The 60948-nt window shown below is 60.1% G+C and overlaps 1 protein-coding gene across 2 annotated transcripts; it reads right to left on the bottom strand.

Annotated features, from left to right (window-relative positions):
* Positions 1-275: 275 nt before the first annotated feature.
* Positions 276-35540, bottom strand: INTS1 (integrator complex subunit 1). 2 transcript variants are annotated; one of them, XM_008018878.3, is made up of 48 exons: positions 35449-35540; positions 35029-35127; positions 34031-34321; positions 31007-31203; positions 30721-30858; positions 30314-30473; positions 30097-30202; positions 29817-30003; positions 29537-29682; positions 29166-29307; positions 27881-28057; positions 26997-27105; positions 26294-26414; positions 25644-25721; positions 24612-24769; positions 23899-23995; positions 20642-20733; positions 20398-20458; positions 19187-19384; positions 18747-18876; positions 18349-18528; positions 18052-18201; positions 17049-17228; positions 16857-16961; positions 15902-16069; positions 15693-15804; positions 14126-14287; positions 12979-13125; positions 12478-12576; positions 11999-12123; positions 11183-11437; positions 10469-10628; positions 10112-10252; positions 9548-9731; positions 9345-9468; positions 8598-8722; positions 8371-8458; positions 8072-8298; positions 7789-7912; positions 6233-6366; positions 5693-5885; positions 5077-5204; positions 4659-4771; positions 2391-2504; positions 1572-1642; positions 1134-1225; positions 850-959; positions 276-714 (listed from the first exon to the last, which is right to left on the bottom strand). In XM_008018878.3, exons 2-48 carry the CDS (start codon positions 35084-35086, stop codon positions 599-601), a joined length of 6573 nt encoding a protein of 2190 aa, XP_008017069.1. In that variant the 5' UTR covers positions 35087-35127; positions 35449-35540; the 3' UTR covers positions 276-598. The 2 variants fall into 2 exon arrangements, with proteins under 2 accessions (XP_008017069.1, XP_008017070.1); XM_008018879.3 differs by having other exon boundaries at positions 8072-8295.
* Between the last annotated feature and the right edge of the window lie 25408 nt (positions 35541-60948).

Raw genomic sequence — 60948 nt, 5'->3', positions numbered from 1 at the left:
GGCCGACCCCGCGAGCAGAGGACTCGAGGCCAGGCAGGGCCCAGGGCCGGCACCTGACGGGGAGACCGTGATGGTGGGGGCAGCCAAGCAGGCAGCGTCCCCTGACCCTCGACACCTGCGGGAACTGCTGGCCCAAGGGAGAGCCCGGCCTGGCCTTGGTCTCCACCTCCCAGGACCCTGCTCAACTCCCTGCGCTGCAGGGCTGGGGAGCCAAGGCCAGGGTCCTCGAGGCTCCAGCTGGCCAGAGGGTGACATGGGACACCAGAGAGGACACAGAGAGTTCAGATCGTTTCATTCAAAACCAGCCCAGGCCACGCCCGGTGGGATCCTGCACACGCTGGGCCACGCTGCCCACCGCTCCGCCGCAGGGCTGTGGCCCGGAAGGTGAATGAGGGCTTGGTGGATGCCCCCCATGCCAGCAGCTGGCCCGGAGCCACCCCAGGGTTCGGAGTATTGTTCCTGAGCCTGCCTGGCCTCGGAGCTCGGCGCCCTCACCTCCTCGGAGGGACCAGCAATGGCGGCGCTCCCTGGGCTTCGCCTTGAGGATCCCCAGGGATGGGACGAGCCGGGGCTTGGAAGGGGGTCGGCTGGCACAGGCTCACATCACGGCCTCCATATGCAGGATCCTCAGGGCCTCAGAGATCTGCGCGCTGGGGTCCATCTGGCCGTACATGCCCACCAGGAAGGCCCGGTGCAGCAGCACAGCCGCGTGCTCTGTGGGGGAGACGGGGCCCCGCGCGTCACGCTGGCCACAAACACCCTGGCCGCGGTGACCAGACCTCGGGACTCGCAAGAGCCAGCTCTCGGGAGACGCGCCTCCGGCCGCCCCGGATGGGGCCCCGTCCTCACCTTGGCACAGGAGAGCGTACTCGGGCAGGTTCCTGAGGGCCGTCTGCACCACCTCAAAGTCCTGGCTGCCCAGGCAGTACATGAACGTGGGCAGGAAGTCAGCTGCAATGCTGAAAGAGCCACGCACTTCAGTGGGCACCTCCGCCCTGTGCCCACGCCAGACCCCCACCCAACAGGGCGAGCTGAGCCGCCTGGAAGCCTGGTCTGGCCACCAGGTGGTCAAGCAGTGACCTCGTTTAGCAGGGCCCGGCGGAGGCGGCGGACAGAGGCCAGCGGTGTCTCACCTGGGGCTGTTCCGGATGGAGCGCAGGGCCAGGCTGAAGGCCAGGTTGCGGCAAGACTCCTCGGCCGAGCTCATCAGCCGCTGCAGGTTGGTCTGACCGGGGGAAAGGTGGGAGGTGTGTGACTGGGGGATCCCGCCCCCATCGAGGCCCCTTCACCTCTGGGTCTCTTGATGGCCGATGGCAATGGCAGGGACCCTAGGCTCCTATCCAGAAGGCAGGACACATGCGCCATCGGCCAGTCCCAACCCAGGGCTGAAGGTGGGCCTGCCCTGGCGGCCGCTCGACTGTGAACGCCTGGGCTGGGGCCCCACCCGAAGCCCGGCCTCAGAGGACTCCCTGGGGCTCAGGGCGGGCACACCCTGTTGGGGGCAGTGGCCCTGCTGGGGTTCTCCAAGGGATCAGCTCCTCCCAGCTCTCCCTCAGCCCCATCCAGCTCACCGAGAAGAAGCCCAGGATCTCGGGTCTCCGCCGGGACATCTCGTCTATGTCACTCAGAACCTCCAGCAGATCTAACACAGAGAGAGGGCCAGGCCGGAGCTGAAGGGCCCAAGCAGACCTCTGCCCACCCCACCTCAGCCAGCCACCCAGAGGGGGCAAGGCCCCGAGCACCACAGGACAGAAATCATGGGAAAGCATGAGCCCAGTGATGCCCGCAGCAGTGAAGCCCCCAAGCTCCGCAAATGCCCGTCCCTGCCCCCAAGCTCCGCAAATGCCCGTCCCTGCCCCCAAGCTCCGCAAATGCCCGTCCCTGCCCCCAAGCTCCGCAAATGCCCGTCCCTGCCCCCAAGCTCCACAAATGCCCGCCCCTGCCCCTACTCGTGGTCTCCAAGGAAAGAGATTGACCCCTTGCGGCAGCCCCACATCCAGGGTGCTCTTAGCATCAAGTGGCCCCACGGCCCGGCTCCACCTGGGCCACCCAGCCTTGGCTCTTCTCTGAAGGTGGCCACCAGTCCTGCCTACCCGCTAGTCCTGCCCACCTGCCTGACCTCTTCCTGCCACACTCCCACCCCCTCAGGGTGCTCCCCTGCCTTTTGCTGTGTCTGAAGCAAAGCAGCTCCCTCCAGCTCCCCTGGGCCTCTGAGTTTCTAAGGCCCTCTCTGGGGTGCTCCCCAACGTGAGGAAGGGCCCCCCAACCCGCAGCCCAGCGTGGGCCGTGCTCACGCCCCAGTCAGTGCCGGGAGAGCTGCTGGTTGCTACCCGCAGCCACATGGGACCCAGGACGCTGACCTCGAGTGGGTGAAGCAGGGCCCAACTCACCCTCCACCGTTTGGCCCCGGGAAAGCCGCTTCATGTAGGGGGCCATCTCGGCCGCGGTCAGAGGGGTGAACAGGGAGACGCTGACCAGGGGCAAGGAGCCAGCTGAGCTCTCCTCTGGAAGACAGTGGCAGTGCTGCAGGAGGGCGGGAGCGGCAGGACGTGCCACACGGAAGCACCAGGGCCTGCCCTCCCGACGGCATAGCGGCCACTGCCCAGGCTCCCAAGGTGCCAGCACACAGCAGCGCTCCACAAGTGGGGTGGAGCCAGGAGCCGCCCAGTAGGACCAGGGGAGGCTTCCTGCGGAGGGACACCTGGGACAAGCGCTGGTGGGTGGTGGATGTGCCAGGAGCGGAAGCGATGTGCCGGGGGCGGGGCAATGTGCCAGGGGCAGAGGCGATGTGGCAGGGGAGGCGGCGATGTGCCCGGCGGGCTGATGTGCCGGAGGCGGAGGTGATATGCCGGGAGCGAGGCAATGTGCCTGGGGTGGAGGCGATGTGCCGGGGGCGGAGGCGATGTGCCGGGGGTGGAGGTGATCTGCCGGAGGCGGAAGTGATCTGCCGGGGGTGGGGGCAATGTGCCGGAGGCGGAGGTGATATGCTGTGGGCGGGGCAATGTGCCTGGGGCGGAGGCGATGTGCCGGGGATGGAGGTGATCTGGCGGGGGTGGAGGCGATGTGCCGGGGGCGGAGGCGATGTGCCGGGGGTGGAGGTGATCTGCCGGGGGTGGGGGCGATGTGCCGGGGGTGGAGGTGATCTGCCGGGGGTGGAGGTGATGTGCCGGAGGCGGAAGTGATCTGCCGGGGGTGGGGGCGATGTGCCGGGGACGGGGCGATGTGCCGGGGGTGGAGGTGATCTGCCGCGGGTGGAGGTGATGTGCCGGGGGTGGAGGTGATGTGCCGGGGGTGGAGGTGATGTGCCGGGGGTGGGGTGATGTGCCGGGGGTGGAGGTGATGTGCCGGGGACTGGGCGATGTGCCGGGGGTGGGGTGATGTGCCGGGGACGGGGCGATGTGCCGGGGGTGGAGGTGATGTGCCGGGGGTGGAGGTGATGTGCCGGGGACGGGGCGATGTGCCGCGGGTGGAGGTGATGTGCCGGGGGTGGAGGTGATGTGCCGGGGACGGGGCGATGTGCCGGGGGTGGAGGTGATGTGCCGGGGGTGGAGGTGATGTGCCGGGGACGGGGCGATGTGCCGCGGGTGGAGGTGATGTGCTGGGGACGGGGCGATGTGCCGGGGGTGGGGTGATGTGTCGGGGGTGGAGGTGATGTGCCGGGGACGGGGCGATGTGCCGGGGGTGGGGCGATGTGTCGGGGGTGGAGGTGATGTGCCGGGGATGGGGCGATGTGTCACGGGGGTGGAGGTGATGTGTCGGGGGCTGAGGCGATGTGCCGGGGGTGGAGGTGATGTGCCGGGGACGGGGCGATGTGCCGGGGGTGGAGGTGATGTGCCGGGGACGGGGCGATGTGCCGGGGGGGTGGGGCGATGTGCCGGGGGGGGTGGGGCGATGTGTCGGGGGCGGAGGCGATGTGCTGGGGGCGGGGTGATGTGCCGGGGACGGGGCGATGTGCCGGGGGTGGAGGTGATGTGCCGGGGACGGGGCGATGTGCCGGGGGTGGAGGTGATGTGCCGGGGATGGGGCGATGTGTCGGGGGTTGAGGCGATGTGCCGGGGGGGTGGGGCGATGTGCCGGGGGGGTGGGGCGATGTGCCGGGGGGGGTGGGGCGATGTGTCGGGGGCGGAGGCGATGTGCCGGGGGCGGGGTGATGTGCCGGGGGCGGGGTGATGTGCCGGGGGCGGGGTGATGTGCCGGGGGCTGGGGTGATGTGTCTGGGGTGGGGGTGATGTGTCGGGGGCGGAGGCGATCTACCGGGGTTGGAGGCGATCTACCGGGGTTGGAGGCGATCTACCGGGGTTGGAGGCGATCTACCGGGGTTGGAGGCGATCTACCGGGGTTGGAGGCGATCTACCGGGGTTGAAGGCGATCTGCCGGGGGCGGAGGCGATGTGCTGGGGACGGGGCGATGTGCCGGGGACGGGGTGATGTGCCGGGGGTGGGGTGATGTGTCGGGGGTGGGGGTGATGCTCTGTCAGGCACCAGTCAGCACTTCGTCCCCGCGAGGTGGGCCAGGGGCCAGCCAGTCAGCAAGGTCCCGGCTCACAAAGCCCCATCAGGACGCCTCAGACGGCCCAGGGCTGGCTGTGCGACTGGGAAAACCAGGCCCCCAGGACTGTTCCGCAGCTGCTTCCAGCAGCCCCTGCCAGCCCCACTCACCCTCGCCCTCTTCATCCAGGCCTCGGTCGGTCCTGTCGTCCCTGCTGGGCAGGCTGAGCCCTGCAAGGAGGGATTTCAGCATCACCAGGTCACTGTTGTCGAAGGACAGGTCGCTAGGGAGAGAAGATGCTTTCACCTGGGAGGAAGCCGCTGGCGGGCGGAAGGCTGGGTCAGGGGAGGCCCGGGCGGGGAGGCCATGTGTGCGTGGAACAGGACAGAGAGCTGCAGGGGTGGGTGTGGACAGCTCCGACGCAGGGTGGGGCGGCCTCTGCTCCCTGGGATGAGCACCACGCTCAGCAGCCCTCTCCCGCCTCAGGAGCCGCAGATCTGACATGACCCAGCCTCCCCGGGGACACCCTCCAGACCCTGCTGGACCTGGCCAGAGGCGCGAGGCTTCCCTGCAGCCCGTGGCACTCACTGGAGCGGGTCAGCGTGCTTCTGAAGGAAGGAAACGGCTGCCGCGGCGTTGTAGGTGATGTACTTATGGAGGAACTGCACGAACTTGTTGATGAAGGCAGCCAGGTGGCGGGAGGACTTCCTATAGTTCTGCAAAGCAAAAGCGGCACCCTGGAGCGGCTCTGCCCCGCTGGGCCAAAACACAGCCTGTGCTCCCGTCTGCTCCCAGAGCCTCAGGGCACGGACTCCACAGCCAACGAGCCCCCAGCCAATGAGCCCCCGCTGCCAATCACTGTGGCGTCGCGGGCCCGAGGGTGGCCAGCGTGGCCTGTCAGGGTGTGGACACGGCCGTCTGGGGCACATGCCCAGATGGATGAGGGGCTCGAGGTGGCACAAGCGACACGCAGAGAGCAGCACGGAGGGTCTGGGCTGGGCTTCTGCAGGACGTGGACCCCCAGGCACACGAGGGGCAGCAGGCAGGGGCTTCCCAGGGTGGGAGCTGGTCCCCAGGGCAGGTGGCCTGGCCTGGGCCTCGGCTGCAGGGGTCCTCCCAGTCCCTCCCCGGGTGGAGGCGGCGGGCCTGGGCCAGGGCAGAGGGAGTGGAAGGGAGCACGGCGGCGGGCGGCGGGAGCACACACCAGCAGCAGGCGGATGAAGGACAGCAGGCAGTCCCACAGCGCCCCCTGGTGCTCGCTGCGGAACACGTGCGGCTGCAGCAGCTCCAGCAGGCCCAGCACGTGCAGGAAGCAGCTCAGGTGGTTCTGCTGCCGGAACTCCTGGAAGTTGAGGTGGGTACGGCCGTGCAGGAGCGCCGCGATCATGGGCAGGTGCCTGCGGGCGCAGTGAGGGCCCAGTCAGCCCCGGCCAGCCGGCTCACGTGGCACATGTCCCGAGGAAGGCCCCACTGACGCCCCGGGAGCCAGACCCTGGGCTGCCCACCCCGACTCCCACACCACCCCCTGCCCTAGGAGGTGGGGATGACATCGCCCCTCTCTGGGGCCCACCCAGCTCCTCCCACCTGAGGCCCAGCTCAGGGCTCTGACTTCCCTCGGTTAACCTCAGCCCATGCTTTTTGTTTTTTGTGTGAAACGGAGTTTCACTCTTGTTGCCCAGGCTGGAGAGCCGCAGAGCCCTGGTTAAACCAGCGTCTGGTGAGGGCAGCGCTTCTGATGCAGCACCTGAGCAGCAGTAGTGGATGCGCCACCGCCAGCTTCCGGCAGGCCATGCTGGCGTCCGCCCCTCGGTTCTCCGACGCCCGGGAGTCGCTGGTGTCCGCCAGGAGCGTGATGAAGCGGTGGATGAGTCCATCCAGCTGCAGGGAGGGGCACTCTGAGGCTGGGGCCGCTGGCTCCCCTCACTTGCCAGCCCACACTCAGCCTGGCCGCCAGCTGTGGCCGAGATCCACCGCATGGCATGCCATGAGCAGAGGAACTGGCTCCTTAAGGCTTCCATGAGCACCTCAGGAGGGCAGGTAGGCCACAGCCAGCCTCTGGGAAAACCCCACACAGAATAAAACCAAAGCTCAACACCAAATGATACAAAGCGGGAAACAAGCCAAAACTGCACATTGGCTAGGCGGGTGCGGTGGCTCATGCACGTCATCCCAGCACTCTGTGAGGCCAAGGCAGGAAGATCACCAGAGCCCACGAGTTCAGACCAGCCTGGGCAACATGGCGAGACCCCGTATCTATTTTTAAAAATACAAAAAGATGGCCGGGCGCGGTGGCTCATGCCTGTAATCTCAGCACTTTGGGAGGCCGAGACGGGTGGATCACGAGGTCAGGAGATCGAGACCATCCTGGCTAACACAGTGAAACCCCGTCTCTAATAAAAAATACAAAAAAACTAGCCGGGCGAGGTGGCGGGCACCTGTAGTCCCAGCTACTCGGGAGGCTGAGGCAGGAGAATGGCAGGAACCCGGGAGGCGGAGCTTGCAGTGAGCTGAGATCCGGTCACTGCACTCCAGCCTGGGCGACAGAGAGAGACTCCTGTCTCAAAAAAAAAAAAAATTAACTGGGTGTGGTGGCACATGCCTGTGGTCCCAGCTACTCGGGAGGCTGAGGTGGGAGGATCACTTGAGCACGGAAGGTTGAGGCTGCAGTGAGCTATGATGGTGCCGCTGCACTCCAGCCTTGGCAGCAGACACCCTGCCTCAAAAACTCCCTGCGAAACTGCACATCAAGTATGCTTTCAACATATAAAACAACTTATAAGTGAAAAAAATCACAGGCAGAAATTATTACAGAACGTCAGCTGCCCTCTGTGGCACCAGCAGAAGACAGGCTGCGGGTTCCAGCCAGCAGCGGGGAAGCGGGCATGAGAGGCCCAGCCCTGCCCCAAGGGTGACTGGAGAGGAGCGGACGCGGCCGTCCACCAAGACCCATGCACGAGTCCCCAGCAGCTGTCACTGCCCCAAACTGAACGTGACTCCACGTCCACCAGCATGTGAGCAGATAAACCAACGGTCCATCCACACGATGGCAGGCCGCTCAGCGCCCATGACACCACGACTCTCCAGACTCTGCTGGATGGCGCCCCGCGAGCAAAGCGCCTGTGGGCCCCCTCGGTATAAAACTCAATGCAGACAAACCCACAGGGCCACAGGGCAGCGTGGACCGGGAAGGGACAAGAGGTGAAGCTGGTGATGGCCACACAAACTGGGGCCTCCGCCCTCCCTCCCTGCCCGGTCAGGGCACCTGGGACGGCGCAGGGAGCGGCAGAATGGTGCCCTCACCTTGCAGATGCTGCTGCTGGCAGCTCCTTCGCTGTGCAGCAGGACCTCAGGCACGGGCACCCGCAGCTCCGGCCGCTGTAGGTAGAGCTGCAGGAGGAGGTCTCGGCAGCGCCTGCCCAGCACACTGGAAGAGATGGAGCAGGGCTCACCAGGCGGAGGGGGCCCCAGTGACAGGGGTGGGAGGACGGGACCAGGTGTGATGGGGAACCACCCGGGGCTGGGCTTCGACCCCCTCCATGGGGCTCACTCCCAGGCAGCAACTGGGGCCAGGGGGCCTGAGCACCTGTCTCCCCACTGCTGGATGCAGCCTGACAGGTGCTCCGTCACCTTCCTGACACCCTCATCGTCCCCACGGCAGCAGCTGAGCAGCAGGGGCAGCCGGGCCTGGATGAGGCTGCAGGCGGCCGCGTCCCCGTCCTGGCTCCGCGTCTCCGCCTCGGCCAGGATCAGCTCCACCAGGCTGATGAGCTCCGGGCCCTGCACCCGCAGCACTAGCTCCTCCCGCCGCTTCTGTAACAGGCGTCTGCGTCAGTCCCGGAGCGCCACACCCTCTCCCGGATGGGCCACCCTCCCAAGACCTGCCTGTGGGGTGCGCTGGTCCCGCCCCTGCCAGATGCGAGGAACGTGGATGCAGGCCCAGAGGAAGTCCAGAGAGGCGGAGGGGTCGAACCTGTGGGGAGGCACAGGTTCCACTGAGCATGAGGTGTCTCATCTCAGCATGGGAGGTACCAGTCAGAGCCGGGCGCTGGGAGAGTGCTGGCGAAGGCCAGTGTGCACGCGGCCCGGGTTGGGGACAGGGAGGCGCCCACCTCTGCTCCCGGCTCTTGCCCAGCAGGACTCGGATGCACTGGTGCAGCGTGGGCCAGCTGGACTGATGCGTGAAGAGGGTCAGGAGGTAGGGGCGGAACGAGGGCACCTGGGCCTGACCTTTGCCCTGGGGAGGGAGAAAGAAGCCCAGATGGCCTCACCGGGGCCAATGGCAGGCTCTGCTGAGGTCAGCTGATGGCTTCCCCAGTGAGCCGCTCAGAGAGCCGAGGCCTGGGGTGCGGCCGGTGACACCGGCCCCGTCATGTGGTGCTGGAGGGCCCCTCCTGGTGGCTGTGCAGCATCTCCCCACCTCTTCCCATGGGAGCCATGCCACAGAGCGGAGGTGCCCGGGGCTCCATGCAGCTTCTCTGGTGAGGCCATCCTTCCCCTGCGGGGGACCTGGGGAGCCCAGCACCTGCCCTCCCTTCTCCTGGCCACAGCCCCATTCCCTTTGGGAAGATGGAGGCCCCTACACAATCTACAGGGTTTGGCGTGGCTAACCCTACCCCATCTACCCACCCTGTCCCCACATCTGGCTGGTCCACAGGCGACTGTGACCCTGGCCTGGGCTCTGCTGGGGCCAACAGGGGACCCTGCCCTTCCTCTGGGTTGCTACAGGACATGGCCTGAGAGCGGGGGGGCTACTGGGGCCCCTGCAAGGCTCACCCAGGCCAAGGCTGCTGCACTGCAGGTCAGGAAGAGCCCTAGACCCCAGGTGAGTCCCCATGCTGAAGCTGGGTGCCACCCACCTTCCTCTGGGAGAAGAGCAGCCTGTGCTGCAGGTCAGGGCAGCTGCTGACCACCTCGGGGTCCAGCATCTCCAGCCAGTCCACCAGGAGGCCTGACGAGGGCCCCAGCCGCACGGCCTCCAGGCTGCAGGGAGAAGGTGGCTCAGGGAGGAGCTGATGCCGCCTGCCCGCCCGCCCCGGCCGTGTGCAGCACCCCAGCTCACCCGCCGCCATCCGCATCCGGCTTCCCTGCAGCCAGGGGCTCCTCCTCCTGCAGCAGCAGGGAGCTCACCACCACAACGGGCTTACAGCCTGGAAACGGGGAGGTGGCGTCCGCAGTGGCAGAGAAGAGCGCAGTCAGCAGCTCCTCCAGGTGGGGGGACCTCACCTCCATCAGCCCCTGGAGGACTGTGCAAGGGACAGATAAACATGTGGGTCACGCCCAGGTCGGGGGGGCTGCCGAGTGGGTGTGGGCTAGCCAGGGTGGGATGTGGGGTGACCGTGTGTGGAACACAACAGGAGAGCCCAGCCAGGGCCAGAGAGTACAGCCGGGGCCGGGGCTCACTTTGCTGGGTGCAGCAGTGATCGGGGGGCCCCCCAAGGAGAAAGCTCCAACTCATTCTCAAGAGGCCCCGTCCTCGGCCATCTGAGAGGGGACCTCTGTGGGCACTTTCTGAGGACAGTGCTGAGCAGCCACTGTCCGTCCCCCACTAGGCAGCAAGAAGCAGCCGCAGGCTTGGGTCTTCCCAGGGCCCCAGCGGCCCGAGGGGACTGGGCCAGGAAGGTACCTTTGCTGATCAGCTCGGGCTCCACGCTGCACTGCTCCCCAGACCTCAGGGTGGCGACGACGGCACGCACGGTGGAGCTAACCACCTCCAGGTCCTGACGGAAGGCCAGGGCATCGGCCAGGCGCAGGAGCCCCCCTCGCACTGTGGGAGGTCTGTGTGAGTGCCCTGTGGCTCCGCCCTCACCCCTATTGGTATGCCCCGTCCAGGGAGGCCCCACGGTAGAAGAGCTCCCCTGGGTCCACGCGGGCACCCCCCAACAAGCCACTCCCTGGGCCTCGGGGTGCCAGGCAGCTTGGCCACTGTGTGAGCCCCCATCCAGTGCCCCCCAGCTGTCTGCCAGTCTGGCACGGTCCTCACCGTCGCTGAGCCTGCGCCCAGCCGAGGCCTGGCCAGCGAGCATCCTGAGCTGTGCCCGCAGGGGCCCGCCCTCCACGCCAGGGCTGTCCAACCACTGCAGCATCTGCAGGAGCACCTTCAGGAAGAGTGAGGAGAAGCCGGTGTCCTGCGGCACACAGCGCTGCGGGGACAAAGTGGCATGTGGCTACCCTGGCAGATGACACACGGGGACCCGGCACCCAAGGCCCAGACCGGGGCTGTGAGGCTGCTGACACCTGCCGCGACCGGCACCTAGGGCCTGAGCCCACCTCATCCCACCTCCTGCCTGAAATGGTGCCTCCCCTGCACAGGCCCAGATGACCTCGCAGAGACCCTTTCAAAACCCCCAGTTGGTGAGGGCTCCCATGCGGTTCAAGGGAAAAAATAAACAGACACACAAGTAAAACACAGTCCCAGGCACCAGCAGATGGGAAAAGCAAGGCAGGGGCGCCGCGCCTGGGTGGTGGGGCGCGAACAGGTGGACGCCGCACTGCCCCACCTCCCGTCCCGGGGGAATGTTCACTGAAGAAAGGGGACGGACCCCTGCCGCCGCTCCCTGGGGCACTGTCCTTTTTTGCTTAGAAACCGAGACCCAAGACCCACACAGGAGCAGTCACGACACCCAGGCTGTCCTGCGGGAGGCAGAGCCCTCACTGCCTGCCTTCCTCCTCCCACCCGAGGCCCACACCCGGGCACCTGGTACTGGCAGAGCTGGCGCATCAGCGGGCAGGCCAGGAAGTGGCTACGGTGCATGGACATCACCAGGGCACCGCCGTGTGGGGAGCTGAGCAGGGTGGCGAGGGCCTGCAGGACACGCACCGTGATGCCCGGCACCTCAGGGTTACCCTGGATGACGCGGGCCAGCTCCTGGCCCAGGGCCTGCTGCAGCGCGAGGGCCACGGGGCGGGGACTGGAGCTCTGCCACCGAGGGTCCGGGCTGAGCGGGAAGATCTGGAACAGGGCAGACCGGTGTCAGGAGGAAGCGGAGGAGGAGCACCGCGGAGAGGCTGAGTGCCCGGTGGGTGCAGCTTCGTGCCAGAACCGCGTCCCATCAACTCCTTGTTCATTTGTGGCCTGAGGGGCCTAGGGCCCTTGAGACCTGTGATGGGGAGCAATGAGGGACCCCAACACCCAGGAGCTGCCCCAGAGGACAAAGGTGTCCAGAGCCTGCCGGGGCCCACCAGGCTCCCCATCAGGAGGTGGTCCCCTGCAGGATCCCCGGCTCCAACAGCCAGACCTCGGGTGAGACCTGCAACTTTGGCTTCTGCATATATCAAACGGGATGCCCCACGCAGAGGGGTGTGCAAGGACGGCAGGGAGGGTGCAGGGTGACCCCCTTCCCCAGTGCTGGCCTCAGCCTCCATCTGAGGGCGTGGGAGTGTTACGTGAAAGCAATGTGCCAGGGTCAGGCGGTCACGCGTGTCAAGGCCGCTGTGTGTGCGAGGCGGCAGGGGAGGCTGTACACAGGAAGAGGGGCTGCAGGTGGAGACCCACGCGCAGCAGCATCGCTACCTGGAGGAACATGCCAGCCAGGTCGTCCTCAGGGCCCAGCACCCGGAGCTGGGTCCCCGCCCGAATCCGGCCCTGGCCTGTGGGCTGCTCCGGGCTGCTCTTTGGTTTGGGTGCCTCTGTGCTGTCTGCAGAGACGGGAGAACCATCAGTGGCTGGACACGTCCTGACTGGCTTCCAGCGGTGGAAACTGCAAGCCATGGCCAGCCCTGCCTGCGGACCGTCACCCAGGAGGAAGAGCTCAGACCTGGGCTCCGTGCTCCCCAAGGACCCCAGGTCTTCCTCAGGACCACAGGGATCTCAGACTCAATGAGAACCCACATGCTAGCCAGAGGCAAACGCTGACCAAAGACCGGCCGAGAGCCTCTGTGGGGGCCCCTCTCAGGTGACATCAGCAAGTGTGCACTGCACTGTGTGGTTCCGCAGGTCCCGTCTCCCTCCCCAGGCTGGGTCTCTGCGTGGGCCCTGTCCCTCCCCGGTACCTCGGCGGGGCGGCAGGGAGGCCGTGAGCAGGGAGTGGAAAGTCTGGCCTCCGGAGGCGCCTCGCTCATGCTGGACCTCCACCAGGTGGGCCATGTAATCTGCAAACAGCAGCAGAGTCACGCCTGGGCGCGGCCAGGGGTCGGGGCAGGTCCTCCCTTCTCCACAGACACCAGAGCTGGGGACACCCCCACAGTCTCCAGCGCTTCCCAAGGACTTCAGAAGCTGGGCAGGCTCAGTGAGCATCGAGGCCCCAACAGTCCCTCCAACCTCAGAACAGGCCCGACAGGGTGTCTGGCCCCAGGGTTGGGGCAGGCCCAGGCCTCGGGTCCCTTCTGCCTGGCCAGCCTCACTGGCCCACAGCTCTAAGCCTGGCCTCGAGTGCCACCCACACCCAGCTGACCTCGGATCACCCACCCGCTCCCACCCAGGCCCCAAAAGCCTGGCCGGGATGGGGCTCGGTCCACGTGTGTGGCCCACTCCGCAGGTCCCCGGCATCTTACTTTTGTCCATGATGTTCTGCTCCAGCGTCTGGGGGTCGTGGGCCACCGCCTGGTCCAGGAACCGGAGGAGTTTGCTCATGCTGGACACGGGGATGCCAAAGGACTGCACGAACAGCAGCAGCTGCTGCGGCTCCAGGTCCTGCAGGGCTGAGAGTGCACGCGCTCTGTAACGCCACCTGAGACCCGGGCAACAGGCACTCGGGACCCCACCCGAGACTTGGGGCTGCCTGTGTGCAGTGACCCCACCCACCCGAGACCCTGGGCCACACGCACTCAGTGACCCCACCCAAGACCCGTGGCAGTGCACACTCAGCAGCCCCACCCGAGACCTAGGGCCGCACGAGGGGACAGCGGTTCAGGACCGCCTTGTGCCCTGGATGGCAGCTGTGTGGGCCCCATCCCCGGGGGTGGGTGGACGCTCCAGAGGGCCTATGGTGGCATGGCGCAGTACACAGGCCACCATGACTATCTCCTCTCAATGCTCAGGATGGCGCTCTTACCCTGAAGCCATCGACGGCTCCCGCGGGCACACAACAGCCTACACCCCTTGGCAGTCAGGGCTTCCTGAGCCAGCCCCACTCACTCACCCAGCTGCCCCCCATGTCTCCTCACTGACCAGGCACCAGCTCTACTGACCTACGTGGGCCCAGGCCCCACGCTCATCCCCTGCTGGGGTCCCCAGCTGCAGCTCCAACCCCCAAATCCTTCAGGGACCAACCCAGAGGCCCCACCACTTCCCCTCCTCCCCTCCAACCCCAGACCACTTTCTCTTCTTTCCGTCCAGGCCCCGTTTCTCACTCTAGGCCCCTGAGCCTGACAGCAAGACCCTCTCAGACGGGGCCAGCACAGGCTGCCCTAGGTCTCTTCCCAGGGTCCAGCACAGCCTGCTGTGGCCAGGACATAAGATCTGCAGGATCCCCTGAGGCCACCCGGCCATTCTTCTCCTCTGCCACGGCCGGAGACCATCCAGGCCCATGAGGAGCAGATGAGGGGCCTGGGACTCCCCGAGTCAGCAGCCCCCGCCCGAGCCCACCCTGGGCCGTACCGGCGTCCATGAGGCGGAGCACCTCAGAGCAGAGGAGCAGGCGAGGGGCCCGGGACCCCCGAGTCAGCAGCCCCCACCACTCAAGCCCAGCCTGGGCCGTACCGGCGTCCACCAGGCGGAGCACCTCAGAACGGATCATGCGAAGCTTCAGCCAGTCCGGAAGCAGCAGCGCCTCCTCTGACGTGTCCACCAGGAAGGCGGTGGGCAGCGGCTTCTCCTCCGGAAACCAGATGTCCAGCAGTGCCTGGAACTCGCTGTCGTCGGCTTCAGGAAAGACAACGGGTGAGCAGCCTTCAGACCCGCCGGGAGCCCAGCCCCAAGCACAGCTGGTGCCAAGGCTAGAGGCACCTCCTCTCCCAAGGGGGAAACTGAGGCTTGGGAGGAGCACGGGGCTCCCGTGCTAGAGTACTTGCTATTCACGGGTGCTCTGCGTAGGTGCATGCATTTGATCCTCACAGACACTGCGGGACGGCAACCGGTATCACCGCCATTTTGTCTTGGCCAAGGGGACATGTGCATGTCCCTGTCCAGCCCCTGCCCAAGAGGCTTTGCTTGGCTGAACCAGGTCCCATCCAGCTCTCTGGCTCCACAAAGCCAATGGAAAACCCCACAGACCCAGGCCCACATGGGGCCAGCTTCCCCTGCTGCCCCTCCCAAGGGTGACACCTGTGACTGCATCTGCCTCCCAACAGGGCTCACCACCCTGGCACAGCTCGCCCACATCCACCTGACCTCCGGCAAGGGGGTTCACTACCCTGGCACAGCCCGCCCACATCCACCCAAACCCCAGCAAGGGGGTTCACCACCCTGGCACAGCTCACCCACATCCACCTGACCTCTGGCAAGGGGGTTCACTACCCTGGCACAGCCTGCCCACATCCACCCAAACCCCAGCAAGGGGGTTCACCACCCTGGCACAGCTCGCCCACATCCACCTGACCTCTGGCAAGGGGATTCACTACCCTGGCACAGCCCGCCCACATCCACCCAACCTCCAGCAAGGGGGTTCACCACCCTGGCACAGCCCGCCCACGTCCACCCGACCTCCGGCAAGGGGGTTCACCACCCTGGCACAGCCCGCCCACGTCCACCCAAACCCCAGCAAGGGGGTTCCGCCCCCTTCCCCCACTGGCAGACACAATGGGGTGAACGTGGGAGCAGTTCCTGGTGTCAGCCAAGAACAAAGCGGAAGGCTACGGCCACAGAGGGCATGGCTGGGTGGGCGCCGGATTCCAAACACTGCGCTGGTCGGAGCGTCCTCAGGGTCATATGCCCAGGCCCTGGGGAGAGGACCCGCTTGCCTGGCAGCCTCATGTCGCACCTCCACACAGTGAAACCCCGAGTTTGCCGCCTCCCAGGCACTGCAGGCCTACACGGATAGGCTGGGGCAGTGAGGACTCTGACCGCAGGCTGCACCAGGCCCTCCAGCTCAGGGCTCTCCAGGCTGGGAGGTCGCACCACTCGGGGATCTCCCACGTGTCCACCAAGTGCTCAGAGACACGCGGGACGGACTGCAGCCTCCTCTTTAGGAGAGAAGCTAGGACACAGGGTAAAAGGGCCGGAGGGCTTCCCGCCCAGAAGCGAGGCCAGGACGCGGAAGCCACTGGGTGTGGTCAGGGCCATGGCCGCCTGGCACGAAGGTGCCCTCCCAGTGCCCGTGGCAGCTCACCTCGAGGCGGGCCCAGTGTCAGCAGGATGACCATGGCGTGGACCACGAGGATGTGCATGGTGGCCGTCTCCCCGCTGCTCCAGCGCAGGAAGACCTGGTCCTGAGACTCTGACTGCGGGAAAGAAGTGGAGTCAGGGCCATGAGGTTCCGGGACCCTGGGCCAGCATCAAGGGCACCAAGCCGGCACCAAGCGCGCTGCGCGGCCTCACCCAGCTGTAGACCTCCTCGCCCTCCTTGCTCTGCCGCATGCGCCTCACGTAGCGTGAGAAGATGGACAGCAGAGCGCTCAGCACGGCGTCCGACGCGGCACTCGGGGAGAGCTTGGAGAAGAGGTGGGACATGATGGTAGAGCGCTCCACGACCAGCCGGGCCACGTCCTGGTGTGTGGACAGGGGGGTGTCAGAGGCTCCAAGACAGCTCGGCTCTCCGGCCAGCTGGGGCGTCCTTATCGCAGGCACGTCCTCACTGGGATCTTAAGCAGGGCCCAGGGCACCAGCACCGCAGACCCTCACTCTGCCACAGGCCTCCAGGGGAGACGACCAGAGCTGGGTCGGACTCTCCAGGCGGGAGAGAAGACATGACTCTAGCGGCCAAGAACAATGACCAGGCCCTGAAGGCAGACACTGCTGCCCTCTGCTCAGCAGCCACCATCTGTTCACCCATCACTCATTCCCCAAGGACTCGGGCCACGAACTTTCACTAGGTCACAGCGCAGGTTGGGGACAGAGGACAGCAGTGCAAAGTTGGAAGCCCAGCGGAGAGGGACAGCACCCAGGAGAGAAGACAGGAGTCAGTGCCACACATGTGAGCCAAAGATGCTGAGGACAGCGGGCAGGTGCCCAGCGACCTGGGCCCATAGCCCAAACCCTCCTGGTGTGGGGAAGAGGGCTGATGGCTCAGATTCCACCCTGCTGTGAACAAGGCACCCTCCTCCCTGTGACTTCGCACCCTCAGGGATTAGGGAGAAAGCTCCAGGGAGTGAGTGGTGACTAAGGAAGGGACACAGGTGGCCACAGAGTCACAGAGGCCCCAGCACAGCAGCCGTGACAGCCCTCCCCCCCTCAATGCTTCCCTGAGGCCCAAGAAGCCGCCAGCCCAGGGCACTGCACCACAGGCCCCATACCCTCCCCAGGGCCACACTGCTGGCTGGCTCTGCTGCCTCACCAGGGCCAGGTCGCTGTGCTGGGCCTGTTCCTCCACAGGCGTGTGCTGGGACAGGTAGATCAGGTAGGCGCTGATGGTCTGGGGGTCGGTCTCCATATGGATTGCCTGGAGGGGAGGGTGGTCTGAGCAGCACCGGGGCAGGGCTGTGGCCCTCTCATCCCTGAACATCGCGGCCCTGGTCAGCGCCCTCACCTGCTGCAGGGCCAGGGCTGTGGTGCTCCTGACGCTGTCGAAGAGCGGCAGGCGGGGCAGGTCCCGCAGCAGCCACTGGTAGCCCTGCAGCACATCCGTGTCCCCCGCATCCTCCTCCATGGGGGGCTCCTTCTCCTCCCCGTCCCGCAGGCTGCCCTCCGAGAGCACGAGCGACAAACCCTGTGGCAGACACGCGTGAGCTGGGCCGGCTTCAGCAGCATGGGCGGGGTCTCAGCCCGGCCCCGGGAGCACACGGCGGCGCCTCAGAGCCCCAAGGAGGATGTGGCGCTTGCTTCCCAGGGGAGGCCGCAGGGAAAAGGGAAAAATGAGACCGAGCTCTTTCTGTTAAACGCTTCTGTTCACGTTCGTGAAGCCACCCTGGACCCTCCCGTCCCCAACAGGAAAGGAACACCAGGCAGGTGGCGGGGTCCACCTTCACGTTTCACCAGCGCAGCCCTCCTACGCAGGCAAGGAACTTAAAAATACAGTTGGGGTGAACTGAACACTCATTTTACTTTTACTTTCACTTTTTAAGACAGGGTCTCATTCTGTCGCCCAGGCTGGAGTGCAGTGGTGTGATCACAGCTCATTGCAGCCTCAACCTCCTGGGTTCAAGTGATTCTCCCATCTTAGCATCTTAGTGGTGGCATGCCGCCACACCCAGATAATTTTTTTCATCTTTTATTTTTTGTAGAGATGGGTCTCACTGTGTTGCCCAGCCTGGTCTCACACTCCTGGGCTCAAGTGATCCTCCTGCCTCAGCTTCCAGGGTAGCTGGGAACACAGGCACACACTACCACACCCAGCTAATTTTTTCATTTTTTGTAAAGATGGGGTCTCCCTGTGTTGCCCAGGCTGGTCTCAAATTCCTGACTTCAGGCAATCCGCCCGCCTTGGCCTCCCAAAGTGCTGGGATTACAGGCATGAGCCACCGTGCCTGGTCCCCAGCCTACTCATTTTAAACATGAAGAGCGTGCGCAGGAAGACCCGCCCACCACCTCACCTTCATGGCCAGCACACGGGAGGCCACCTGGGAGGAGCCGAGGCGCCGCAGGAAGTAGTCCAGCACCTCACACGTTGTCTGCTCATCAGCCTTCGGGCCCAACAGCAGGTCCTGCAGGCGGCCCAGCAGCTGCCGCTGCTTCTGCTGCCTCTGTGGGGAGAAGGGGGCTCTCAGGGGTGCAAGTGACAGGCCAGGCAGATGGGATGTGGGGTGTGGGGCGGGTGGGCCAAGGGGTGGGCGGCCCTGACAGGGGTGCGCGCTGAGAGGTGGGTGGGCTGAGGGGTGGGCAGCCCTGACCTGCCGCTTCTTGGCCTTCTGCTCCTTGCTCTCGCCCTCGTCGTCCTCCTCTCCGGAGGCAGCATCGTCCACAGCATCGTGCAGCAGGAACTCACACAGACACTGCACGGGCAGCACATCCAGGGAGCCCTCGCTGGACTGTACCAGGTCCGCCAGCCAGGGCATGGACTGCGAGGATGCCTGGGCAGGTGACAGCAGCCACCGCTCAGCGCCTTCTGGGCCCAACACCTGCCGCCAGCCCCCTGGGCGACCTTGGAGCCGGAAAGGGCGACACACAGCAGCCAGCTCATGGGCCTGGCATCCAGGTGTGTCCTGCCCGCTTCTGGCCACCAAGGCCTCCGGAAGGCTCCGGGCCTCCCGAGACCGCCATCTCTACCTCCTGGAGCCTCTGAGCTCACCTGCCGCTGGATGATGTGGAGGAGGAAGTCGGGGTTTCGGCTGCGGCACAGGAGGTGCCCGAGGCGGAGGGACTGGTTGAGACTTTTCACTTGATCCAGGATGTGAGGGGGAGGCCTCCGAGGGGGCCCTCTGAGGGTCACAGAGGACATGATGCGTCAGCACGCCCTGAGTGGATCACCCAGAGAACGCCCCCTCCTCCCATCCCTGCTTCGAGGGGCAGCCGACAACCTGAGACAGGCGACCCGTCCTGACCTGGGATGTCCCCAGGGCCTGGCCCCACAGCAGTAAGCCAGGGACATGGGGACAGGGCTCCACAGGCCTTTTAGGGTCTGCCGCAGTGCAGTCGGCTCCGCCTGCTCCTTCAGCCTCTGTGCCACCCACACCAACCACCCACAGGCGCTGACGGCAGGCGCGGGGCAGGGCTGTGCGGGCTGCGTACTGGGGGTCCAGGCTGGTGAGCTGCGACAGGAGGAGGCTGCTGCTCTCAGTGATGGTCTGCTTGGTAGACGCGGCTGCCAGGTGCCCCTCGAAGGCCAGGATCTCCTGCTTCTCCCGCTGGGCAGTCTGCAGCTCACGGTTCATCATCTCCGTCCGGGTCTCCTCATCCGTCAGGGTGCACGGCGGGTAGGAGTAGTTGCTAGGGCCAGAGGGAGGAGCGTGTCACCCTGTCCCCTACGAAGGGCTCACTCCCAGCGGACCACGCTCAGGGTCAAGGAGCGTCAAAACCCCTGTGACCGCTGCTGCCTGCTGCACAGGAGTCAGGAGCACAGGGCGCCCGGGAGCATCCGCAGAGCCGTCAGAGCACGGCGAGAAGCCACGGTGCTGCCCTGAGGTTCGGTCCAGCCACTGCCTCGTCCTCCACAGGCAGCGTGTCGCCCTTACCAGAGCCACGGCCGCAGCATCAGAACCCGGCCTCCTCCTGGGCCACCTCCCACCCACGCCACCCACGCCGGGAGCACAGCCCCGTACGACAGCCACACAGGCTCCGCCCACCCATCCAGGGACTGACCTGCAGGGCACGGACTCTCTGCCTACAGAGGCTCACGTGGCTTTGGCGTGTTCCTAAACCAACTCCCCAAGGCCGCTCTAATCTGACCCCAAGGCCCCAAAGTCAGTCTGCTCCTCCAGAGGCGGGGGAAGCAGCTGTGCCTCCCACCTCAGGACACACACACTCCCACTCCCCACAACGCACAGGCAGACTCACGCCCACTCCCCACAACACACGGGCAGACACACACCCGGTCCCCCCAAAACCACAGGCAGATGCACACCCGGACACCCCAAAACCACGGGCAGACACACGCCCGGTCCCCCCAAAACCACGGGCACACACACTCCCAGTCCCCACAAAACCACAGGCAGACACACACCTGGTCACCCCAAAACTACGGGCACACACACTCCCAGTCCCCACAAAACCACAGGCAGACACACGCCCGCTCCCCACAGCAGAACAGCCACACACACACCTGATCCCGACGACACACACCTGGTCCCCACGATACCTGCTCCCCGCCCCGGGCTCCCCGAGGGGACGAGAGGACTCACTTCAGGCCCTGCTCCCTGCCCCGGGCTCCCCGAGGGGACGAGAGGACTCACTTCAGGCCCTGCTCCCCGCCCCGGGCTCCCCGAGGGGACGTGCGGACTCACTTGGTCATCACCATCTCCATGAGCATCGTCAGGGTCGGGTACTCCTCCCACGCAGCCAGGCCTAGGGAACCGGAGGGTGTGGGGCTGGCCAGGCTCCCCTGGGCACCAGGCGTGTGACCCCACCCTCTCCCAGCTCCTCCTCTCGTCCCCAGCTGGGTTCATCCCAAGTCCCAACAGACAAACTGCCCCAAAGGAAGGACCAGCAGGGCCACGCGTGTGCCCGTGGCGGCCAGCAGGGGCTCACCGATGTTCTCCGGGTTGAATGCCGCGACGACCAGCAGGAGGGGCCAGGCCTTCCAGTAGAGGGTGGAGATGGCGAGGTTCGGAGGCTGGTACCTGGAAGGCAGGGGCACTCCGACTCAGGTCCAGCACACCAAGCTCAGCGCCAAGGATCGGCCGGGCCAGGCGGCAAAGCTGGGGCAGGGACGGTGCTGGCTCCCAGCTCCTCCCGGGACTGCCCTCCAGTGACACCTGTCCAAGCACGTGTGTGAGCCTGGCTCTGGGCTCCCTGTCCAGGCCCGACTCCAGCTCTGTCCTTACTTTTCTAAGTCTCTGCTTGTCATCTATAAAACGGGAGCAGTGGTGGATACATAATACATGCTCATTAGGTGTCAGTGATTCTCATCTTCTACATGAGATGACAGACACCACCCCAGGAACCATCGAGATGGAATTGTAACGATACAATTACATTAAAGCACAGGCCCCTCAGGTAAGGAAACGATCCTAACTATGAGACAGATGTGAATTGAGACACTGGAGCCACATGCGGAGGCTGCCCAGAGGGAAAGACCACATCAGAAAGCAGAGTGGCAGCAGCTGCCAAAGGAGAGAGAGGCGGGAGAACCTCGACCGCGGCAGGAGAACCTCGACCGTGGCATCAGCACACGAGGCTCGGGTGCAGCATGGGATTCTGAGGTGCATCCGACCAAAACTCCACAACACTGCTGAAACGGTGTCAGCTCTGGATAAACGGAAACCCCTGAAAAGGTGTGGGCTCTGGATAGATAATGGGACACCTCTGAAAGGGTGTCGGCTCCGGATAAGGGGAAACCTGCCCACGGGCACAGATCACAGGGTGTGGCCTCACTGACACGGAGGGGCTCCCCAGACTGACCCACGATTCTACACTGTCTCAAAATCCCAGTCAGCTGTTTTGCAGAAATTGACAAGCTCACGCTGAAATTCACATGGAAATGCAAGGACCCAGAACAGCCACAACAATCCTGGGAAAGAACAAAGTTGGAAAACGCACTTCCCAATTTTAAAACTCAGCCCTCATAGAGGATGGACACATACACCGACAGAACGGACGCGCAGACGGACAGAGCAGAGCTGAGTCGAGAGGTCAACCCTCTCGCCTACACGCCACAAGAGTCCAGAGGTCAACCCTCATACTCAGGTGCAGACTGCCGAGGGCGCGCCAAGACAGCCCGAGGCGCAGGAACAGCCCTCGCAACAACAGTGCTGCGACAACCAGAATCAACACCAACAGAACGAAGCAGGGCCGCACCAAACATCACACATCAAGCGGATGACAGGCTCCAGAGACAGGGAGCACCAAACTATAAGGCTCCTAGGAGAAAACGGGAGGAAGGCTTCGGGAGCGTAGGGCAGCCCCAGCATCCTAGGTACAACGTCAAAGCACACACAGCGGCAGCAGCACGAAGATGATTGGGCCTCCCCAAAGGTGAGCTCTGTGCTGCCTGTGTGGGTCCACAGAACGGAAGTGAGGGTCCAGGAACAACCCACATGGGTGACTTCCGACACGGAGCCAAGAGACCCTCATCAGGGAAAGACAGGCTTTCAACAACGGTGCCAGGACAGCTGGATGTCCGCACACAGAGGAATGAAGCCGGACCCCACCCTCACACCATAGAAACTAAATCACAATGGCTCAAAGACCTGAATGTAAGAGCTGGGATGATAAAACCCTGACAGAAAACACAGAATGAAATCTCCATTATCCTGAACTAGGTGATGGTTTCTTAGATATGACACAAAAGCACAGAAACCAAACATAAATAGATAAAACTGGATTTGCTCAAAATTGAAAACTTCTGGCTAGGCGCAGTGGTTCATCATACCTGTAACCCCAATACTTTAAGAGGTCAAGGCAGGAGGACTGCTTGAGCCCAGAGGTTTGAAAACAGCCTGGGCAATAAAGTGGGGGTCCATCTCTGCAGACACTAAAATTAGCTGGACATGGTAGCACGTGCCTATAGTCCCAGCTACATAGGAAGCCAAGGCAAGAGGATCACTTGAGCCAGGGAGGTTGAAGCTGCAGTGAACCGTGACTGCACCACTGCACTCCAGCCTGGGTGACAGAGCAAGACTCCATTCCCCACAAAAAATGGAAAATGCAAACTGAAACCACCGTGAGATACCGTCTCACCCCAGCAGGACGGCTCTGCTGAGAAACAGCCATGAGTGTGAGCGAGGATGGGATGGAGACCGGGAATGATCATGCAGCGCTCGCGGTGATGCAAGTGGGAACTCAAGGTGGGGGCAGCCGCTGGGGAGGGTCTGACAGAGCCTCAGTTAAACACCTGGCCCAGCAACCCCACTCCCAGCCACCTGCTGAAGAGAACTGAAGACACGTCCACACAGACTTGTCCACACACGCTCACGGCAGCACCGTTTGTCAGCAGAGGAGTGGGAGCAGCAGACGTGGTCTGTCCACACAGTGGGGCACCCTCAGCCACAAGGAGGACTTTGAGACTGCCTCACGCTACAAAACAGGCGACCCCGGAAACAGCACACCCGGGGAAGGAAGCTGGTCACGTGAGACCACGCACGGTAGGATGCCATTTACAGAAAACGCCCAAAAGGCCACTCTACAGAGATGACAGCAGGTGAGCAGCTGCAGTGGGAGGAATGAGGAGTGATGGCTGGTGGGAATGGGGTTCTTTTGGGGGGACCAAAGAAGGTTCTACAATTAAATTACAATGAAGGTTGTACAAGCGGTGAACATCCTGAAAACATGAAACTGCACGCTTTAGATGACACGTGTGTGAATTCTCTCTCCATAAAGCCGTGAAACACAGAGCATAAACTTGTTGTGTGAAAAATAATACACATCCGTTAAACACAGGAGAAAAAAGTATGACTGAGCTGGAAACACGGGGGAAGACAACCGGGGAAACAGCCCACTGGAACCCAGGTCATGGTGGGACTCAGGCCCAGCCAGTCAAGGCCCGCAGTGGCCTCACTGGTCTGTGGGAACAGGTCACGAGCAGACCTGTGAGGTCAGCAGGGCGCGGGCTTGCCCAGAAGGGAGAGGGGAGCGGGGCGCGGGCTTACCCGGGAGGGAGTGGGGAGCGGGGCGCGGGCTTACCCGGGAGGGAGCGGGGAGTGGGGAGCGGGGCGCGGGCTTACCCGGGAGGGAGTGGGGAGTGGGGAGCGGGGCGCGGGCTTACCCGGGCGGGAGTGGGGAGTGGGGAGCGGGGCCCAGGCTTACCCGGGAGGGAGTGGAGAGTGGGGCGCGGGGCGCGGGCTTACCCGGGCGGGAGCTGGATGTTTTCAGGGTGATGGTAGGTGCACAGGTTCAGAACGGCGTCGATCAGCTGGGTCCTCCCCACCTTCAGCACCTCCACATCTAAGACCAAGAACCACGCACAGGTTCTGGAGCTGCTCACAGACCATCAGGCACAGGCAGCAAGGGGACAGGCCCTGCTCACGTGGCATCGGGGTGGGGTGGGGGATGCAGCGGGGTGGGGCGCAGGCCTGAGCAGGGGAGCTGGGGGAAACAGGGCTTCTCACTGGGACACGAAGCACACCTTGCTCTGGGGCTCTGGGCCACACCCAGGCTGGGTCTAGAGAGCTGGCAGGGTTGCCAAGGGAGGGTAGGGAGGTGAGGACAGGGGCGTGGCCGGCAGGGTGGGGACCCTCAAGCCCCGGGGGGAGAGCCAGGCGAGGTGCGAGCTGGATTTAAAATCACTCTAACAGCCTCCTAAAGGAGGTGATGTGCCAGTTCCAGGACAAATTCCAAAACACGGGGCAGTGACTGCATCACTGCCAAAGACACGTGCTTCTAAAGAAATTCCTAAGGAACAGATGCAGAGAAAGAAGGTCCCCAAGCCTCCCGGAGACCCAGGACCCAGCTGAAGCGCAGCTTTGCGGAGTGCCCCAGAGACGCGTGCCAGCGCCGGGGTTTCTGCAGGGACGAGGGGAGCAGAGCCCAGCACAGGGGCTATCCCCTGGAGAAGCCATACCATCCGCCTGCACGGCCGCCGCCCGCTTCACTAGGTGGTCGGCGAGCTCCATGGCGTCTGCGGGCCCGAGTGGGAGCTCCCGGGACAGCCCGATGACCAGGATGCGCATCAGCGTGTCCTCCAGGATGGGCACCTCGGAGCACAGGCGCAGGAAGAAGCTGCGGCGGGGGGGGAGGTGTGACTCGCTGCGGGCTACCCACACCTGCCGGACCTGAGGGGCCGAGGTCAGGCCAGCCTTTCCCTCAGAGCCCACGGGCTGGCGGCAGAGGGCTGCTGCTGCCCCTCCAACCTGAGCCTCCCTTTGCAGGACGGAGCCCCGGCTCTAAGTCTCGCCTCGGCAGGGGGAGAAGGGGAGGCTACCCCCACCCCAAGGCATTTGGGGCTACACACAGTCACTGGTTCCTACGGCCACCACATGGGAGGCTCTGCCACCCCACAGAGACCAAGACGTTTCTTGCTGTCAAGGAGCCGGGAGCCAGGTGGCAGAGATGACCCCTCCACCTCTAAAGCCTGACGGAGAAAGCCGCAGTGAAGGTGAGCGGAGCGCCCAAGGCACGAGGTGGGCGCAGGGTGAACCAGCAGCAGCCCCAGGCGGGGGTGGAGGGGAGCGTAGGCCAAGAACCCGCAGGGTCACCCACGGGACTTGAAGGGGGACAGAGTTGTGAGGCCAGCTGGCTGGGGAAGGACAGTGTGCAGCTGTCTGGACAACAGCAGGGGCAGACAGTGCATTTGGGACCGAGTAGAGGGTGGAGTGCCTGTGGACACCCTGGGAAGTGTCTGGAAGGCGGGAGTTTGGGGGAGGCTGTGGCTGGGGCTTAGAGTCACATGGACACAGGCGGCGGCTGAATCCCTGCAGTGGCGCAGGAACGCCAGCATAGGGGAGAGAAGGCACCCAGGGTTGTGGAGGAGGAACAGGATGGTGACATGACCTTGAGAACAGTGGCCCAACTCCCACTGGCCCTTCCTGCCGCAGCCAGTCAGGCACCCCCAGCCCTGCCCAGCCCACAGGAGCCCAGGAGGCAGTGCACTCACTTGCGGTCACTCTCTGGTGGCCAGTTGTCCCACTTGTAGTAGGTCTCCGGCTGCTCTGTGAACAGCACCTTGTGCAGGCTGGGCAGGCAGAGAAGGGCCCTCAGTCATGACGTGGGTGCTCAGGGACCAGCCCTGTTAGTTCCAGGGAAGGGACCCTGCTCCCGCAGGCCCAAGCACTCAGAGGCGGGGCTGCCTGATGCCAAGTTCAGCACCTCCTCACAGCACCACCAAAGAGCCCAGGGACCACTCACAGGGCTACCGGGCTGAACAGCGACCGACCGTCCTTTACAAAATCGCTGCAGAGAAACGCAGGCCCGAGCCTGACAGCCCCACCCCAACCAAGGCAGAGGCCCCATGGGAGTCTCCAATGTACACAGGGTGACATGCCTGCAGCGTGACGGCTGCTGCTGTCCACAGAGAGGGGACAGGCTCCCGTGTGGGGCCCTGGCTTGTCCCGGCTCAGTGGGGTGTGGGGCAGGGGCCGTGTGGGGCCCTGGCTTGTCCCGGCTCAGTGGGGTGTGGGGCAGGGGCTGTGTGGGGCCCTGGCTTGTCCTGGCTCAGTGGGGTGTGGGGCAGGGGCTGTGTGGGGCCCTGGCTTGTCCCGGCTCAGTGGGGTGTGGGGCAGGGGCTGTGTGGGGCCCGGGCCGCACCAGTGCACGTAGTCCTTGGGGGCGAGCTTGCTGATGGAGGGGACCACAGTGTGGAGCCACCAGACGGCATCCCGCTGGATGGCAGCGATCTGGTTCTGGAATGAGCGGAGTACTTCCAGGTCTGCAACAGACACGCAGCTTAGTGGCCCATCCAAACCATGGGCTGAGGGGCTACAGCTCAAGGCTGGCACTTGGGAGGGGGTAACTCAGGGCACCCCCAGCTTCTGGACCATTCCTGGCTGGAATAACACCCCGGGGAGCATGGAGTAACCCTGACACACACGTGGGTGACCGGAATCCTCCTGTCGCGAGTGACTCGCTCCGGTCAATGGCTGACAGGGCTTCTGCAGGCCAGTCTTCCTGCGAACCCACAATCCAACACCCAGATTGCCCCAAACACCACCTCCCCTCCCCTCCCACCCACGGCTGGGGCCACCATGCCTGCAATGCCCCCGTGCTGGGCCAGAGCTGGAGCACACAAAGGACACTCGGGGAGAACAGGGCCTGATCCTGCAGTTGGGATGAGGTCTGGATGGACAGGAACCAGGACGGCAGCTTCCAGGCTCTGTGTCCCTGAATGGCTGTGCTGTGGGGCCGCTCCTCCCGGGCGGTCAGAGGACAGTGCAGCCACAGAGAGCCACCAGCCACCAGCCTGGACCTGAGACCCCCACCGAGCAAGGCTGGGCCACCCCCGCATCCTTACTCCTCTTTTCTCCTTTGTCCCAGGCGATGCCAGCCTCCTTCACCTGCGCCGTGATGCCCAGCATCATGGACACGGCCAGCACGTCGGTGATGTGCACCACGAAGCGTTCCTGCAGGCGCAGCACGAGGTCTGATGCAGGAAGGGACACCTGGAGCCCCACTCCACACCCACGCGGGCGCAGCACAGGGTCTGTGTCCAGAAGGGACACCCGGGAGCCCCACTCCACACCCATGCGGGCGCAGCACGGGGTCTGTGTCCAGAAGGGACAACCGGGGCCCCACTCCACATACACGTGGCGCACATGCACACACACACAAACAGGGATCCAGAGAGATCCCAAGACCAGTTGGGAGGGGTCTGACAGGAGGGGCACCAGGCCAGTATCTCAAAAGGTCCTGTCTGGCTACGGGAGGGAGGTTCAGTCAACAGAGATCCACAAAGTCCCGTCCGCAAAACAGGCCACCCTCGCAGGCTGGCTGCCAGTTGGCTGCAGGGACCTGGCATCTCTGTGATCTGCTCTCACTGTGCCTTCCAGCACCAGCTCCCTCTGCACCCCTCGCAGTCTCCAACCCAGCCAGGCAGCCCGCGGCCCCACCCTGCCTCCCTGCTCACACTCTCGCCTTCCTTCCGGCAGCAATCCGTCCCATCCAGCCCAGGGGTGCCAGTTCCCCCGCACCTGGTCAGCCCCTCCTAGGTCCTCACACAGGACAGAGCCTATGCTACCCTCTGGGACGCATGGCCGCAAACAGCCTCACTCAGCCCCGTACCCATGCTCAGCCAGAGCACCCGAAGGGGCGGAATGTGCGTGGGACCCAGGGCGAGGGGGATGGCGGCGCGGGGGACCCGCAGTGAGGGAAAGGCGCCCCAGCGGCGGGGGCTGGCACCTTGAACTCCATCTCCAGGTACTGTGGCTCCTTGCGCTCCTGCATGAGCCCCAGGCAGAAGGCCTGGAAGTTGATCTCGTGCTTGGTCTGCTTGATGATCTCCCGCAGCAGGGCCCGCGAGGCCCGCAGGTAGTCGTCCTTGTTGGTCAGCAGGTCCTGGAACACCATGGCCAGGAACTGGGGCAGAGAGAGGCTGTGTGGGAGGCTGCCCAATGCTGCCATCCCCGTCACAGGCCCCTCCAGGAGCACACACCCCGGCTCCTTCCCGCAGCACCCCTGGGGGTGGTGCCCAAGGATGCTGCAGCGGGTCTCAGGCAGTGCGGGGCACGGGGTGGCGGGCTCCTTGCTCTACTGGCTGCCAGCCCTTGGCGAGCAGGGGCCACATCTGATTCCCCTCTCGGCAACCAGCATGTGGGGAGTTGGTCCTCGTGAAATGAGGAGAAGAATTAATTAACAGACGCCGGGGGTGTGGGACACCAGGCGGCAGAGCTATAGAACTGCGTGCGCCATCTCAGCCCACCCACGCGCCACAGGCTGAAGAGAAACCAAAGGCCACCACCCAAGATCTGAAAGGATGCACCCCCGTCTCAAAACGCCTGGCTGCAAAGACGACAGCGCTGAGCCGGAGCGGCTGTGCCTGCCTCCCTCGTGTTTCGCACGCCGCAGAGCCCACCGGGAGGCCTGACGTGCTGGTGGCAATGGGAGCATCTCCCCAGTCCGCTTCAAAGGACACACGGGAATCCAAGGGTCCTACAGCCAGGGCTACAGGGACTCCTGCTTAACCGAGGGACCCACTGCACAGAAGGCAGATCTGGGCCAGGCACAGGGGCTCACGCCTGTCATCCCAGCGCTTTGGGAGGCTGAGGCAGGAGGACCACTTGAGCCCAGGAGTTTGAGGCCAGCCTGGGCCACATAATAAGACCCCGTCTCTACAAAAAATTTTTAAAACAACCTTATTATCCAAAGGCCGGAATGAGCTTGAGAAATAAAAATACAAGCTGGCAGGTCTGGCTCTTAGCTCAGAAACCTGGGTGGCTTTTAAGGCTCAGTGTGGCTCCCTCCTAAATGGACAGAGTCCGTCTCTGAGAAAGATGCTGGGCGCTGTGGCTGCACCCACTCTAGAAATGGCTCAACCTCATGCCCAGGTGAGTTTCAAAAGCTCCTTCCCGAGTCCCAGGAGCATTCTCCCACAAAGCCTCGCCAATCCGTGGGCTTCCCCAGACGCCAGGGGTCTCTCCAGCCCGTAGCCCCCCATTCCGGTGTGGTGGGCCAGGCCGGGGCCTACCTTGGGCGCCAGGTCAGAGCTGTGCTGCAGGGCCGTGTAGAGGACCTGCATGTTGTTGGGGTTCCGGGCGCTGGAGAGCTCATTGAAGATCACCAGCTTGATGGTGCTGCCCAGGTTGTCCTTGTGCGCGCTCAGCAGCTCCCTGGGTGTGGGAGCTGGGGAGGTGAGGGTGCAGGCCCCGTCCCCGCTCCACCCGCACCCCCACTCCACCCCTGCCCGCCACTTTGCCCGCACCCCTGCTCTGCCTGGCACCCCGCTCCGCCCGTACCCCCGCTCTGCCCCGCCCGCACCCCCGCTCCGCCCATACCCCCGCTCCGCCCCTGCCCGCCGCTCCGCCCCTGCCCGCCGCTCCACCCCTGCCCGCCTTGCACCTGATGCATAGCATGAAGTGGTTGAGGAGGACTTTGGGCTTGAGGCGGATCTTGATCAAATGGGAGATGACGTCCATGTCTTCGGAACCGTGCGTGTTGCAGTTCATACAGACGGACATCAGCAGGTCCTGGGCCGGCCGGGTCAGCTGCGGGGCCGTGGAGGGAGTTGTGGGCTCACGGCCACCCTGGCTGTGGGACCACATGGAGCCTGCCCCTGCCCCCTGCCGGGCACCCCTGCCCCACCCCACCCCCCGCAACTCCGCCCCAGGCACCCCCGCACCTTGGGGTTCTGCAGCCACATCTCCAGCTTCTGCACCGCCAGCAGCCGCACCTCCTTGTAGCCGCAGGTGGAGGTGAGGAGCCGCAGGAGGTTCCTGGAGACGTTGTCGATGGGCTGGCGCCGGTTCAGCTGGTCCCGCAGCATGTCCAGGACGTACTCCTCCACACTCTCCGCGAGCTCTTCGTACCTAGGTCAGAGGAGGGAGCAGGGAGGGAGGAAGGCGGCCCCGAGGCACCTGCCCCAACCACCTCCCACTGGGACCAGGCGGGCATGCAGCTACCTGGGCATGAGCTGGCCCTCCTGCTCGGGGCTCAGTTTCTCCTCCGCGATCAGCAGCTCCGTCTGGCTGTCCTCCTCCTCCGTGAGGGAAGGGTGTGGGCTGCTCCCTGCAGACCAAGGAGAGGGCTCCATGCAGCGCCTCCCACCCGCCTGACCTCCCAACCCTCCCCTGCCCTGGGGCTGGACACCCGCCCTCCCCAGCCGGCCGTGTCTCTCACCCGCGCCCAGGTCGCCAGCGCCGCGGCCCGCCTCCCCCTGCAGCAGCACACTCCTGGGGGGCATTCTGGTGTTGAAGGCCGTTTGGATGTTGTCCACAAACGTCTTACAGTGAGGGCTGTCCACCCAGATCCGCTCCCCTAGGGAGTCCTCGATGTACACCTGTGTGGGAGCCACACCCTCAGCCCCCAGCCCAGCTGGGCAGCCACGTTGGAGAATGTCTGCCTGTGGCCCAGGGACTGGGCGCCCAGGCGGCCCTCTGCAGCTTCTGGGTGCGGAGGGGACTGTGCCATGACCATCGGGGCTGTGAGACACAGTCCTCTGGAGAGAACACACTTCTGCTTTTCTCCCGCCCCCGCCCCGTCCATGGCGCTCTGCTGTCTTCACCGTCCCGGGAGAGGCCACTCACCTTGACAAAGATCTCGGGCCAGTTCTCGTCCTCCTCGTAGGCGGCCATGAGGAGGTTACAGGCCAGCACGGACACCAGGCTGTTCCCCTTGGCCTTGAAGTTGATGGAGGCGTCCCGCCGCAGGAGGCTGCACAGAGCCTGCCAGGGAGGGTGCATGTCACGTGGGAGCCTCGCTGGCCCCAGAGGCAAAGCTGGGGTGGGCCGGGCAGGACACTGAAGGGGGAGGTGAGGAGGGGAGCCGAGCGCCCCAGCCCTGCTCGCCTCCCGCCAGGGGCCCGGCTCGCACCTCGATGACACCCTCGGTGGCGAAGATGTTGGGCTTGATTTTGGCCAGGTACATGAGGCTCAGGTAGAGGGTGCTGTCGGGCTTGGCGCGGGTGACCTTCAGCTGCTTCACGGCCCCGCACAGCACGCCCTCGATCCTGTCATCGTTGCCTTCCAGCTCGGCCGCCTCAATCTCGTCCAGCAGCACCGTGGGCAGCACTGGCCGGGGCGGGTGGTACAGTCAGAGCGGGGACAGGGCAGGGTCGCCCCAAAGCCTCGGGACACCGGTAAGACCAAGAGGAACCCGGAGCTCTCAGGGTCGGCGCTGCCATGGACCAGCCATCCACCCTCAGGAGAGTTCCCACAGGGGACAAGCACGCCACCAGACAGACCCCTCAACACAACAGGCTGCCCCACAGGCCTCAGCACTGGCCCTCCGGCCACTCCGGTCCTGGCTCCGCTGGGTCCCACACGGCTACCCCGAAGGCTACAGACATTTCCCAGCAAGTCAGGCAACCTGCAGCCTTACTTTCCACTGAATCACGGCTCCACTGAATACTTTCCACTGTGGACCACGGCACAGCGGCCCTCTCTTCGCACCTGTCCCGGCTCCAGTCTCCAGCATGCTCTTCTCCCGCCTTTTCCCCCCTCTTTCCATGGGTGCTCGACTCACAACCTTCCTCCAGACGAGGGCCTGACCCTCCCACATCCTCCGAGGAGCACCAGGGCCAGCACACACCTTTCCTCTCCTCATGTTTGCCACTGTTGGATCGGAGGTTTTCTCATTTTCATTCTGATTCTTCTCTGACCCAGGAGTTTTTAGGACTGTATTTTAAATATCCACACACGGCCGGGCGCGGCGGCTCGCGCCTGTAATCCCACCATTTTGGGAGGCTGAGGCGGGTGGATCACCTGAGGTCAGGAATTCGAGACCAGCCTAGCCAATACAGTGAAACCCTGTCTACTAAAAATACACAAGTTAGCCGGGTGTGGTGGTGCATGCCTGTAATCCCAGCTACTTCGGAGGCTAAGGCAGGAGAATCACTTGAACCCGGGAGACGGAGGCTGAAGTGAGCCGAGATCGCGCCACTGCCCTCCAGCCTGGGGGACACTGCAACACTTCGCCTCAAAAAATAAATACATAAGCCGGGCACGGTGGCTCACGCCTGTAATCCCAGCACTTTGGGAAGCCAAGATGGGTGGATCACGAGGCCGGGAGATCGAGACCATCCTGGCTAACATGGTGAAACCCCGTCTCTACTAAAAATACACACAATTAGCCGGGCATGGTGGCAGGCGCCTATAATCCCAGCTACTTGGGAGCTGAGGCAGGAAAATGGCATGAACCCGGGAGGCGGAGCTTGCAGTGAGCTGAGATTGCGCCACTGCACTCCAGCCTGGGCGACAGAGTGAGACTGTGTCTCAAAAAAAAAATAGATAAAATAAATAAAAATAAATAAATAAAAAATAAATATCCACACACACACGTGGACAGAGGCATTGTGATCCACCTTAACTGCACCTGGGACAAAGACTTGGAAGAAATTTCCTATTGCCCTGAGATAAGCAGGGGGGGAGAAGTGGGCTGCCAGCATGGAGGGACGGCCTGGGACAGATACCACAAATGGCTGGAAGCAGCCATCTCTCTGTTTTGCGAGAATAATATTGTAAAGTGATCTACCACTCAGAATATGTTTTCCATAACCACATCTCCTGTCATCTTCAAAATCTCCTTTCTACAGGAGGTGGTGATAAAAATAAATAAATAAATAAATAAATAAAACACCGAGCAGCCGGAGGCCGAGAACCTGGGCCAGGGTGGGGCCTGTGGTCTCTGTCTTCGATCCTCACTGGCACCAGCTGCCCAGGGACAGGCCTCGTGGGACGTCTGAGACTCGACCTCCTAAAGCAGCCCCCCAGCTGTGCTGTCCTGGGCCGTTTTCCCCCAGGGCTCCCCGATACCAACTGAGTCCAGGACAAACACTGCCCACAGCGTCCAACCTCGGCTATCACTAGCGTGTGCTGCCCAGGCCAGGCCTCCATTCCCTGGGCACGGTCCATTGTCTGCGTGGCACCTCCCTTTCCTGCCTGCCCCCGTTTCATCGCCCGTGCTTCCAGGCCTGAGCCCACACTGCAACTCCCTGCCAGGCCTCCCCACTCCCAGGGCCGTCGGGGACTCACAGGCTTGCACTGCAGCAGCCTGATCCCTCCAAGGGCAAGACCACAGCCCACAAGTCCCCTGGGCCCTGTCTGGCACAAAACTCAGTAATCAGAGGTGGCGTGGCTTGAACAGACACCTCACTACCAAAGTCATCAGGACGCTTGTTCTTTTTGACTATTACAAAGAAATTACCCAAAAGAAATGCTCCCACAGAAACAAAACACTGCAGACCACGAGGCTTGCTGGGGCTGGTGTGACGGCTGCCAGAGAGACTCCTGGGGAGTCACGGAGCCTTGAAAGATGGTCGTTGGGAAAATGGCGCAGAGGAGCAGGGGCGATTCTAGGCACACAGTTAAAGGCATTTCTGCAAGAAGCAGATCGTGAAGTTTACATTTCCTGTTGATATATTTACTGTTCTGCTGCTTTTCAACTGAAAACAGGGAAGGGATCAATTCTTCCCTGTTGGTAACCAGGAGGGAAGGAGGAACCAAGTACATATCACCTCCGCTCAGGTTGAGAGAGGAACGCACCAGGGTGCGCGACCTTGAGAACACGCACCTGGGGTGTCACCAGGCCCGATTTACTCCCAGGGCTCAGACAGTGCCCATCATAAAGGAGGCATCCAACAGAGACATGAGACGAACAACTCAACGGGGGAGTGACCTGGCTCTCGAAGGGCAGCCACTGGCAGTCCAGGACGCAGACGCACACACAGGGTAAGGGCACCAATGTGAGCAGCACTTCAAAGAACAACTCACAAACTTCCGCTCCCCCAGAGGAGCTCGGCCATACGGGCAGCGCTAGGCCTGGAGGGGGCCTTCCCTGAACACCTGATGGATGGACGTGCTGAGGGGCGTTCTCAGGGGAAGTCCACAGACTCATTACCTTCAATTGGCACCACAGATGGCTCTTTAATCGACGGAGAAATGGCTCGTTTTTCTGCCACTGCAGCCTCAGCCAGGCGCCCCAGGGCACTCAGTGGGGGTGTGGAGGAGAGTTTGGGGCGTTTGGTGAGACCGGTGAGGGCCGAGGCACTGGACAACGCAGCTGCCGCATCCCGCTTGCGCTCAGAAGGCAGGCCAGAAGGGGCTGGCTTCAGCAGGGTGGATGCCGTTTTTGATTCATTGGCCTGACCCTTTGAGCCCAGAGCAATGAAGTCTCCCGGGGGAGGGTGCCCTGCAGAGAAAGGAGAAAACCAGACACATTCGCAACACCCAAGGTGGAAAAAGACTGACTCCAACCTCCTGTTATGTCAGAGGGGATTAAACAACGGTCAGAGAAGGCAAAGAAGCAGCCAGAGCTCACTCAGCAGCCAGCAGCAGAGCAGGCACCAGCAAGATACACACAAGTGACGGTGGACAGTCACATAGCGCTAACCACAAACCAGGCCATCTCTGGTCTACCCAAATCAGTGTGCTTAGTCCCCCACCCCACCCCCAAGTTTCCCCAATAGGTGCCATTACTCTAACTTTACAGGAGAGAAAGGGACACAGAGAGGTTAAGCAATGTGTGCAGCGTTACACAGCAGGTGAGTGGCAGCTTTAAGCCCGGAGGATCTGAGCTGACAGTCTGGCTGCAGACCCCGTGCTACGCTACACTGTGCTCCCTCCTGCCTCCTGGCTGGGGAGACCCTTCCACTACTGTCAGCCGCCTTGCAGCTCAGCCTGAAACGAGATCACCGGGGTCCCGGAGGAAGTCGCCGCTGTCCCAAGCCTCCCAGGGACTCTCATAGCCGCTGAGGACCGAGAGCAGTGTTTCCAGATCCAATTCCTGGAAACAGCCGCGGCTGCGGAACAACCAAGCCGAAGGCAGGCTCCGGGGCAGTTGAGATCCCCAAAGACCCTCAAAGATCCCCGGGTTGCAGAGCGGGGAGAGAGACGCACCTGAGGGTTTGGCCGCGGCGCTGGGTCTGCGCACCGTGGTGGGCTTGGCCCGGTTCATCCTGCCGCGTCCCTCGCTGCTCCCGGCGGCTGCAGCGTCACCTGCGGAGGAGCCAGCGTGCGGTCATTCATTCATTCATTCATTCGCTCGCTCGCTCATTCGCTTCCTTACCGCACGGAGCTTGGGCGTGGGACCCGGGGACAGTGGCCCCGCGCCCGCCCGGCGGGGCGATGCTGCAGGAGCTGCAGGGACCCCGCCTCCCAGCCGCCCGGGAGCGGCTCAGTCGGGTGGCAGCAGGCGGCGCGGACGCCCGGCTGGAGGGGGCAGAACCATGAAGGACGGCCCCGAGGCCGGGCGGGGTAGCCGGGAGAACCAGGCGCTCGCCTGGCAATGACAGAGCGCCCAGGCCGCGGCTCACTTACTTCTAGCCCATCGCGACTACAGCCCAGCCGCCGCCACCCGGTCACCCCGGAATCGGAAACGGATCTCGCCGCACTCAACGACCCGACTTCCGGAACAACCGGAAGCAAAATAGTGCGGCGGGAAGCGGGCCCAGGGGGAAGTGGGAGAGGCTCGCGGCGCCGGCCTGATGCCTGCAGCGCCCCCTGGCGGCGGGAATGGCAGGGCCCCGCGCGCACGTGGTCTGGTCCAGGTGGCTCCGCGGCGCGGGGCAGGCGCTGGCATCTCCATGCACAGGTGGTGCTGGCGTTGCGAAGGGACACACTCCAGGACGCACGGCGGGGAGGGGTGGCGTCAGGGATCCGCGGATGCGTCAAGCGGCGGGTTCTGCACGTCCCAGGGGGCGGGGACGCCCGGGGCGCAGGCACTGGTGAGGGGGCGCAGCCCGGGGGGGCCCCCGGAGACAGACTCTGTCTCAAAAAATAATAATAGCTTTATTGAGATAGAACTCGTGTTCCACAAAGTTCACCCTTTCCTTTTTCTTTTCTTTCCTTCTTTTTTTTTTTGACCCGGAGTCTGTCTCTGTCGCCCAGGCTGGAGGGCAATGGCGCAATCTCGGCTTACTGCAACCTCCACTTCCCGGGTTCAAGTGATTCTCCTGCCTCAGTCTCCCGAGTAGCTGGGATTACAGGCGCCCGCCACTACGTCTGGCTAATTTTTTTGTATTTTTAGTAGAGACGCGGTTTCACCATGTTGGCCAGGCTGGTCTTGAACTCCTGACCTCAGGTGATCCACCCGCCTTGGCCTCCCAAAGTGCTGGGATTACTGCACCCGCCCCGCACCCCCCTCCCCGCCTTTTTTTTTTTTTAATAGAAACACTGATGGGAACAAAAATCAAAAGATATAAAAGATTATACAGTTGCCAGGTGTGGTGCTCACACCTGTAATCTCAGCACTTTGAGGGACCAAGGCAGGAGGATCGGTTGAGTTGGAGACCAGCCTGGGCAACATAGCAAGACTCCACCTGTACAAAAAAAATAATAGGCCGGGCGCGGTGGCTCAAGCCTGTAATCCCAGCACTTTGGGAGGCCGAGACGGACGGATCACGAGGTCAGGAGATCGAGACCATCCTGGCCAACACGGTGAAACCCCGTCTCTACTAAAAATACAAAAAAAAAAAAAAAATAGCCGGGCGAGGTGGCGGGCGCCTGTAGTCCCAGCTACTCGGGAGGCTGAGGCAGGAGAATGGCGGGAACCCGGGAGGCGGAGCTTGCAGTGAGCTGAGATCCGGCCACTGCACTCCAGTCCGGGCTACAGAGCAAGACTCCGTCTCAAAAAAAAAAAAAATAAAAAATAATAATAATAATAATAATAATTAGCTGGGCATGGTGGCATGAACCTCTAATCTCAGCCCTTTGGGAGGCCAAAGTGGGAGGACCACTTGAACCTAGGCATGTGAGACCAGCCTGGGCAACATAGTGAGACTTTATCTGTACAAAAAAAAATCAAAAATAAATTATCTAGGCATGGTTGTGCCTGCCTATGCCCCAGCTACTCAGGAGGCTGAGGCAGGAGGACCTCTTCAGCCTACGAGGTCAAGGCTGCAGTGAGCTATGATGGTGCCACTACACACCAGCCTGGGTAACAGAGCAAGACCCTGTCTAAAAAAAAAAAGGCAGGGGAATCATCCAGTCAAAGGGTCTCCCCCGACCCCTGAGCAGCCGGTCCCTTCCCCTGGAGTCAGCCTCTGTTCAGATTTGTGTCTGTCTTCCCGGCTTGTCCGTGTGCGTTCACCCGTGTGCCGACCTCTGCCTTGTCACCCTGCAGGTAGCGCACGGCTCCTCTTTTCTACGCCTGGCTTTTGCCACTTAACCACATTTTCGAGATCTGTTCCCAGCAGGGCACTGACTTGAACTCTGTCCCCCCACCGAGGAAGTCCTGAGCGCCGCCTGGCCGGTGTGTCCCATCTCCCCAGCCAGGGACGGCGAGGCGGAGATGGTCTCCCTGTGTCCCTGAAGTTGGGTGTGGCCTCAGTGAGGCTCATGGCCCCAGGCTGCAGCCTGAGAACTGCTGTGTGACCCTCCATGGTCTCTTCCCACTGCTGCGGGCCTCAGCCGGGTCCCTGCATGACCCCAGGGGCTCCAGGGCCCTGCACCCTGCGCTGTGTGGGCAGCAAGGCCGGAAGGAGATGTCCATGGCGCCCATGGGAGGAGAGGCCGGTCAACCGTAAATCCCTGCCGGACACCAGACTGGGGCTGTGCAGCTTCATGCCTCCGCCGTTTCTCAATCTGTCCCTCAGGGTAACTCTCTAAGGTGGAGGGGAGATCCGATGGGGTAATGCTTCCTCCTCCTGTCACCTGAATAGGAGCAGCCTGCAGGGAGCTTCCTCTGCCCTGCCACTTGTCCCTCCTTACCCTCTGACCAGCATCGCTGCCCCTGCATGCGGGGCCTATGCCTTCAGCAAATGCCCTCACCCAGGCCCAGGCCAGAACCTCAGGGTCGACCTTGACGACCTCCTCCTCCTCCTGAGTCAACCTTGACCACCTCCTCCCCCTCCTCCCGCTGCTCCTCCTTCTCCTTTTCCTCTTTCTCTTAAAGCTCAGGAGCCAACCTTGACCACCTACTCCCCCTCCTCCTCCTCCTCCTCTTGCTCCTCCTCCCCTGCTCCTCCCCCTCCTCCTCCTGCTCCTCCTCCTCTTGCTCCTCCTCCTCCTGCTTCTCCCCCTCCTCCTCCTCCTGCTCCTCCCCCTCCTCCTCCTGCTCCTCCCCCTCCTCCTCCTGCTCATCCTCCTCCTCCTCCTTGTCCTTCTCTTTCTGTAAAAACTCAGGAGTCAACCTTGACCACCTCCTCCCCCTCCTCCTCCTCCTCCCCCTCCTCCTCCCCCTCCTCCTCCCCCTCCTCCTTCTCCTGCTCCTCCTCATCCTCCTCGTGCTCCTCCTCCTCCTGCTCCTCCTCATCCTCCTCGTGCTCTTCCTCCTCCTGCTCCTCCTCCTCCTGCTTCTCCTCCTCCTTATCCTTCTCTTTCTGTACAACTCAGGAGTCAACCTTGACTACCTCCTCCTCCCTCTTCTTTTTCTCCTTCTCCTCCTTCCCCTCTTCCTCTTCCTCCCCCTCCTCTACCTCTTTGCCTTCCTCCTCCCTCTCCCCTCCTCTTTTTGAAACAGCTGTTTTGAGTTATGATTGGCGTCTGATAAACTGCAGGGGTGTAAAGGGTGGAACGGGTGCAGGCTGCTGCGTGCTGACATTCTTGACATTTGCACACACCTGTGGCCCCATCCCCCATCCCTTCCAACCCTGTAACGAACATTCCCAAACCGCCCCTGCCTTGTCTCCAGTGGCTGCCAGGGCGCCACTTTCTGTCCCTGGAGAGGCGCTGTTGGCTCTTCTGGGGTCTGTGTGAATGAAAGCCCATGGGGCGTGCTTCCTGGCTGGCTGCACCCAGTGTCATTTTTTTTTTTTTTTTTTTTTTGAGACGGAGTCTTGCTCTGTCGCCCAGACTGGAGTGCGGTGGCGCCTTCTCGGCTCACTGCAAGCTCTGCCTCCCAGGTTCACGCCATTCTCCTGCCTCAGCCTCCCGAGTAGCTGGGACTACAGGCGCCGCCACCACGCCTGGCTAATTTTTTTTTTTTTTTTTTTGGTATTTTTAGTAGAGACAGAATTTCATCGTGTTAGCCAGGATGGTCTTGACCTCCTGACCTCTTGATCCTCCTGCCTCAGCCTCCCAAAGTGCTGGGATTGCAGGCGTGAGCCACCGCGCCCGGCCTGGCATCATTATTCTGAGACTCAACCCGGCACTGTGGGCACTGGTGGCTTCTGTCAGCTGCTGAGTGTCTCCCGCGGAATGGAGTCCAGATTCCAACGATGGCTTCTCCGCTGATGGCCCGGGCAGGACCGCGGGCATTCCGTCATCCTGGGGGGTGTGCAGAGTCTGCCCTGTGCTCCTCATCGACGTCTCCCCGATGAGTAATTAGCGTTTTCTCATCTTTTTTGTCATCCATATATTGGCATTATTGGTGTCTGTTCAAATTGTTTGCTCACTTTTTAAAAATATTTTTTATGGTCAGGCAAGATGGCTCACACCTGTACAAATCCCAGCACTTTGGGAGGCTGAGGCGGGTGGATCACCTGAGGTCAGGAGTTCAAGACCAGCCTGGCCAACATGGTGAAACGTGATCTCTACAAAAATACAAAAATTAGCTGGGTGTGGTGGCACACGCCTGTAATCCCAGCTACTCGGGAGGCTGAGCGGGAAAATCGCTTGAACCTGGGAGGCAGAGGCTGCAGTGAGCCGAGATCATGCCATTGCACTCCAGCCTGGGCGACAAGAGTGAGACTCTGTCTCAAAAAAAAAAAGTATTAAGAATGTAATTTTTAGGCCGGGTGCCATGGCTCATAATCCCAGCACTTTGGGAGGCTGAGGCGAGCGGATCACCTGAGGTCAGGAGTTTGAGACCAGCTTGGCCAACATGGTAAACCCCATGTCTACTAAAAATACAAAAATTACCCGGGCATGGTGGCGGGTGCCTTTAGTCCCAGGTACTTGGGAGGCTGAGGCAGGAGAATCACCTGAACCCAGGAGGTGGAGGCGGCAGTGAGCTGAGATGATGCCACTGCACTCCAGCCTGGCCACAGAGTGAGATTCCATCTCAAAAAAAAAAAAAGAGAAAAAAGAAGACATCATCAAACGTTCCTTCCCTGCTCAGAATTCTCCAATGACTCTGCTTATCACCCAAACAGTAAAATAAACAAACACCTGTGCTTGTTTCCCCACAGCAGCTCTTACAGAACACAACAGACTTGGTGGCTTAAAGCCACAGAAATGTCCTCTCTTGCAGTTCTGGAGCCCAGAAGTCTGAAGTCAAAGTGTGGGCAGAGCTGACTGCCTCCGAGGGCTCTAGGGGAGGATCCTGCCTACCTCGACCAGCTCCTGGGGGCTCCAGGGGTCCTCAGCTCGTGGCCACATCCCTCCAGCCTCTGCCTCTGTCTCCATGTGGCTGTCTTCTCTCTGTGTCTCTGTGCCTTGTGAGGACAACTGGATTTAGGGCCCACCCAGATCCAGGATGATCTCATCTCAAGATCTTTACCTTCATTAGGCCTGTGCGGTGGCTCACACCTGTCATCCCAGCACTTTGGGAGGTTGAGGCAGGCAGATTGCCTGAGGTCAGGAGTTTGAGACCAGCCTGGCCAACATGGCGAAACCCCGCCTCTACTAAAAATAGAAAAAAAATTAGCCGGGCCTGGTAGCACGCACCTGTAATCCCAGCTACTCGGGAGGCTGAGGCACGAGAATCGCTTGAACCTGGGAGGTGGAGGCTACAGTGAGCCAAGATCGCACCATTGCACTCTAGCCTGGGTGATAGAGCGAGATTCCATCTAAAAAAAAAAGAAAATTCATTATATCTGCAAAAACCTTGTTTGCAAAGAAGCTCCCATCCTATGGCTCCGGTGGACGTGGGCTATGGGGCCACTGTTTGCCCCGTCCCAGCCCCATGCCAAGGACTGCCGGGTACTGCAGGGTCTACGTCTCCCTCTCGCCTCCCCTGATGCCGCCCCACCCCACACCTCAGCCTTCTCACTGTTTCCGGAAGGTGCCTACCTTTCCACGCACTGTTTCCTGTGCCCAGAATCCCCCCAGCTGGTCCTGGGGCTCCCTGCCCACCCCATTCTGGTCTTTGCTTGAGTGGCCTCCTTCCCTGGTCAGTCACCGATGCCCCAGCCCCCTGCACCTGGAAGTCGCCTTTATGTCTTTTTTTTTTTTTTTTTTTTTTTTTTTGAGATGGAGTCTTGCTCTGTCGCCCAGGCTGGAGTGCAGTGATTCAGTCTCAGCTCACTGCAACCTCCACCTCTGGGGTTCAAGCGATTCTCCTGCCTCAGCCTCCCGAGTAGCTGGGATTACAGGCACCTGCTGCCATGCCCTGCTAATTTTTTTTTTTTTTTTTTTTGAGAGTCTCTCTGTTGCCCAGGCTGGAGTGCGGTGGCGCGATCTCTGCCCATGGCAGCCTCCGCACAGCCTCCGCCTCCTGGGTTCAAGCAAGTCTGCCTCAGCCCCGTCAGGAGCTGGGATTACAGGCGCCTGCCACCACGCCTGGCTAATTTTTTGTATTTTTAGTAGAGATGGGGTTTCACCATGTTGGCCAAGCTGGTCTCAAACCCCTGACCTCAGGTGATCTGCCTGCCTTGGCCTCCCAAAGTGCTGAGATTACAGGCTCAGCACTGAGATTACGTGGTGGCCACCATGTTCAGCCACACCCGGCTAATTTTTATATTTTTAGTAGAGATGGGGTTTCACCATGTTGGCCAGGCTGGTCTTGAACTCCTGACCTCAGGTGATCCACCCACCTTGACCTCCCAAAGTGCTGTGATTACAGGCGTGAGCCACCGCGCCTGGCCCTTCCTTCATGTGTTTTAAAAAAATGTTTTAGAAATAGGGTTTTGCGGCCGGGCGCGGTGGCTCACACCTGTAATCCCAGCACTTTGGGAGGCCGAGACGGGCGGATCATGAGGTCAGGAGATCAAGATCATCCTGGCTAACATGGTGAAACCCCGTCTCTACTAAAAAATACAAAAAACTAGCCAGGCGAGGTGGCGGACGCCTGTAGTCCCAGCTACTCGGGAGGCTGAGGCAGGAGAATGGCGTGAACCCGGGAGGCGGAGCTTGCAGTGAGCTGAGATCCGGCCACTGCACTCCAGCCTGGGCGACAGAGTGAGACTCCGTCTCAAAAAAAAAAAAAAAAGAAATAGGGTCTTGCTCTGTTACCTAGCTGGAATGCAGTGGCATGATCATGGTTCACTGCAGCCTCAAATTCCTGGGCTCAATCCTCCCGCCTCAGCCTCCCAAGTAGCTGGGACCACAGGTGCACGCCCACTCCTGGCTGGTCTTTTCCCTGCCTTCCTGCCTGACAGAGCCACCAGCAGAACCTGGTCTGCCCGGTCCCCTGCTGGGTCCAGGGTGGCTCGCCATGTTCAGTGAGAGCCCATGGACTCTCACTGTGATAACTGTGAATTGCCTGGGGGGAGGAAGCCGGCACTAAAAGCCTCAGCTGTTAGGAGAGCTGGGCCTCACTCAGCCTGGTGGGACACTGTCGGGCAGGCAAGCCCAAGCCTCTGACTTCTACCGTCCTGGGGTCCTCTTTGCTGTGACCCCAGAGTGCAGTGAGTGCCAAAGGTAACCCTGTCCCAGCAGGACCCGACCTCGTGACCTGATGGGTGTGGCAGGTTTGGGCTCCAGGGTGCCACTGCAGCCCCTCACCACCCACCAGCACCAGGGGCTGGGGGCAGCTGGCAGGGTGGGGACCGGGGGAGCAGAGGCCCAGGTCGGGCCCAAGGGGAGACGGGCACGGTGGGCAGCCTGCAGCTGCATGTGGTTTAACTGCCCCGTGCCAGGAAGCAGCTGCCGCTCTCTGTGCAGCCTGGGCGTAGACTGGGGGCTCCAGCCTGGACCAAGCATCCCCCACGCAGACCAGGCCTGGCCTTCCCGTTACACGCAGGGGCCCCTGCGGGGAACCTGCGGCTCTTCTCAAGTGACCCCCATCCTGAGAGCCCAGCCCCGGCCCCTTCCTGAACCTCCCTGAAGCCTTCCTTCCCCATCCACCCCCAGGCTAGCCCCTGCTAGGAACCTGGGCACCCACTTTCTCTACCCCCCCGGCTGGACCCCCTAACCTTGTGTGGGGCTCCCATAGGGTGCAGCCCCAAAGGCAGACCCACGTCCAGAATTCCAGCTCACCCAAGGACCAGTCAGGCCACTGGCCACTGCACTGAGGCTCGGGACGGCTGGTTTTCAGCTCAGACCTCGCTGGGCACCACATTGAAACTCAGGACGGCTAGTCTGCCGGGGAGAGCTTGCGCCTTGCTGGCCACTGTGCCGTGACTCACACGTGGTCTACTGGGGAAGAGCTCAGACCCCTTTGGCTTCCAAGAGCAGGGGCCAATCCTGGTTCCACCCCCAGGCTGCTCAGGAGAGAGGTAAACCGACAAAGAGAATCAGGAGTTGTGAGGAAGGGGAAGGACTCTGGGAGGCCCAGACCCCCAAAATGTCTGGTGCAACCTGCTTCGGATCTCAGGCCCTCCCCACTTCTCTCCTCCTGCGGTGGAAGCAGCCCCTGCTGGGTCTTCCCACCCTGTCCTCTGGGCCCACCCCTCAAACCTCCCGCTTCCATCGCCCCTTCCCCGGAATCTGCACTCACGGCCCTTTCTTTCTCCGCAACTCCACTTCCCCACCATCCACACGCCTCTGCACTCGCTCCAGCCCCAGGCACCTCCCTGAAATGGGCGCTGCTCTGAGGACCCCAGTGGCTCCCCCCGGAGTGCCCAGTCCTGTGACCACATGGAGCACCAGTGTTTTGTGCTTTTGGTCTCCGTGACACGGTGGTCCTGGTTCTCTTTTTTAAAATTTAGAGACAGGGTCTGGCTCTATTGCCCACCAGGCTGGAGTGCAGTGGGATGATCATGGCTCACTGCGGCCTTGACCTCCTGGGCTCACGTGACCCTCCCATCCCCACCTCCTGAGCCACAGGCCTGTGCCACTGTGCCTGGCTCATCCTCCCATCCCCACCTCCTGTGCCACCGTGCCTGGTTCATCCTCCCATCCCCACCTCCTGAGCCACTAGGACTGCAGGCATGTGCCACCGTGCCTGGCTCATCCTCCCATCCCCACCTCCTGTGCCACCGCGCCTGGTTCACCTTTGTATCTTTTGGTAGAGTCAAGGTCTCACTATGTGGCCTAGGCTGGCCTTGGACTCCTGGGCTTAAGTGATCCACCTGCCTTGGCCTCCCAAAGTGCTGCGATTACAGGAGTGAGCCACCGCACCCAGCCCAGGTGCCATTCCTGTTTTTTTGAGACAGGGTCTCACCCTGTCACCCAGGCTGGAGTGCAGTGGTGCAATCTCGGCTCACTGCAACCTCTGCCTCCTGGGTTTAAGGGATTCTCCCACCTCAACCCCCCGAGTAGCTGGGACTACAGGCACGCACCACCACGCCAGGCTAATTTTTGTAATTGTAGTAGAGACGGGGTTTTGCCATATTGGCCAGGCTGGTCTCAAACTCCTGGCCTCAAGTGATCCACCCACCTCGGCCTCCCAAAGTACTGGGATTACAGGCATGAACCACCGCGCCCAGCCCCTTTTTTTTTTTGAGACGGAGTCTTGCTCTGTCGCCCAGAGCTGGAGTGCAGTGGCGCGATCTCCGCTCACTGCAAGCTCTGCTGCCTCCCGGGTTCCCGCCATTCTCCTGCCTCAGCCTCCCAGAAGCTGGGACTACAGGCGCCCGCCACCATGCCCAGCTAATTTTTTTTTGTATTTTTTTTTAGTAGAGACGGGGTTTCACTGTGTTTTGCCAGGATGGTCTCGATCTCCTGACCTCGTGATCCTCCCGCCTCGGCCTCCCAAAGTGCTGGGATTACAGGCGTGAGCCACCGCACCCAGTCCCAGCCTCATTCTTTACAGGGAAACTTTACAGGTGAGGAGGGAGGGATGGAGCAGAAAGAAGCCAGGCTAAGAGGGTGCTTCTGTTGAAGCCTCCACCTGACCAGGAACTCTCTCCTGCCCGAGGCTGGGGGCTACCCTGGGAGTGTGTGTCAGGCACTGGCAGGGTGGTGCCCCCCCAGCCCAGGCCCTACTCTGGAGAAGAGGCAGCCAGGGGCTGTTCACCGGCGCGGGCTGCAGCTGCGGGGCCCGTGTGTCACCTGCACGGGGAAGGCGCACGCCCACGGTATCCGCTGGAGATACCTTTTTTTTTTTTTTTAAACATTTTGCAAGTGAGGAAATTAGAGAACTATGGGGAACGGCTGTGCCCCACACCCAGGATGGGGTCTGGCCTCCAGGGCCTCGGGCCATGTGGCAGTAAGGGCCCAGGGAGATTTATCTGGTGTTGAGTTCTGGCGCCCAGCTCACCGGCCGCGTGGTGTCAGGCAGGTTTCCTCTGCGAGCCTCAGTTCACCCACCCGGAAAATGGACGCAGCAGACATCCCGCTCTCCTGGGGCTGCCGCAAGGGCCTCAGTGAGAAGCAGCCCTGACCCTGGTCCTGGTCCCAGACCCGGGCATATGGCTGGGCAGGTGGCTGCCATGGTCACTGGGAGTGGCCACTCAGGGCCAGGGACTGAGAGATTCCACATTCCTCTGAATGACAAGTGGCCACAGAGGGCCTCGGGGGGCTGGCCGTCGTCTCCCAACCACTCTGCCCACTAAATTTAGAAACTGTCTCATCCACACTGGAGGCTCCTCAGCACGGTGACGAGTGTCAAAGCTGTGAGTCAGCAGTTAGGAGGGCGTTGGTGCCCGTGGGGCCGCTCGGAGCCCATCAGCACGCCCGTAGAGGTTTTGTTCTGTGCTAAACAACATTCTTATATGGAGGTTTCGAGTTGGATTCTGCCAAGAAGGTGCCCTGCGGCGGGACCCACTGGCAGCTCAGGAGGTCACAGGTGGCCCTTCGCGGGCTGGCACCCAGCCGAACTGGCGCCCAGGTGGCCCGGGCCTGAAGCAGCCCTTTGGGGGCTGATATTCAAGAACCCACTGGGCAGCGAGCCTCCTAACCTATGCAGACCCCCGCCAGCCAGCAGAAGCTCCGGGGGAGTTCGGGGGGGCGCAGCTTCTGGCTGGAGACTGAGAAGCGCTTTCCAACAATTGTCTGAAAATAGAACGGCCGCCTCAGGAGGAAATGAGTCCCGGTCACCGTCATGGGGAGGCGGGAGGAGGAAGACTGCAGCGCAGGGAGGGGGCCTGAGGCCCCTGACCCCGAGAGGCCTGAGTCCTTCTGTTTCTCACCCCTGACATCCCAGATGTCCAGGAAAATGCAGCATAGAAAGCGGCCCTGGGATCACGAGGTCAGGAAATCAAGACCATCCTGGCCAACACGGTGAAACCCCGTCTCTACTAAAATATACACAAAAAAATTAGCCGGGCATGGTGGTGTGCACCTGTAGTCCCAGCCACTCCGGAGGCTGAGGCAGGGGAATCGCTTGAACCCGGGAAGCGGAGGTTGCAGTGAGCTGAGATCGCACCACTGCACTCCAGCCTGGGCGACAGAGCAAAATTCAGTCTCAGGCTGGGCGCGGTGGCTCAAGCCTATAATCCCAGTACTTTGGGAGGCCGAGACGGGCAGATCACGAGGTCAGGAGATCGATAGCATCCTGGCTAACACAGTGAAACCCCGTCTCTACTAAAAAATACAAAAAACTAGGCGGGCGCCTGTAGTCCCAGCTACTCTGGAGGCTGAGGCAGCCTAAACCTGGGAGGCGGAGTTTGCAGTGAGCTGAGATCCGGCCACTGCACTCTAGCCCGGGCGACAGAGCGAGTCTCCGTCTCAAAAAACAAAAAAACAAAAAAACAAAACAACAAAAAAACCTCCGTCTCGAAAAGAAACCCATCTGCCCTGGGCTGCAGATGGCTGCTCTCAGATTCACTGCCAGGAGGAAAGGTCAGTGCTGGTGACAGGACCTCCTCCCAAGCTTGGATGTGCTGGGCAAAGAACTGGCTGGGCTGGGAGACACTGTGGTCCCATCTGGCACCTGTGCTTTTCTCAGCAGGGCACCCCTTCTCTAAGCCTCAGTTTCCCTTGCTGTTCGGTGAGAGGCAAGCTGCTCTGATGTCCTGGGATCCGGAGCCCCCACGAGGATCTTCCGCAACTCCAGGATCCAAGCTTGCCACGGCGTTTGGCCAGGCCCATGGCTGGGTTCAGGCTGCCGACCTATGGGCTCCGGGAGCAGAAGTAAACGCACTCAGCCTTTTTCTAACTGTGGTTTAGAAAAGTTTTCTGGTTGTGGTTTCCCCATCTTTGAAAAGTCATGAACGCCAGGCGCAGTGGCTCATGTCTGTCATCCCGGCACTTTGGGAGGCCGAGGCAGGAGGATCCCTTGAGCTCAGGAGTTTGAGACCGGCCTGGGCAACATGGCAAAACCCTATCTCTGCCAAATAATAATAATAATAATACAAAAATTAGCTGGGTGGGGTGGTGTGCACCTCTAGTCCCCGATACTAGAGGGGCTGAGGTGGGCGGATTGCTTGAGCCTGGAAGGTCGACGTTGCAGTGAGCTGAGGCTGCACCATGCACTCCAGCCTGGGCAGCAGAGTGAGCTCCTGTCTCCCGAAAAGAAAGAAAAATCACGACGATGCAGAATATTCTTATCAGTCACAAAGTGCAGGGTGGATTGAAGCTGGGTACCCTTGGAGTGTGGGGAGGGGCCTGGAACCCCTGCTGGGCTCAGTGACACGGAACCCCCTGGGTTCTGGGGAATGAAGTTTGAGAACCAGTGCAATGGTGGGAAGGAACTGAGGAGCACGGACTTACACAGGTCCAAGCAGCTCCTCACCCACATTCCAACTGTCTCCCTGGAGAGGCTGAGGCCCTGGAGGGGCGGTTAGTTTTTAATTTTTTATTTTTTTAATATAAATTTTTTTTCTTTTTTTTTTGAGGTGGAGTCCTGCTCTTATCGCCCAGGCTAGAGTGCAGTGATGCTCGGCTCACTGCAACCTCTGCCTCCCAGGTTCAAGCGTTTCTTCTGCCTCAGCCTCCCGAGTAGCTGGGATTACAGGCGTGTGCCACCACACTCAGCTAATTTTTGTATTTTTAGTAGAGAAGGGGTTTCACCATGATGGCCAGGCTGGTCTCGAACTCCTGACCTCAAGTGATCCGCCCGCCTCGGCCTCCCAAAATGCTGGGATGACAGGCGTGAGCCACCGTGGCTGGCCTAAATATAAATATATGAAATAAAAAGTAGAGACAGGGTTTAGCTGTGTTGCCCGGGCTGGTCTTGAACTTCTGGGGTCCAGCAATCCACCCGCCTCAGCCTCCCAAAGTGTGGGGATTACAGGCGTGAGCCACCTTGCCGGCCTAGGCTCTTTGTTTGTTTGTTTTTGTGGCGATGGAAGCTTCCCAGGGCACCTTGTGACTGGTGAGCAATGGTGGAGAGAGGAGGGCAGAGGTCAGGGGCGTGGGCTGGGAGAGCTGAAGGTCACAGAGGGGCTGTGTGGAGAGGCTCCCTTCTGTGGTCCAGAGCGCTTCCCCTGGAGGGCAGAGACCAAGAACCTGAGCTCCAGCCCCTCTCCCCCTTCCTGCTCCCCTCTCCCTTCCTAGGCTGGGAGGAGCAAGGTGGGCAGGCACCTGAGCCAAGACGTTATCCCACTGGCCCCATCCAGGGCAGTCCTGCTTTTTTATCTTGTGTCACACTGTCCCCATAAACCATGACTCTTCCCAGCACTGCTGGGGATTGTACAGGGGATTGTTCAAATTTTCTGCAATGAGCCGATACGTTATGTTGGAAAGGAGAAAACATAATCTCATGAACTTTCCTTTATTTTTATGTTTTATTTTATTATTATTATTAATTTTTTTTTTTTTGAGACGGAGTCTTGCTCTGTCGCCCAAGCTGAAGTGCAATGGCCGGATCTCGGCTCACTGCAAGCTCCGCCTCCCGAGTTCACACCATTCTCCTGCCTCAGCCTCCCGAGTAGCTGGGACTACAGGCACCCGCCACCGCACCCGGCTAATTTTTTGTATTTTTTTTTTTTAGTAGAGATGGGGTTTCACTGTGGTCTCCATCTCCTGACCTTGTGATCCGCCCGCCTTGGCCTCCCAAAGTGCTGGGATTACAGGTGTAAGTCACCATGCCCGGCCATTATTATTAATTTTTTTTGAGACCCACCTCTCTGGTTCACGCCATTCTCCGGCCTCAGTCTCCCGAGTAGCTGGGATTACAGGCGCCCGCCACCACGCCCGGCTAATTTTTGTATTTTTAGTAGAGACTGGGTTTCACCGTGTTAGCCAGGATGGTCTCGATCTTCTGATGTCGTGATCTGCCCTCCTCGGCCTCCCAAAGTGCTGGGATTACAGGCGTGAGCCACCGCTCCCGGCCAAACTTTCCTTTGAAAAAAATAAAAGCCAATACATGTCCCAGAAATTCCAATCCATGTCCTACTCACGGTTCCCAGATGGCATTTTTTTCACTGAGTGGTGCCACAATAAACTCACACCAGATCATGTGTCCTGACTTTTGGCTCAGAAATTACAGTCGGGAACACAGCTTCCCAGGTTGGGTTGGTGCAGGGTGACATTCCCAGGCTGGGGAACCACCAGCCTAGGGAGAAGAGGGCAGGTTCTCCAGGAGTTCTCACTCCAAGTGCAAATCAGCTTTCGTCATCTAAGGGTTATTTACAATGGCCATTCCCCACGACCTCTCATGGTTCTGGCTTGACTGCGTGAGTGGGGCGGCTCTTACCCAGGGGCTTCTGTCCTGCAGGTGCAGACGACACGGCTGGGGCTGGTGCATCTCATGGGCTTCCCGCCTCAGGATTCTTGCTTAATGCCAGCTACAGGCTGGGGCCTGACAAGGAGGGTCTACAGATGGCATGGATGTCCTTACCACATGATGCTGTTGCTTCCAAGGGGAAGAGGCCCTGGGGACAGTGAGCCATATTTCCGTGTAACACAGCACGATAAAAAACACAGGCCAGGCGCAGTGGCTCACGCCTGTAATCCCAACACTTTGGGAGGCCAAGGCGGGCGGATCACGAGGTCAGGAGATCGCGATCATCCTGGCTAATACGGTGAAACGCCGTCTCTACTAAAAAAAAAAAATACAGGCCAGGCGCAGTGGCTCACGCCTGTAATCCCAGCACTCTGGGAGGCTGAGGAGGGTGGATTACGAGGAGATCGAGACCATCCTGGGTAACAGAGTGAAACCCCGTCTCTACTAAAAAAAAATACAAACAAAAAATTAGCCGGGCATGATGGCGGGCGCCTGTAGTCCCAGCTAATCAGGAGGCTGAGGCAGGAGAATGGCGTGAACCTGGGAGGTGGAGCTTGCAGTGAGCCAAGATCACGCCGCTGCACTCCAGCCTGGGCAACAGAGCGAGACTCCATCTCAAAAAAAAAAACAAAAAACAAAAAATTAAGCTGGGCATGGTGGCGGGCACCTGTAGTCCCAGCTACTGGGGAGGCTGAGGCAGGAGAATGGCGTGAACCCGGGAGGCGGAGGTTGCAGTGAACCGAGATGGTGCCACTGCACTCCAGCCTAGGCGACAGAGTGAGACTCTGTCTCAAAAAAAAAAAAAAAAAAAAAAAATTGTGTATCTTTATAGATAAATAAGGTTTTTATTCTGGGTTCCTGGCACCAGGAGTTTCCTGAGTAGCAGGAGTGTCTTTTGACATAACCAGCCACCTGTCTGAGTTTCTGCTAACGAGGTGGCTTAGGGTGGGGTCCCAGACAGCTCCAGGACAGGGGCTGGTCCCCAGAGGAACCAATCATATGATTATCGTTCTTATTTTAAATAGAGACAGGGTCTGGCGTTGTCACCCGGGCTGTGTCATCGTGGCTCACTGCAGCCTCGAACTCCTCAGCCCAAGAAGAGCACGTTCCCGCCTCGACCTCCCGAGTAGCTGGGATTACAGGTGTGCACCACCACACTTGCCTGGTTTTGTTTTGTTTTGTTTTTGAGATGGAGTTTCGCTCTTGTTGCCCAGGCTGGAGTGCAGTGGCGTGATCTCGGCTCACTGCAACCTCCACCACCTGGGTTCAAGCGATTCTCCTGCCTCAGCCTCCTAAGTAGCCGGGATTACAGGCACCCGCCACCATGCCTGGCTAATTTTTGTATGTTTAGTAGATACGGGGTTTCACCATGTTGACCAGACTGGTCTCGAACTCCTGACCTCAGGAGATCCACCCGCCTCGGCCTCCCAAAGTGCTTGGATTACAGGTATGAGCCACCACGTCCTGCCCCTAATTTTTTTTTTTTTTTAATTTTTTTGTACAGATGAAGTCTTGCTAGGTTGCCTTGGCTGGTCTTGAACTCCTGGCCTGAAGCAATCCTCCTGCCTGGGCCTCCCAAAGTGCTGGGATTGCAGGTGAGAGCCACTGTGCCCGGTCACCGTGTGATTACTGAGTTAGAACCTTCGCTCTACTCCAGCCACCCACTCCCGATCTCCGGGGAGAGGGAGCTGGAGATAGAGTTAAATCACAACGGCCAGTGGTTTAACCAATCACGCGTACCTTGTGAGACCTGGATACCGAACTCAGAATCATGGGGCTCAGGGCTCAGGGAGTTTCTTTTCTCTTTTCTTTTCATTTCATTTATTTTCTTTTTTTTGAGAGAGTCTCACTCTGGCACCGAGGCCGGAGTGCAATGGTGTGATCTCCTTGTGCCAGTAGGCGAAGCTCCTGGAGAGGGCGTGGGTGCCTTCGTGTCCTACTTCCCTGCTTTATACGGTAAGTCCACATGGCTAGTCCTGAGTTATACCCTTTACGATGAACTCTAATCACAAGTCACAACCCGTGAGTTGTCCTGTGATAGCGAATTATCGCACCGGATAATGAGTGGGGAGGTCATGGGAAGCCGCGCATTTGTCTTCAGCCGAGCGAAGTCCCCCAGCCCCCATCCTGAAGCAATCTAATAACCTGGGGACCCCTTCTGTGGCTGGCAGCTGAAGTGAGGACAGTGTGGGGGGACCAAGTCCTTAGCCTCTGGGTTCCACACTAACTCCAAGTAGTGACTTGTAGGACACCAGTTGGTGTTGGCTGTCATGGTTAATTTTATGTCAGCTTGACAGGGCTAAGGGATGCCAAACAGACAGTATAACAGTGTTTTGTTGTTGTTGTTTGTTTTGTTTTTTTTGTTTTTGTTTTTGGAGATAGGGTATTGCTCTGTCGCCCAGGCTGGAGTGCAGTGATGCAATCATAGCTCCCTGCAGCCTCCATCTCCTGGGCTCAAGTGATCCTCCCACTTTGGCCTCTTGAGTAGCTGGGAACACAGGCATGCACCACCATGCCCAGCTAATTTTTTGAATACCTTTTTTTTTTAAATTGAGATACAGTCTCGCTATATCGCCCAGATTGGAGTGCACTGGCACGATCTCGGCTCACTGCAACCTCCGCCTCCCCGGTTCAAATGATTCTCCTCAGCCTCCTGAGTAGCTGGGGTTACAGGTACACGCCACCACACCAGGCTAATTTGTGTATTCTTTGTAGAGTAGGTTTCACCATGTTGGCCAAGCTGGTCTCGAACTCCTGACTTCAAGTGATCTGCCTGCATCAGCCCCCCAAATGCTGGGATTACAGGCATGAGCCACCACGTCCAGCCATTTTTTGATACTTTTTTTTTTCTTTTTTGAGACGGAGTGTTGCTTTGTCGCCCAGGCTGGAGTGCAGTGGCACGATCTCGGCTCACTGCAAGCTCCGCCTCCCAGGTTCACACCATTCTCCCGCCTCAGTCTCCCGAGTAGCTGGGATTACAGGCACCTGCCACCACCCCTGGCTAATTTTTTGTGTTTTTTGTAGAGACGGGATTTCACCGTGTTAGCCAGGATGGTCTCCATCTCCTGACCTCGTGATCCACCCGCCTCGGCCTCCCAAAGTGTTGGGATCACAGGCGTGAGCCGCCGTGCCTGGCCAATGTTTTGATACTTTTTTAGAGATGGGGTCTCATTATGTTGCCCAGCTTGGTCTTGACGTCCCAGGCTCAAGTTGTCCTTCCACCTCAGCCTCCCAAAGTGCTGGGATTACAGGTGCTAGCCACTGCACCCGGCCTAAAACATTCTTTCTTGGTGTGTCCATGAGGGCGTCTCTGGAAGACATCAACACTAGATCAGTGGACCCAGTAAAGAGGCGCCCCCCCTCCCCAGTGAGAGCAGGCACCATCCGATCCACGGAGGGTCCAACTGGAACAAAAGGCAGAGGAAGGCTGAATTCTCTCTCTCCTTCTTCTGCCCTTGGGCGTGAGAGCTGCTGGTTCTCGGGCCTCTGGATCTGGGACTTTCTCCAGTTCCCCCTCGGGCCTTCATCCTCAGACTAGGATTTCCACCATCGCCTCCCCTGGCTCCCAGGCCTTTGGGCACAGGTGAGTTTTACCAGCAGTGTTCCGAGATCTCCGGGTTGCGGACGGACTGCGTGAGGCAATTCCTCATAATACGTCTCCTCACATCCCTCTCTCTACGTCCTCTTGCGTCTGTTTTTCTGGAGACCTCTGACTAATGCAGTTGGTGTTTTGAAAAACCAAACAATCGTCTTTCATGACCCAGCCCTGGACGTCCCATGACATCACCTCCATTGTCCCCTGCTGGCCAAAGCTGTCGTAAGTCGGCCCAGGTTCACGGGGAGGAGGCCCCACTCGGCCTCTTGCTGGAAGAGTGGTGAGGTCACCATAACGAAAACATGGGGACACGAGAGATTGCTACAGCTGTCTCTGGAAAATGCCACGTGTGACATCGTGCAAGGTGACTCGGCTGTTGCCCCGGCTGTGGACCGCAAACATCCAGGACTGAGGCATGTCTCCCAGGTGGTGGACAGCTGGGTGGTTTCAGTCTGGGGCGATTATGAACAATCCTAGGACAAGCCTGATTTCACCTGCTCGCACGTCTACGGGCCGTGGTCCTGGCTCTCTGGTCCTCCTGGGAGACCACAAAACTGTTGCATTAGTCCATTCTCACGCTGCTGTTAAAGACATACCCCGATTGGGCACGATGGTTCACGCCTGTAATCCCAGCACTTTGGGAGGCCGAGGCAGGTGGATCACTTGAGGTCAGGAATTTGAGACCAGCCTGGCCAACATGGTGAAGCCCTCTCTCTACTAAAAATACAAAAATTAGCTGGGCATGGTGGTGCATGCCTGTAATCCCAGCTACTCAGGAGGCTGAGGCAGGAGAATTACTTGAACCTGGGAGGCGGAGGTTGCAGCGAGCCGAGATTGTGCCACTGCACTCCACCCTGGGCAACAGAGCGAGACTCCGTCTTAGGAAAAAAGAAAAAAAGACATACTCAAGTCTGGATAATTTATAAAGAAAAAGAGGTTTAATAAACTCACCGTTTCACACGTCTAGGGAGACCTCACAATCATGGAGGAAGGCAAAAGGCACGTCTCACGTGGTGGCAGACAGGAGAGAGAATGAGACTCAGGCACAAGGGGTTTCTCCTGATAAAACCATCAGACGTCATGAGACTTATTCACTCCCACGAGAACAGTGTGGGGGAAAACACGCCCATGATTCAATTACCTCCCACGGGGTCCCTCCCACAACATGGGGAAATTACAGGAGCTATGATTCAGGATGAGATTTGGGTGGGGACACCGCCCAACCATATCGGCCGTCTGGCCAGGCCCTTCGGAACAGTTTAATGAAGGAATGTCAAATACCTGACCCAGTGACAGGCACTCAAAAGCAGCTCAACCTCGGCAGCTCTTCACTTGCTTCTTGCTGTTGTCTGAGCATGAGGGAAAGGCTGTCATAGAGGGACTTGGGCTTCCCCGGAAGAAGGTGTCCCAACCCCAGTCTGTGGGGTGGAAGCATCTTTGCTCTAGGTCTGTCCTGTTTCATGGAGGTGTTCACCAGCCTCCCCGGCCCCGGATTACTCCACGCCAGCAGCAACTCCCTGTTAGAGAAAAAGAAAACATCATTCAATGATGCCTGTGAAAGATGGGAAGGCAGCCGGGTGCCGGGGCTCATGCCTGCAATCCCAGCCCTTTGGGAGGCAGAAGTGGGAGGATCGCTCGAGCCCAGGCGGTCAAGGCTGCAGTGAGTGATGATCATACTGCTGCACTCTAGCCTGGGCAATAGAGTAAGACCCTGTCTTTCTCAACACAAAATTTAAAATTTAAAAAAATTAGGCCAGGTGCGGTGGCTCATGCCTGTAATCCCAGCACTTTGGGAGGCCAAGAGAGGTGGATCACAAGGTCAGGAGACGGAGACCATCCTGGCTAACACGGTGAAACCCCGTCTCTACTAAAAATACAAAAATTAGCTGGGCGTGGTGGTGGGCGCCTGTAGTCCCAGCTACACGGGAGGCTGAGGCAGGAGAATGGCGTGAACCTGGGAGGCGGAGCCTGCAGTGAGTGGAGATCGCACCACTGCACTCCAGCCTGGGCAACAGAGTGAGAGTCCGTCTCAAAAAAAAAAAAAAAAAAAAAAAAAAAAAAAAATTAGGCCAGGTGTGGTGCCTCACGCCTGTAATCCCAGCACTTTGGGAGGCTGAGGTGGGTGGATCACCTGAGGTCAAGAGTTGGAGATCAGCCTGACCAACATGGTGAAACCCCGTCTCTACTAAAAATACAGAAAAAAAAAAAAAAAAAAAATGGCTGGGCTAGCTGCATGTGCTGTCGAACACCTGTGATCCCAGCTACTCAGGAGGCTGAGGCAGGAGAATCGCTAGAACCCGGGAGACGGAGGTTGCAGTGAGCCGAAATTGTGCCACTGTACTCCAGCCTGGGTGACAAGAGTGAGACTCTGTCTCAAAAAAAAAAAGCAAAGAAAGAGCCAGAGAATCCTGATTGGGGTTTGCTCCAGGACAGAACCTTGGTCACCAAGGATACAGGAAGCTGTCCAGGTCAAGGGGCCCCCAGAGGCCAGGTCACCACTGGGTAGAAACTACTGTGTTTTTGTTTGGTTTGAGTTTTGTTGTTTTTTTGGAGACAGGGTCTCGTTCTGGTGCCCAGGCTGGAGTGTAATGGTGCCATCGTAGCTCGCTGCAGCCTTGACTTCATGTGCTCCCGTGATCCTCCCACCCCAGTCTCCTGAGTAGCTGGGACTACAGGGGTGCACACCACCATGCCTGGCTTATCTCTATATTTTTAGTAGAGTTGGGGTTTCACCATGTTGGCCAGGCTGGTCTCGAACTCCTGACTTCAGGGGATCTGCCCACCTTGGCCCTCTAAAGTCCTGGGCGTGAGCCATTGCGCCCTGCCAGTCTTTTCATTTGAGAATGCTTTGCAGTTTACAAAGTACTTCCCCATGTCTGGCCCTCAGTTGATCCTGTTCCTATTTTAGGGATGAGGAGCAGGCCCAGGGTGGTGACCATGCCCCTAGGCCGTGAGGCTGGACAAATGGTGGAGCATTGGCAGGTCAGATCCCCCCTCCTCCCTCTCCAGGGCACTTTGCACCTCTCCCAGATTTGACAGGCACAGGGACCCCTTTTCCCTCTGCTCCTCCGACAGGCAGAGGTCCCTGGCCATCCCGACGGCCCCAGCCCACCACTGCTCCCTGGGAGCAGCCTGAATGCTGGGACCCAGCTGGGGGCCCCCACACTCCTGGGACGGCCTCTGCTCAGGTAGAGCCTTCCAAGGACACAGCACTGACCCAGCCGGGCCCAGGACGGCCCTGAGCGTGCAGGCGGACCAGGTCGAGGTGCAGCCCTGCCTCTGCTGAGAGAGTCGTATCCCCCCTCCTCCTCACGGGGGCAGGGAGTACTGGAGATGGATGGGTGCCGCTGAGCCCCGCCATCATGCAGAGAAGCGTGCATCATGTGTGTGGCGGTCAGCAAGCACCTGCCTGCAGAGGCTGTCCCTTCCCGAGGCGTGGGGTGCAGACGCTGGGTCCCCTTCAGCTCCCAGGGAGCCATGCTGAACTTCCCGAGTTGGAGGTGGGATGCAGCTGGGGGTCCTGAAGTCCAGCCTGTTTCAGGCTGCAGTCTCCACTTTTCTGCGGTCTGAGTCCCTGGGGAAGAGTCTGTGGGCATCCTGAGGGTAGAACTGCTGGGGCCACCTCCCACCCTCCATGCTCAGGGCTCCTGCCTGTCTTCTCCCTGCAGTAGAATTGATCCTGGTGGTCTCCATGTCCCTCCCTTTTCCCGACCTCAGCCAGGGCCACCCGGCTTACCCTCCATACCTCCAACTCTCAGGAAGAAGCGAGGGTAGGAGGGATCCCACCCCTCCCAGGGCGTCCCGGGCTCAAGGTACAATTGAACTCATCTCCCTGCAAGAACTAGCCCTGCACCGCTGGGGTCCTAGGGCAGGCCCTTCTCTGTACCCCAGTCCCAGAGCCCCGGCTGTCACACAGCTTTTCCCAGGACAAACAGGGACAGCCTATCTGGGCGTAACCAAGGCCGCCTCTGCCATAAAGCCGTAATAGGGACATTCACCAAGGCACAGGGCAAAGGTCTGCACGGTCCCTTCGAACTTGAACCCACACAACCACTCCATGAAGCAGGCATTCTTTCCCCTATTTCACTTTACGTTTATTTGTATAATTCTGAATATGTGGCCTGACAGCAGCCAAAAGGACATAAAACGGGTTTTCCAGAGAGGTCTGGTTTCTCACCCTGCCCTGTGCACCCCACCAAAGGCACCTGTTTCTTTTTTTTTTTTTTTTTTTTTTTTTTTGAGACGGAGTCTCGCTCTGTCGCCCAGGCTGGAGTGCAGTGGCCGGATCTCAGCTCACTGCAAGCCCCGCCTTCCGGGTTTACGCCATTCTCCTGCCTCAGCCTCCCGAGTAGCTGGGACTACAGGCGCCCGCCACCTCGCCTGGCTAGTTTTTTGTATTTTTTTAGTAGAGACGGGGTTTCACCAGGTTAGCCAGGATGGTCTCGATCTTCTGACCTCGTGATCCGCCCGTCTCGGCCTCCCAAAGTGCTGGGATTACAGGCTTGAGCCACCGTGCCCGGCCCAAAGGCACCTGTTTCTACTGGCTTCTTTTCTTTTTATTTTTTAGAGATAGGGTCTCGCTCTGTAGCCCAGGCTGGAGTGTAATGGCACAATTTTAGCTCACTGCAGCCTCAAAGTCCTGGATTCAAGTGATCCTCCCACCTCAGCCTCTTGAGTAGCTGGGACTACAGGTGCGCACCATAGCGCCCTGCTAATTATTTTTTTTTGAGACTGAGTCTTACTCTATCACCCAGGCTGGAGTGCAGTGGTGCAATTTCGACTCACTGTAACCTCCGCCTCCTGGGTTCAAGCAACTCTCCTGCCTTAGCCTCCTGATTAGCTGGGATTACAGGTGCCCTCCACAACGCCTGGCTAGTTTTTTATATTTTTAGTAGAGACAGGGTTTCACCATGTTGGCCAGGCTGGTCTCAAACACCTTAGCTCAAGTGATCTGCCTGCCTCAGCCTTCCAAAGTGCTGGGATTACAGGCATGAGCCTAGCTATTTCATATTTTGTAGAGACAGGGTCTTGCTCTGTTGCCCAGGCTGGTCTTGAACTCCTGGGCTCAAGCCATCCTCACACCTCAGCCTCCCAAGCAGCTAGGACTACAAGCACATGCCACTACGTCTGGCTAATTTTAAAATTTTTTGTAGATATGAGGTCTTGCCACGTTGCCTAGTTTGGTCTTGAACTCCTAGCCCCGAGCAATCCTCCTGCCTTGGCTTCTCAAAGTGCTGGGGTTACAGGTATGAGCCACCGTGCCTGGCCTCTGTTAGCTTCTTCTTTATCCTTCCAGTCTTCCTTGTACCAGTGCAAACATGGATCTACGTTTTTCTCTCCTGCCCTTTCTTACACTCAAGGTAGCATATTATACACCAGTTCTGCACCTTGCTTTTTCATTAACAATGTACCCCGGACGAGCCTCCAAATCAGCATGCACAGGGCTTCTGCTTTCTTTTTCACAGCTGCATAGTATTCCACTATGCGGCTGAGCTAAGTGACTTAGCTAGTCCCTCAACAATGGCAACTTGGCCGTTTTCAGTCGATCACAATGACCGTCGATGTCACTGCAGTGATCCTTGCACCTGTGCCTTTCACACATGAACAAGCAAATCAATGGCACAAGTTTTAGAAATGGGATTTCTGAGGCTGAGTGCTGTAGCTCATACCTGTAATCCCAGCACTCTGGGAGGCCAAGGCAGGAAGATTGTTTGGAGCCCAGGAGTTCAAGACCAGCCTGGGCAACATAGGGAAACCCTGTCTCTACAAAAATAATATAAAAATTAGCTGGATGTAGTGGCACACACCGGTGGCCCCAGCTACTCAGGAGGCTGAGGTGAGAGGATCACTTGAGCCTGGAAGCTCAAGACTGCAGTGAGCTAGGATTGCACTACTGTACTCCAGCCTGAGCAGAAGAGAGAGACTTTGTCTCAAAAGAAAAAAGAAGAAGGAGGAGGAGGAGAAGGAGGGGGAGGAAGAGTGAGAGGAGGAGGAGGAAAGGGGAGGGGAGGAGGAGGAGAAGAAGAAGAAAAAGGGGGAGGAGAAAGAAGAAAAAGAGGAGGAAGAGGAAAAAGAGGAGGAAGAAGGAGGAGGAGGGGAAGGAGGAGGAGGGTGAGGAGGAGGAGAAAGAATAAAAAGGAGGAAGAGGAGGATGAAGAGGAAGGAGGAGGAGGAGAAGAAGGAGGAGGAGAAGGAGAAGAAGGAGAAAGAAGTAGTGGGATTTTTGGGTTCTAGCACAAATCAGGGCCATGGTCTCATGGACAGTGTGGCCAGACCCCTGCCCTGGGGCTCGGCTGCCTGGCCCCTCCACCAGCAGTGTGTCCGAGGGCTCTTCCTGAGCCGTGCCATTGGGGCATGAGGTCTTATTTGGAGACTCCCCTGGATGAGAAGCAGAACTGCAATATCTTTTTCTCTGATGTGCATTTCTCCGATTATGAACACCTTTTCCTTCTTTTTTTTTTTTTTTTTTTTTTTTTTTTTTTTTTTGAGACAGAGTCTTGCTCTGTCGCCCGGGCTGGAGTGCAGTGGCCATATCTCAGCTCACTGCAAGCTCCACCTCCCGGGTTTACGTCATTCTCCTGCCTCAGCCTCCCGAGTAGCTGGGACTACAGGCGCCCGCCACCTCGCCCGGCTAGTTTTTTTTTTTTTTTTTTTTGGTATTTTTTAGTAGAGACGGGGTTTCACCGTGTTAGCCAGGATGGTCTCGATTTCCTGACCTCATGATCCGCCCGTCTCGGCGAATCCCAAAGTGCTGGGATTACAGGCTTGAGCCACCGCGCCCAGCCTATGAACACCTTTTCACGTGTTTGTTCTGTGGATTTCTTTTTCTGTGGATGATCTGTTCACGTCCTTTGCCTTCTGTTATTGGTTGTGTTCTTGCACACACGTTTAGGATCCCTTTGCCTGGTAGATCTGAGTCGCAGGTGTTTTTCCTAGTGTGTGCTTTGTGTTGTGACTTGACTTGCGAGGATTTTTGCCTCGAATCTGCTTTATGGTATTTAGATGTTTAATCATGATTAGAGAAACCTTTTCCCACTCTAAAGTTATAAAGAAAGTTACACACGTTTTCTTCAAGGCCAGGCACACTGGCTCCCGCCTGTAATCCCAGCTCTTTGGGAGGCCGAGGGGGGCGGATCACGAGGTCAGGAGATCGAGACCATGGTGAAACCCCGTCTCTACTAAAAATACAAAAAAATTAGCCAGGCGTGGTGGCGGGCGCCTGTAGTTCCAGCTACTCGGGAGGTCAAGGCAGGAGAATGGCGGGAACCCGGGAGGTGGAGCTTGCCGTGAGCCGAGGTCGCGCCACTGCACTCCTGTCTGGGCAACAGAGCAAGACTCTGTCTCAAAACAAAACAAATATATAAAAATTAGCTGGGGACGATGGTGTATGCCTGTAGTCCCAGCTACTTGGGAGGCTGAGGCAGGAGGATCGCTTGAGCTCAGGAGGTCTGGGCTGCAGTGAGCCAGGATCGTGCCACTGCACGCCAGCTTGGGTGGCAGGATGATATCCTGTTCCAAAATACACACACACACACACACACACACACACACTTTTTTTGTTTTGTTTTGTTTTGTGTTTTTTTTTTCTGAGATGGAGTTTCCCTCTTGTTGCCCAGGCTGGAGTACAGTGGTGCGATCTCGGCTCACTGCAACCTCCGCCTCCTGGGTTCAAGCGATTCTCCTGCCCCAG

This window comes from Chlorocebus sabaeus, chromosome 28 (genome assembly GCF_047675955.1).
Source record: "Chlorocebus sabaeus isolate Y175 chromosome 28, mChlSab1.0.hap1, whole genome shotgun sequence".
In the NCBI taxonomy this organism is placed as follows: domain Eukaryota; kingdom Metazoa; phylum Chordata; class Mammalia; order Primates; family Cercopithecidae; genus Chlorocebus; species Chlorocebus sabaeus.
Note: the sequence above shows the minus strand (reverse complement) of the source record. Positions and strands in the feature narration are given on the sequence as shown.

Coding starts and splice junctions, on each gene's coding strand:
- INTS1 (XM_008018878.3), bottom strand. CDS start 35,086: ATGAACCGGGCCAAGCCCACCACGGTGCGCAGACCCAGCGCCGCGGCC. Junction 17,229..18,051: donor CCCGTGTGCTGGCCATGAAG/GTGAGGTGGTGG, acceptor TGTCTGCCACAG/GGTTTGTCGCTCGTGCTCTC. Junction 8,459..8,597: donor GGCAAGAGCCGGGAGCAGAG/GTGGGCGCCTCC, acceptor GCCTCCCCACAG/GTTCGACCCCTCCGCCTCTC.